The sequence below is a fragment of the Mobula hypostoma genome, chromosome 12 (genome assembly GCF_963921235.1).
Source record: "Mobula hypostoma chromosome 12, sMobHyp1.1, whole genome shotgun sequence".
NCBI classification, from domain to species: domain Eukaryota; kingdom Metazoa; phylum Chordata; class Chondrichthyes; order Myliobatiformes; family Myliobatidae; genus Mobula; species Mobula hypostoma.
The window spans coordinates 56,515,132-56,587,220 of NC_086108.1; the positions used below are offsets into that span (position 1 = coordinate 56,515,132).

The following is a 72,089-nucleotide window of genomic DNA, read 5'->3' on the forward strand; positions in this document are numbered from 1 at the left end:
GATCCCATGCCTTCTGACTTTCTGAATAAGCCTACCATGTGGAACCTTATCAAATGCCTTTGTAAAATCCATGTAGATTACATCCACTGCACTACTCTCATCTATATGCCTGATCACCTCCTCAAAGAACTCTATCAGGCTTGTTAGACACAACCTGCCCTTCACAAAGTGACTCTCCCTGATCAGACCATGATTCTCTAAATGCCCATAGATCCCATCTCTAAGAATCTTTTCCAACAGCTTTCCCACCACAGACGTAAGGTTCACTGATCTATAATTACCTGGACTATCCCTACCACCTTTTTTGAACAAGGGGACAACATTCGCCTCCCTCCAATCCTCTGGTACCATTCTCATGGACAATGAGGACATAAAAATCCTAGCCAGAGGCTCATCAATCTCTTCCCTCCCTTTGTGGAGCAGCCTGGGTAATATTCCGTCAGGCTCCTGGGACTTATCCGTCCTAATGTATTTTAACAACTCCAACACCTCCCCTCCTTTAATATCAACATGCTCCAGAACATCAACCTCACTCATATTGTCCTCACCGTCATCAAGTTCCCTTTCATTAGTGAATACTGGAGAGAAGAATTCACTGAGGACCTCGCTCACTTCCACAGCCTTCCGGCATATCTTCCCACCTTTATCTCTAATCGGTCCTACCTATACTCCTGTCATCCTTTTGTTCTTCACATAATTGAAGAATGTCTTGGAGGTTTCCTTTACCCTACTCGCCAAAGCCTTCTCATGCCCCCTTCTTGCTCTCCTCTGCCCCTTCTTAAGCTCCTGTCTTGCTGCTCTATATTCCTCAATAGACCCATCTGACCCTTGCTTCCTAAACCTCATGTATGCTGCCTTCTTCCACCTGACTAGATTTTCCACCTCACTTGTCACCCATGGTTCCTTCACCCTATCGTTCTTTATCTTCCTCACTGAGACAAATTTATTCCCAAACATCGACCACGTGTCCATAGTACATTTCCCTGCAAAAACATCATCCCAATTCACACCCGCAAGTTCTAGCCTTATAGCCTCAATTTGCCCTTCCTCAATTAAAATTTTTTCTGTCCTCTCTGATTCTATCATTTTCCATGATAATGTTAAAGGCCAGAGAGCGGAAGTCACTGTCCCCCAGATGCTCACCCACTGAGTGATCTGTGACCTGACCAGGTTTGCTACATAATACTAGATCTAGTATGGCATTCCCCCTAGTCAGCCTGTCAACATACTGTGACAGGAATCTGTCTTGAACACACTTAACAACCTTTCCAAAATTACTGAAACCTATCAATGCAAGATTTATAAAATATTGCATTTATGTTTCATATGACCTCTACCTGTAAGATGTACCTTGAAGAGAATACAGAATTATAATAGACTTACACTGAAGTTAAAACAGTCAGAGCCAGCAGTGTTTGCATTTGTTACAAAATATATTTGTAAACCAAACTTCCCTCAATGAAAATGTGTACAATGGAATAATTAAAAACAAAGTAGAACAGTTGGCGTTATACATTATTGGGAATTGCATAAGCAATACCTAGAAGCTTCATTTTCTTCAGTTTTGGTAGTATATACATTTGTAAAATCTAGATTTTAATGCATCTACATTACAATGGGTTAAATACACAAATTTTCATTTAAAAATATTCATAAATTCACCTCTAATTCAGTATCTAGGCACTTCAGTGTTTACATACATTGAACAATACTTATTTACTGACCACAAACACCAGCATACAAATTGTTTTCAGTATTAAACGCATTTTGGAAACCAGCCATTAAACACCTTGGTGGACCAAAGCAAAATTATAAGGGAACACTTCACTGAAATGTTAGCCAATTAGACTTGGTGCTGAACAAAAACAAAATGCTGCCACAATTTAATAGGAGTCACTGATTCTGAGTAGTGCAGATCTTTATGTCCATAGGACCAATTTAACCTGTAAATGTGCATGAATTTCAATTCATCTTGTTGTATTCACAAAATCAAGATCGACAAATGTCACTTGATAAACTATTTTCAGAACATGCATCTTAGAAAATAAAAATTAGGAAATTCTCATTAAATATTGCACATTAGGAATTACAGAGTTTACTGAAATCATGCTAACATTTTTCTCAAAAGCTTTATATTCCATAGGCTTTATATTCATGTTTTATGAAGTTGTCACAAATACACAGATCTTCAAGAAATTTGCCTGGAGTAGAGAATAATTAATCACTGAGGGACATCTTGATTTGGAACAAGGAATTTTAAATTTGAAACATCAATTTAATTTCCTGACAAGTTAGAATTCAATGGATCAAGAGACAGAATGAGTTTCACCAGGTCTATCAGTATTTCTCACACGAGTCAACATTTTCTAATGAGATTTAAAATTCTTTAGCAGATTCTGTTAAAAGCACTAAAATATTTAAATGGCTTCATGTTAAAGATGCTACAATTTAAAGTACACTTAGAATTAAAATTTAATGTTTTAACACAACCAAATCAAATTATATCCTTTGATTGATTTCTCCAATGTCCATCAACTACATTGCAGAAAAAAGGCAGTTCAAAAGACCATTAAGCACATTTTGAAAAGAAATACAATTCTCCACTAAACCATCCAGGTGATGGCTTTATGCTTGGTAGAACTGCATTAGTACACAGTTCTTTACAAAGATATTTCTGGGCATTTTATGAGATTTGCAAATGACGTGTTAAAATGAGAGATTTGTCTTAACATTGTTGTTTCCCCAAAGTAATTGTCTATTATTTGAAACTAGAAAACAATCGTTCCTTCTCAAAATCATAAATTTATAACTAACTCACACTTTCCTACAACAATCTTGTTTCTATCAGAATCAAAGTTTAGCTTAATTAAAAATACAGCTTCCATTTTATTCAAGCAGTCTGTTAATAGATCAAATTTGGAAGTTGCAATGCAGGAGGCAGCTGACTTGTACCAATGCTCCAAGAAGACACCCTCAGCTTCTCAATCCAGGAGTAAAAAAGTTAAACAGATGTTGAAAACAATAGGCACGCAACTTCCTTTGCTTAGAAGTACAAGTTAGGTATCCCTTCTCTGAAATGCTTGGGGCCAAAAGTGTTTCCAATTTCAGACATTTTTGGAGTTTGGAATATAATTATATATAAAACTTGCGATCACCATCATTTCTGACTGAATTTATACGCCACCGGTAAGCAGTCTTTGTCTTACACTTGCTCATTACACATCTATACTTAACAGTAAAAATTACTACAAACTACTAACATAATGAAAATATAATGTGTGCAGGGTAACAAACGCAGCACAGCAGCTTCAGGAGAATAGCTGAATCAGCTGTTGAACAACAAACAACAGGCTTTCAGTCTTCACCTATAATGTCGTGTTTAGATTAAAAGGTTACAGTACACTATTTGTGTTTTAACCTTTCTAAAGTTTTATGTAAGGTATAAAAACAATCAGCATTGGAGATTTGTTCTGGTGTTGGATTTTCATCAGTGATGATCTTCGCAACTTATCAATAAATTTCTCTGCTGCTTCATGATCAGGAGACACTATTTTAAGATTTCTTTTAAATCTTCAAAAATTTAATGTCACGCCTCTTCTTAAATTTCTGCAACTAGCCAGCTGAATATTCACAATTACCTTCAATTTTCAGTTCGTCATGATAGATCTTTGCTTGTTTCGTGATCAGCATACTGTTGAATGACATACGTTCACTGACAAATCCATTCTTTCAATACATGATTCATTTCTTCATTTTCACTTTATGCAGCATTTTTCTATTTTTCATTAATTTCTGTTCATTACATATGTGAGAATACTTCTCAGAACTGTATAATGCACAGAGATTTATGCATTGCCTGGGAACCTTCCTAGCGCCTTGTGGAATTTTCCATCTGTGATGTCATGTCAGCGCTCAAAAAAAATTCGGATTTTGGAGGCTTTTGGATTTTGGAATTTTGGATAAGGGTACTCAACCAGTGTTACTAAAATTGGTAGTTTTACAGTTTCATCATCATGTGCTGAGTTGAATAAAGTGGGCGATTATGGTCTTTGACCTTAATTGTTCTTGGCAAATTTTTCTACAGAAATAATTTGCCATTGCCTTCTTCTGGGCAGTGTCTTTACAATTTGGGTGACCCCAGCCAGTATCAATAAACTTCAGAGATTGTATGACTGGCGTCAGTGGTCATCAAACCAGAACTTGTGATATGCACATACAACCCACTCCCATGACTTCACATGACCTTGATGATGACCTGCAGGCTAGCGGAGGAAAGGAGCGCCTTACACCTCCTTTGGTAGAGACACATCTCCACCCCGCCACCAATGGTTTATAGTTTAGATTAGGGGCTCGCAACTTTTATTATGCCATGGACCAATACCATTAAACAAGGGGCTCATGGACTCCAAGTTGGGAACCCCTGGTTTAGACAGAGAATTTATTTAAAGTGATTTTAGGCATAATATTTTCCATCTCCAAGACCACTAGGCTATTGTACAGTTAGGTACAAACAATAAATACTTTAAAACAAATGAATTAAGATCCTCAAATAGAGACATCTATTTGGAGCTTTGGACTTGGGGAATTTGTAATGTCATAAGCTACCGTGGTTAAGTAGGCCATTTAATACTAGTTTTTCAATTGGTCCTTCAACATTGTAATAAAACTGAAAACACGGATAACTACAGATAAAAGTAAATCTAAAATTAAAATGAATAAAAAGTTAATCTGTTAAGATGCTCATCTCATACAGCAATTTTTTCCTTGGATTCAGTGTTGCTGCTGTTTCCTGATGTCCTGGTTACCTGCTCCTCCGTGAATGTAATATAAGAATACACCAAACTCCCCGCAATGCTGTCAAAACAAAAGGCATTTGAAAGGATGACATCTCAATGTATTAATGATGCCAAGTTTAATTAGCAAAATTACAGAACCTGGCAGGCCAAAGAGATCGCTTGAAGATGAACTGAATACTAGGACCTCAAAGGAACTCTATCCTATTAAACTGAGTGTTATACAATGCATCTGTTACATCTTTTTCTTAAAGAAAACTGTGCCATAGTAAGTCCTTCCAATAGTCTGCAAACTTCCTCCTAATGACCCAACATGAGGAGAGTCAAGAGAATATATGCACAATACTAATCTATGAAAATGATAAATCTGATAAATGCATTCTTATTTGCCCAGATTTCATTGCAACTAATGACTATTTAAACTTTGGAAACTAAAATGGTATCCAGTTACAACTGATTTGCACTTGACTAAACATCTTGTCATCTGACTCAAGCCCCAATGCAAGACACAAGCACAAGACAATCTTCAAATCAATCATGTGGAAGAGGATTTTAAATCAAGGGTTCTTGAGCATATTCCTTAATTACCACTGGTTAAAATATATTATCCAGTAATTTGTCTCATTCCCCTCATGGACACCTTGCAGGACACAAAATGGCTAGCACATTTACCCAGATAATTACTATCAGTGTATGTTAAAAATATAGCAATTTGTCATCCAGTACTTGGGAATATTCAACAAGATGAGAATGTAGCCCATTGAAGTATTAAAAAAATTTAGGTTTTCCAAACTATGACAGCAGAAATACTTTATCAAATGCTATGATTCCCAAACTTCAGAGGAAAGTGATTAAAATACCAACTCATCACTAACCTGATATTTAATCCAATGAAGTTAGTCCACGTGAATATATAATCTCCACCAAGAAACATTCCAATGTAAGTCACCAAAATATTCTGATGGAAAATATTTAAAAAAAAGCTTTTTAGAATGCTAAAACGCACGCTGTGTATAAACTTGAGGAAAGTAGATCAAGCAAGCCACTGGACATGCTTGAAACAAGATGGCAATACAAAGAATGAATGATCAAAATGCTTTTAAATTCAAACAGAGGAAGATTTCTAATACAGCTTAAGTATGCATTTTGAAAGACAATGCACTTCATGTTTGTTTATCAAAGTGGAAGCTAGGTGCTGATTCCATTTTTAGCAAGTTATTTTTGCGAACATTAAATATTGCCAAAATGAAACTCTCATCTTCAACTTTATTTCTTCTCTATTCTCTGGCTGCTTTACGGAGGCAGTGAGAAGTACAGAGTGTAGACAGTAGTCAGGAAGTTCCATTAAATATTACAAAGTTGATGCTTCAAATGGTATCATTTTTGGGCTGTTCTTCCTATGCTTGGAAATTTCCTCAAACCTATAGTGAATTCACTGTTGCATTCATCTTTCAGCTGGCTTCCAAATATCAACAAGAGAAGGACATTTGGCCCTTTAAGGCTGCTGCATCACTCAGTGCAATCATACCTGATCCCCTTCCTCCCCAGCTTATGCCTGGTTACTTTCCAAATATCCCTCAATGTCTTTGCAAAGGTTTTGATCATTTTATAGGGAAGACTTTACATAGAAAGGAGAAGACATAACTTAAATAAGACAGGAAAGCAATCATATCAGGACATTTGCTAAACACTAAAAGGTATACAGAAGGTCAATTAACAAATTAGTGCAAATTTCGGTAGCTCAATACACTGAAGAACTGTTGGTGAATCAAATGGCATCTGAGGGAAGATAGTTCTTTGACATCTTAATTCTGAACCTTTGGATCCACACACAGACAAGGCTGTACCTGATTGGTCTTTAACCAAAAACTGATATTGATTACACACACCTCAAAGTTCCCATTATTCTATGAAGATTTTTAAACAAAATATGAAGTGTTTGGGACAGGGTAAGGAACAGCAAAAAATATTTTATAGATTTTTCAAATGGGAAGAAGCTGCACATGGCAGTATACATCGTGCAAGTCTAAGGAAGATGAGGGTATGATTTTCATCCAAGTCTTTCAATATGGGAAAAAACTTGTAAGTTATGAAAGACTCTAAATTCTGACTGCAGAGTAACATTCAATATTGATCTGTTGTCAAGTTTAGGGAGAGGACAGCCAGAAGGGAAAAGGGCACAATTTGCAGTTTTGCTGGCAAAATTAAAATGTTAAGTTTGTTATACTGGATAGAACAGCTTCTAACTAGCTATATTCACACCAGAAAAACTTCCTTATCTGTCCCTGGTTGTGCATTTTTATTTAGCAAGAAACATTCAAAGTATTGAATGACTTTTGAAGCCTGCTTTTGGGCTTTAATGCAATGGTAATCAGAACAGCAGGGTTAGGCAATTTCCTATAAAAGAACACACCTTGTGCGCACAAGTAAAGCCGTTTTGTTTCGTATTTCAGCAGCTCAGGGGCAAGCTCCTAAAGCCAAAGACCCAGAAATGAGGTACCAGAAGACTGAAGAGAGGCTAATGCTTTTGCTTTATTTAAGAACGGTTGGAAGAACAAGCAAGGGAACTGAAGGCTGGTGAACCTAAAATTCAGTGGTGGGAAAGTTACTGGAGGAGATTTTAAAAGACATGATCTACCAGCATTTGTATACTAACAAGCATGGTTGTGTGCAATGGAAACCATGTCTCAAATTTGAACGGGTTTCTGTTTTGAAGAGGTGAGAAAGGGAATTCACTATGGCAAGATGGATTTTAACAAGGCCTTAATAAAGTCCCACATGGCAGGCTAGACTGGAAATTTAGATCAATTGGATACAAAGGGACTGGTGTTGGATCCACTGTTGCTTAACAATGCTGTTAACAAGGCTAGTAAGTTTGTGAGTGACACCAAATGGTGGTGTGGTGGACAGTGAAGGTCAACTAAAATTACAACAGGATCTTGATGAACTGGAGAAGTAGGCCAAGTAATGGCAGATAACATTTAACTCAGCCAAGTGCAAGGTATTTCATTTTGGCAAGATAAACCAGTGCAAGACATGCAGAGTAAATAGTGGAGCACTGGAGAGAGAGTTATAGAACAGAGATAACTATGGGACAGTATATTGTTCTCTGAAAAGGTGAAAGTCTGGCACACGGTTTCAGTCAGGATATTGGGAACAGGGATTGTGACGTCACTTACAAATTATCGCCAAGATCACATGAAATACTGTGCATTCGTGGTTGCTCAGTGGAAAGAATAATATTATTACTCTGGAAAGGATGCAGAAAACATTCACAAGAATGTTACTGGGACCAGAGGGCTTGAGCTATAAGGATAGAGTTCTTTCCCCTGGAGTGTAGGAGACTGAGAGACAACCTTATAGGATGCATATAAAATTATGAGGACATAAATAAGATGAATGGGCACAGCATTCTTATCAAGATAGGGGAGTCTAACACTAGAGGACATAGGTTTAAAGTGAGTGGAGAAAGATTTAACAAGGGACTCATGGGGTAACTTTTCCCAAACAGTGGATGGTGGGTATATGGAATGAGCTACCAGAGGAACCCATAGAGCCAGGTATAATTACAATGCTTAAAAGACATTTAGACTGTTAATATTAAGGTCTAGAGGGATACAAGGTCAAATGCTGATAGGTAGGCAACTTAGCCAACAGTGCGAAATTGAGGCCAAAGGGAAATGCTTCTGTGCTGTATAGTCAATATTAAAATACGCATCAAGTTTGTTCTGGATTAGACTGCAGCATGCAGAAGGTCCCTGGATTATGGAAGACCTGACCTACAAAAAGCTGATTTATTTTACTTTTAAAAACACACATTCTTCCAGACTCGATTTGCAGGTAAGGTACTTGAAATGTTTCACCAGGAAACAATGCAGAGATAACCCATACAGAAAAAAAGTGTTCCCTTCTAGTAAACATTGTTAACTGCAAGTCACTTCTTGTTAAAACACAAGCCCTTTTATTGAACTGCTATTAGTTCACTTGATGACTAGCAGGTCACTGTCATTCTACCTGGGCTGCATTCAGACAAACAAAAGTCATAGTTGACTTGCTGGTAAGAATTGTAACCATTCAGATCGGACATTTCCCCATCTATTCTTTGCAAATCAGTACACAGGACTATCAGGCTAAAGACTTCAGACTTCTGGGGCAGCAGGCTGAGGGGAGCAGACACCAACAGAATCAACAAACTCATCCGTAAGGCCAGTGATGTTGTGGGGATGGAACTGGACTCTCTCACGGTGGTGTCTGAAAAGAGGATGCTGTCTAAGTTGCATGCCACCTTGGTCAATGTCTCCCATCCACTACATAATGTACTGGGTGGGCACAGGAGTACATTCAGCCAGAGACTCATTCCACCGAGATGCAGCACAGAGCGTCATAGGAAGTCATTCCTGCCTGTGGCCATCAAACTTTACAACTCCTCCCTTGGAGGGTCAGACACCCTGAACCAATAGGCTGGTCCTGGACTTATTTCATAATTTACATATTACTATTTAACTATTTATGGTTCTATTACTATTATTTATGGTGCAACTGTAACAAAAACCAATTTCCCCCGGGATCAATAAAGTATGACTATGACTAAACAATTTCCCCAAAATGATAACTGCCAACCTATGGAAAATTCAAATTACTGACTACTCTTAGGAATTGGAACATCACGTAACCTGTGGATCCTGTTAGTGGTAAACAGCAATACAATTGATCTAGGTGTAGTTATGAAAGAGAATTCACCAGAACATAAATGCTGGAAGGGAATCTTCGACAATTATTCAGGGATTCTCAGCAGTATAAGGATGGGATGGGATTCATCTGTAATTAACCTAAATAAGCCCTGACTTCAAATTATAGCTGGTATTTGAGGGCAGAACTAGGGTAGACTGCTTGCCATATACTGCAGTTTTATTTCTCCCATCCTAACCAAAGGAACTGCTCAAAGAGAAGGCCTTCACCACTACAAAGCATTCAAGCACGTCGAACAGAACTAGCTGAAAATGAAGAAAAATATGCCATTAATAAGCCTCCATGTTTCAAGACTTGGATATCGCATTGGAGTATTGTGAAAGCATATACCTGGCTTTCCATTAATGAATGATCACGCATGTCAGAAAGGATTAAATATGCCTCTGCACCTTTTAACAATACTATGGCCAAGCAAAAGTAAATCAAGTATTACAGAATAACTGACAAGTTGATATCACAGAAAAACAAAACTGAAATCACACTGAATACAAAATATGACCTTTGAAAGACAAACGAAAGGGCATGCCAAATATTAAAGAAATCTTAACATATTTTGTCCCATCTTACCTTAACACAGCCAACAATTGTGGTGGTAAGAGCAGAATTATACTGTGTACACAGAACTGTAGAGTACATGAGGACAAACCTACAAAGTCAACAAAACACAATGACCCAAACTGCACACAAAATCAAAATGACAATTTAATTTTAATATTTTAAAATACTCAATACTTAAAATAAAGATTTGCTCCATACTTAAAAAGTAGATTAGAAATTCAAGGAGTCACATATCCTTGTAAGGCATTATGGAGTTTGAATGGAAATTGCACATCTTGTTCTATGCACTTGGTCAAGAATTTAATTGTAGTAATGTCACATTTGTTAAAACTGTGAGGTGCAGGTGGTCAGTTACTTTTATTTTCCAGGAAGGTTGCCAACCTCTAATATTTGTGGCCAAAATATTATTTGCCAACTTTTAGTGAGCCTGTTCACCATTAACGGCTTCCCTTTTACTAGCACAGACTACATCTGAGAAACTGCAATTGGAATTAAATTCTTTACAAGCAACAATTTTCCAAATTTATCAGCCAGCAAGGTTTTGAAGAAGATGTAGAGGAATTCTTGCAGTGATGTCCTTAACTGAAAGAATTTCCTTCGATCAACAGGTTATACAAATTATTGGCTAGGCAGAGTATTGTGTACAGTTCTGGTCACAACTTTTAGCAAGGATGCAGTAGGAATAGTGTGCAGAAGAAATTCATCAAAATGTTGTTTGGAATGGAGCACTGTGGTTACCAAGAGAATGGATAGACTGGGTTCATTCTCACTGGAATGTAGGAAGCTGAGGGGTGATCTTACAGAGGTTTATAAAAAATAAGGAGCATAGATAGGATTGATAGAATGTTTTTCCTGGGGCAGGGGTTTCAGAACTGGATGGTACTATTTTAAGTTGAGAGAAGAATAATTTAAAGAAAATCTGAGGGGCAAGCTTTTCCACATAAAAGCTGGTGGTTACCTGGAACAAGCTTTCAGAGGAGTGGTTGGAGTACATACAATCACGTTTTGGGCAGGTACTTGGATAAGAGAGAGAAGGACATGGTCCTAATGTGAGCAAATAGGAATAGTGTAGTTAGACATTTTGGTTAGCATTGGATGAAGTGGGCCAAAAGAACATTTTTCTGTGCACTACATATCTAGGACTCTAAGATTAACTATAACTACCTTTTATCACATCTGCTATGACTCCAATGGATTCTTCCCAACTCGGTCTTCTATTTCACTGCAGATTGTACTTGATAAAAATGGTACCTTGCGGTAAAGTGACTCGCTTCTGGAGGTCGGCTGTGATGAGACCTTGAACTAGTAATTCTTGCAGACCCAAACCATTATATACAATTCTCTCTCTTCATCTTATTTACAGGGTACAAGGGAACCACCAGTACAGACTTTAGAGTACACCCCTAATCATCTTGACAATTGGAGAAAAATCCCTTAGCACCCTGCTTTTAAACATGTAACCACACATTTAAGACTTTGAATGTTAGTACTTTTAAAATATTACACTTAAAAAAATGCTATTTAAAATAAAGAAAAATTAGCTCAAAGAAGCCAATTAATTTTATAGAGACAAGTGTGACATTTTAAGCATCAAGGATAGGTTCAAATAAGTTAATGCAACATTGACTTTTAACTCAAGTGATCTGGGATACAACACAGGAGGATGCATTTCAGTTGTACATGTGCTTAATCAGACTCCCCTCTGAATTAGTGTTCAGTGTTGGGCACAATGTGAGAGCGACTGTAGCACAGATTCACCAGAATGACAGAAGGACTGAAGTTTCAGTTATCACAACAGGCTGCTTCAAGGTGTAGCATTAGCCTGGAATGCAAAATGAGCCCATTTCCATTTCAGTTCACCAAATATGTCAAAAGGTGCTAAATTAAATCTACGTTTTCCAAAAGCTAGTAACATCGTGCTGATTTCCACTTTTAAACTCAACGGCTGTCCAACAAGCAACACACAAAGTTGCTGGTGAACGCAACAGGCCAGGCAGCATCTCTAGGAAGAGGTACAGTCGACGATTCAGGCCGAGACCCTTCGTTAGGACTAACTGAAGGAAGAGTTAGTAAGAGATTTGGTCTCTTACTAACTCTTCCTTCAGTTAGTCCTGACGAAGGGTCTCGGCCTGAAACGTCGACTGTACCTCCTCCTAGAGATGCTGCCTGGCCTGCTGCGCTCACCAGCAACTTTGATGTGTGTTGCTTAAATTTCCAGCATCTGCAGAATTCCTGTTGTTTGCTCACCAACAACTTGCCCAAACAGAAATATTTGACATGTTAGGTTAAACAATATGCTTTGGTATTGAATCTGATTATAAATAGCATAAAAGCTTGTTTGCCCCCTCATCCAATGCTAGCATATGTACTTTTTAAAAAAAATAATCAGGATACTGCATAATTTTCAGGAGTATTCCAATTCTTTATTTATTGGCCTCATACCTCTGATTAAATGAATGCTGTTATTGGTACCTTATCTGGAAATGTTTTGAATAGTCTTAGAACCTGCACAGCCCATAGAGTATCACATCGAATGATGAAGAGGTTCACAAGCATTTACCCCTCTAACAGAATTAACTGGAAATCACTCAGTGGGAGAAGAAATGGAGTGGAATCTACTGTTTGCTATACAATTATAAACCTGCCAATTTCTTTAGAGGAGTTTATGTACATGATTACACTTACCCCATTACACAGGACAGCAGATACTGTGACACAAACATTTCATTTGACCAGCCTTCAAAATTGACTGCCTGGGAAATAAAACAATTTCTTAAAGTGAAGTTTACAGGTGAAATATGTCTCAATTACTGCTTGATGAACCACATAATGTAATCGTACAAAATAATTTATTTAACTGACAAGACTACGAGGTGCATCAGTGTAATGGTACACAGGAAGGAGGGATGATACCAAGAGCTATTCAAGAGCAACTCCAAAGCATCAAATCAAACATGGGCAAGGAATCCTTGTACCTATCCTTTACTGATGAATCAGTGTTCCTCCATATTGGGCAACAGAGAAGCACTGAAAGCAGCAAAAACATAGTAAGTACACACAAGGGGTGGGAGACTTTAATGGCAATCACCAAGGCTGGCTTAGCAGCACTAGCTCTGAGCTAGCCCTGAAGGACCTAGCTATTATACTAGGTCAGTGGTCAGTGCACTTAGTACTCAGGATACATTCCTGGAAACAGAAATGCTAACAGAATAAGGAGTCAATTTTATATGGCATGGTTTGGTTTTACTGTCATTTTTCTATTATAAACAATTAATGCTTAGGATATTACAATATAATTCATTAAACACACAATGAAACTTAACACAACATACAATGTAAACTGACAAAACTAACTTATGAACACAGCAACGGAGGTGGCCACGGAATGAAGAGACTATGGCTGAGTGGATAAGCCAGGTGATTACTCAACCTACTGGTGATAAAGAGCCAGATGTACCACTTCATTTTTGAAGACCAAATTAACTGTCCCTTCCTCTCATGCAGCAGACTTCTGTATACGGAGATGCTTTCTAACGTTCTCTTTACATCACTTGCTAACCTTTTTCCAGATACCATTGTCTTCATATACTTGAATAGCCATCCTTTCAAAATAATACAAGCTGCAGCACATAAATCTTTGTTAAGACAATATATTACCATACTCTAATTGGCCGAGTTACAACTGCCAGATCAATGCAAGGAGATTATACCTTTGGGCATTTTGATCAACACTTTGTGGGTGAGTTAATGTAAATCTCTTAGATTCCAAATATACGTAAGGCAACAAATGTTATCTCTTAAAACCCGCTTCAAAATTTAACACAGCTTCGTTAGTCATGTTACAAATAAAAGTACACAAAATCCTGATCCCTGATCCCTAGACACAAAAACTTTGGCTTCACTCCTCTTGCTCCCCTTCTGTCCCCCAAATTCCCACCACTCTTAACTGAGAATTTGTTACAGTACCTGCTAGGAACACACTCAAATAAACCACCCCTTGAGAGTAAAACAGAAGTTCTATTCTACACTAGTCTCCCCAGTACATTTTCCCGCTAAAAAAGGTACACAGTCATACCTTTCACACTCCAACTGGGCAGACACCATGTCTATATAATACATTCAACTATTCTATCGTGCCAAAATAGCCATAAGCTGAGGCCTCATACAAATGACCTAGTGTGCATCTGCCAAACATTAACTCATTTGTATTAAGACAGTTTTTAGGCAGAAATACAATTTAAAATATTATCCAAGATAAATCATTTTATGAATCATCAACTATACTTCCTTGAAACAAAAGACAAACTTAAAGAGCAAATTCCATTCCCTCCAATTCAGAGGAGTTATTTGTGAAAGTTTCTTTACTTTTCCTTCTCCTAGAACTCTTCATGATTCACAAAAAGTAAAATAAAATTCCTAAAAAGGTCCATACTGCTTCACAATACAGCAATTTTATTCGCAATATCCCAGGATCTAAATCTGAAACATCCAATATCCTAGTTCTATATGGGGTACCACATCAAAGGATATATTTGAAAAATAAAGTTCATAATATTAGAGACAACATTGAAATAGACAAGAAAGTTGAATAGTTAATTCAACACCGAGAATGGTCAAAAATTGGTCATCATCTGATTCTAAGATGTACTGAGTGGTGTATCATATGAACTAAAGCTGCAAATTCAACAACAATTTATACAATGTGTGCTGGAATTATAACATAAATGTGTGAGGGAACGCAACTACAAATAGAAATTAGGTAGAAAGGTATATGGAGTATATGGGCCAAATGAGTGGACAATGATTCTTACTGCTGGTTGTACGTTCTCCACGGGTGTTGTGGTTTCCTTCCACATTCCCAAGATGTACGGGTTTGTAGGTTAACTGGTCACATAAGTATAACTGGGCCAGAAGGGACTGTTACTGTACTGTATCTCTAAATAAATAAAAATAAAATCTGGGAAAGAGTGAAATGCAGGAAAATATGGAAGTGTCAACTTTAGCATGAAACAAAGTGTTATTCAAATGAAAGACTACAGAGTTGCAAGATGCAGAGAAATGCAGTTGTCCTAATTTATGATTTGTAAAGTGCTAGTATCCCAGAACAATCAGTAATTTAGAGAAAAATGATATTGTTTGCTCCAAGTAGAAATGAATCCCAAAGGAGAGATTAACCTCCAGTTTTACAGGGAATTGATGAGACCTCTCTTTTACTACCCTGTCATCTGGAATGTTGTATGTAGTATCACTCTCCTCATTTAAGGATAAATCTTGGTACGTTTGTAAGCATTTCTGAGAGGATTTACTTAATATGCAAGAGTATCTATTGGAATTTAGTAAACCGAGATAATGATGAATATAAAAAGACCTCGCGGGATCTTGACAGAAAAGTTTCCTCTTGTGACAAAACCTGCAACAGCAGTCGGGTGGGTGGGGGGGGAGGGGATTGTTTAACAAAGATTCAATTTGAAGGCAGATATCAGGAAGTAGCTCCAAATATTCATGACCTTTTCAGTAAAGCACTCTTTCTCAAAGTGTGAGAAGCATTCTGAAGTAAAAGGTAGCTAGTTACCTGTTAAGTGGGGCTGGATGGCGGTGGTGTCCGAAAATTATGTGGATAGGTGGGAATATGGGAATATAGAACTGACATAATAATCAAAGCAGCTAACGGTCGTTATTACTAGGTTTGATGGCTTAATTTAGGCCCAACCATTTCTAATTAATTTTCAGTTAATATATTCTCAAAGGAAATAAAGTTAGATTCAGCTTATGTGCTCCTTCAATTGCAAAGCAACAACAATTACCAAAGTCACCTTGCTCCTTCAAATAGTAATGTTAAAAGTTTACACAGAAGTATATTAGTATAACCTTAACATCAGGCACTTACTGCCATACTTTCACAAGACTGGCACTAAATTAGTTATACCAGGAATAGCATTAACATTTTAAAACCCCAAAATACAATTTAATCATGGATAATGTACAATCCACTCTAAACTCAAAATTTATTGCAATCACTTTGTTTTTATAACAAGAACACCTCCCACAGAAAGACCAATGTCATGGCCTATCTAAATATAGCAATGCCACAGCAAGTTTACTGCACTACCTTCAAAATGTTTGCTGAGGACTTCTAGGGGGAAAAAACATCCAACAAACCCAGGGACTCCATTTTTCAAGAATACCAATTAGACAAGTAGAGATTAATTCAGAAAAAAGTGACACAAGTAACATTCAAGTTCATGCAATTATAAAACAGCTTAAAAGTAACAGAACTTCCTAAAACAATTCAGAATATCAAAATTTTGATACCATCCTACACGGTGCAGATGGTTAAAAGCTTGGTAGAGTAAAAATTTTAGGAAATGCAGTGAGGGGAGAAGAATTCTAGAAGTTTGGAGTTCAGACCTCTCTATCAATGGTGAATCAATACAATTCAGAGAAATTCGCATGCTTAAAATTGGTGCTGTGCTAAGTATTGTAGGACAGGAGACTATTAGAGGAGTTGGGATTAGGGATTGATAGCTGTGGAAGCATGGAGTAAATCTTTTTAAAAGCACGTAGTTGGAGAAACTGGGAAAATAGATGGCGTCCTTGCAGGAGGTAGGGTAGGAGGTACAGCTAAGAAAGCTACAAGATCCAGTGCACTTGTAATTGGTTGCTAATCTGTCTCCTAACAGAGGTCAAGAAAAGGAAGGAGTCAGGTATGGGCCACATGAAAACGACAGCAAATGGGCAGCAAAAGTACTTATCCAAACTTCATTAAATGTTGAAATCAAACCCACATTCACCGCTTCTAGCTCATTCCACACACCCACCATCCTGAGTGAAGTTGTTCCCCTTCACGATCCCCTTAAAAATGCCACCTTTCACCATTAACCCAGACCTCTAGTTCATGTCTCACCCAACCTCAGTGGAAAAAGCCTGCTTGCATTTACCCTATCTATACCCTTCATAATTTTGTATTTTTCTACCAAAACTCCCCTCATTCTCCTATGCTCCAGGGTTTAAAGTCTTAACCTTTCCCAGTAACTGAGATCCAAGTCCTGGCAACATCCTTGTAAATTTTCTCAGAACTCTTTCAATCATATTGGCATCTTTAATAGGGAGAAAGTAAATCTGACTTAGCAGTATTTCAGTGAAGTAAAGGAAATTACAGTGGTATGAGCAAGGAGCTGGCCAAAGTAAATTGGAAGGAGGTGTTGGCAGGGATGACAGCAGCACAGCAATGGTGTGAGTTTCTGGGAAAAATTAGGAAGGTGCTAGATAGATGTATTCCAAAAGCAAAGAAATACTCAAATGGCAAAACAGTACAACCGTGGCTGACAAGGGAAGTCAAAGCTAATGGAAAAGCAAAAAGAGAGGGCATACAAAGCAAAAATTAGTGGGACGACAGAGAATTGGGAAGCTTATAAAACCCTACAGAGAGCAAATAAAAGAATCATTAGGATGAAAAAGATGAAATATGAAAGCAAGCTAGCAAACAATATCAAAGTGGATAGTAAAAGCTTTTTCAAGTGTGTAAGAAATAAAAGAGAGGAGACTGGATATAGGACCACCAGAAAATGAGGCCAGAGAAACAATAACGGAGGACAAGGAGATGGCAGATGAACTAATTAAGTTGCATCAGTTGGTTTCACTACGAAAGACATTAGCAGTGTGCCAGTTGTTGAAGACTGAGGGAAGAAAAGTGGGTACAGTTACTATTACAAGGGAGAAGGTGCTCAAAAAACTGTAAGACCCAAGGGTACACAAGTCACCTGGACCTAATGAACTGTAGCTTAGGGTTCTGAAAAAGGTAGCAGTAGAGATTGTGAAGGCATTAGTAATGATCTTCCAAAATCACTGAACTCTGGCATGGTGTCAGAGGACCGGAAAATTGTAAATGTCACTCCACTTTAAGAAAGGAGGAAGGCAGCAGAAAGGAAATTACAGACCAGTTAGCCTGACCTCAGTGGTTGAGAAGATGTTGCAGTCAATTGTTAAGGATGAGGTTATGGAGTACTTGGTGACACAGGATAGGATAGTACAAAGTCAGCATGGTTTCCTCAAGGGAAAATTTTGACAAACCTGTTGGAATTCTTTGAGGAGATTACACATAGGATAGATAAAGGGGATGCAGTGGATTTTGTATACTTGGACTTTCAGGAGGCCTTTGACAAGGTGCCACACAAAGCTGCTTACCAAGTTAAGAGCCCATGGTATTACAGGAAAGTTACTGACATGGTTAGAGCATTGGCTGATTGTTTGGAGACAGCAAGTGGAAATAAAAGGATCCTTTTCTGGTTGGCGGCCAGTGACCAGTGGTGTTTCGCAGGGGTCGGTGTCGGGACCATTCTTTTTAATCAATGATTTAGATGACGGAATTGATGGCTTTGTTGCCAAGTTTACAGATGATACGAAGATTGGTGGAGGGGCAGATAGTGTTGAGGAAACAGGAAGGCTGCAGGAGGACTGAGATTAGGAGAATGGGCAAGAGAGTGGCAAATGAAATACAACGTTGGAAAATGCATGGTCATGCTCTTTGGTAGAAGTAATTATGCAGACTATTTCCTAAACAGGGAGAAAAGTCCAAAAATCTGAGATGCAAAGGGACTTGGGAGTCCTTATGCAGAACACTCTAAAGGTTAACTTGCAGGTAGAGTCAGTGGTAAGGAAGGCAAATATAATGTTAGCATTCATTTCAAGAGGTCCAGAATCCAAGAGTAAGGATGTGGTGCTGAGGGCTTATAAGACACTACTGAGGCTTCACCTCGACTACTGTGAACAGATTTGGGCTCCTCATCTAAGAAAAGATGCACTGGCATTGGACAGGGTCCAGAGGAGGTTCACAAGGATGATTCCGGCAATGAAAGGGTTATCATACAAGGAACCTTTGATAGCTCTGGGTCTGTACTCACTGGAATTTAGAAGGATGGGGGGTGGGGGTGGAATCTCATTGAAACCTTTCAAATGTTGAAAGGCCTAAACAGAGTAAATGTGAAAACGATGTTTCCCATGGTGGGAGAGTCTAGGACATGAGGGCACAGCCTCAAGATAGAGTGGCATCCATTTAAATCAGAGATGCAGAGAAGTTTCTTTAGCCAGAGGGTGGTGAATTTGTGAAACTTATTACCACAGGCAATTGTGGAGGCCAGGTGGTTGGATGTATTTAAGGCAGAGCTTGATAGGTTCTTGATTGGATATGGCATCAAAAGTTACAGGCAGAAAGCCAGGGAGTGGGGCTGAGGAGGGGAAAAAAGGATCAGCCATGTGAGAAGGCGGAACAAACTTGATGGGCTAATTCTGCTCCTATGTCTTATGGTGTTTCCTGTAGGTAGGTGACCGAAACTGCACACAATGCTCCAAATTAGGCTTCACCAACATGTATTTAACTTCAACACCCCAAGTTCAGCACTCAATACTTTATGAAGGCCAATGTGCCTTAAGTTCTCTACATGACGCTATCTGTAACGCCACTTTCAAGGAATTATGGATCTGTATTCCCAGATTTCTCTGTCTCAGTACCTTACCACTCACCATACAAGTCTTGCTTTGGTTTGTCCTCCCAGAATGTAACACCTCACTCTTCTCTGCATTAATTTCCATATGCCTGTTCTATTCAGTTTCCTGAATAGGACTTAAACGAGAACAGTTCCAAGTATCCCACAAAATGACAGGCATAACTCTGCAAACAAAAGGGGGTCAGAGGGGGCTATGAAGCCCTGGCACAGATGACAGAAAGGGGAAGGGGCTTGGTAGTGTCAAGAGAGAGGGGAGGGTGGGAGTGTTCAGTGAAGGTGGGGTAAGAGGAAGATGGAGTCTCTGATGACCCAAAAGCAGGCGGTGGGACTTGAGAAACACAATGGAGATGTTTGACGGAAGCACGAATTTAGCCAGGTGAAGGAGGGTGCTGGTGTAGGGGAGACTACCTGTACTTTGTAAGCACGGGGGGGTTTCAATGATTGTCAAGCTGGGTGACATTAACACACTGGAAAGGGATGACATCGACAACAGCAGCAGTAAGCAGTTAACAAATGTCAATTAACTCGAGTACTAGGAAAACAAATTTAAAAGACAGCTATTTAATGAAAACAGGGAGAACAAGAGGTGCATTTCATAAAACAAACTTGCAGAAGGGATCAGTGTGGGAATATCTGGAGATGATTCAAGTCAAGTTTGGGGTTAGGGGTTGGTGGGAGGGTGAACATCCGAGTTTGACTTTGTGCCATGGGAAAAGTAGTGAAGCAGCGAAGCAGCTGGCCATATGGTTTTAATCCTTACAATTAAGATTTTTAAGATAGCTTTGTGTCGAAATATACAGTGAAAATGTGTTCTTTGTTTCAATGACCAACAGTCTGAACGTGTGCTGGGCTTAGTCCACAAGTGTCACCATGCTTCCAGCACCAGGGTAGCATACCCACAACTTACTAACCCTAACCCATACATCTCAGGAATGTGGGAGAAAACCGGAGCACCTGGAATAAACACACGTGATCATGGGGAAAACATACAAACTCCTTGTAAACTGCAGAGTAAATGAACCTGGGCAGCTGGCACTGTAAAAGTTGCACTAACTGCAATGTTAGCATGCCATCTAATCAATCCCTTGTGACCAAAAACTTTAATTTTGTTACACTAGCTGGAGGAAAGGATTGAAAATAGTGAGAAAAATAAAACTGTTTGTAATACAGGAAAGAAGCTAAGCATTATAGACTGATCCTGTAATATTGAACAACATTTGGTAAACAATGCTAATGTTCATTAATGCTTTTCAATGTCCTACAAGATCTGCAGGAAAATCCTGTTTTGAGTTTGGTTTCTCTATAGCAGGAAGAAATCTACATCCATGTTGAGCTGCTTCAGTAGAAACATTTGAAAGCTAGACCCAACCATGTGATCATTTAAAAATATACCAACATTAGTAACATAGTATGCTAATTTAGATCCAAGCTGTTATGGCTCAGAAGCTGTACTGTCCATCTTACATTAGGATGGGGTGATGATCCAGGATTTGTATTGAGTAAGGTGATTTATGTCCAGAGATATTCTTGGTCACTTACAGCTCATTCTAATGGTTTATTTTCATCTTCCACTGCTATCAGCTAACAAGTTGTATATTTATGGACCGAGACGTCTCATTTGGTCATTGGATAATTGACTAACAGCACTTTTTCATTTTGGACAATTTATAATATTAAGCACCTTTTGCTCATTCGGACAACATTTTTTAAAATGCTAGACATCATACTTTTGGGTCACATCCCAACCTGTAAACTATAATGGCTTGCTTCCAATAATGAGTCATTGCACTCAGCACAAGCAATGTGTCTATTGAGACCTTAAATTCTACCAAATAGTACTCAGAAGCACACAATATAGCGTTTAGGTGTCCTTGATGGGTACACTATTAATAGCAGTATCAGGTATTTTTGTGCAATGATGAGTTTTACAACAAGGTGCATAATTTTAAGTATTTGCCCTCATTTATATGTATTTGCCCTGGGAACCACAACACAGCGATGTGGCTAGCTAGGGTGGAAAGTGGGTTAAAGAGGAAGAATGCACAGGAGGTGGGGACTAGACTAAAGGGAATCAATGTCTATTTTGACATGTGCAGAAGAAATATAACAAGACTTGATGAGAAATTAAACAGTAACATTCTGTAAAATGACATAAATAATGCAATAAAAGGCTTACCTTCTGCAGATCTCCCGTAACATATGCAATGACCACAGAAGGCAAAATCATAAAGAGGGCATTGTAATAAAGTAGTCCATATTTTCCCAGCTCCTACAAAGGAATGATACATCAGTAAGAATAAACAGTTCTGGTGGTCTAGAAGGAATGTGGAACGGAAATAAATCCTTCAGCCCATCATATCCACACTGACCATGATGCCAATAACTAATCACATCTGCCTACACACAATCTACCACACTATTCCCTGCTTGTTCATGTGTTTAAATGCGTCAATAATGTTGTCATCATATCTGCTTCTACCACCTTCCCTGTAAAACCATTATTTCACTGCTCCTTTATTCAAGGACAAGGACAAACCAGGAAATTAAAACTTTAATTAGTATTAAGAAAACAGAAGACTCTTAGGGCCAGGATTTACTCAGATTCGGAAAAGCACAAACACATCACAGATAGTTGGCATGGCTTTACATTGCAGACATTGTGTCTCACAAATCTGTTTTTTTTTGAGGTGATGACGAAGATGATTGATGGGGGGTAGAGCAGTGGATATTGCCTAAAGCATTTGGCAAGGTGCTCATGGTGGTCTGGTCCAGAAAATTAAGTCACATGGTATCTACAATGAAATGGTAAATAGAAAATTATCTTGGTCCTAATGTGAGGGTTGTGGTGACACAAGGGTGTTCAGGTGTGTAGTCAAATCTTGACAAGGGAGATCTTTGAATTAAGACTGCCAGTGCCACTCCCACTTACTACAGAAGAGAAAAGTGATTCAAGGCACACACACCAACTAAGGGACAATAGCTTCTCAAACTTCAAAGTATCATTGGTTATCAGCTTATAGGTTCTATTGATTTTTAACACCTCTATTGTGAATGGTGACTGTTCTTGCGAATAAGGAACTAAACATACAGTTTACCACATAGTCAATATCTGTAACTGCTTGCCAATTCTGCACAAAATAGAACAGTGCAGTGACAGGGACCACGCTGCTCTCCGTGTGCACAAGCAAAATAAAGGTTAAGTCCTAAATGCACATATTCTGATTCCAGTTACTTATTATTGGTGATGACAAATATTTTGAGGTTCCATTGAGGTGGCTAAACCTTGGTTTTGTTCTATGACAGAAAGGAATTCAGCCCTAGCAGCTGATCAGTCCCAAATCCAAGGCTGCTGATATGTGAGAAAGGGAGAGAGTCTGCTGTTGGAATGCACATTTCCCTCGGTGAGGAGTAGTTAAAGTACACTAACACCTTAGTCGCCAACACAGGAAAGCTGCAGTCTTTACAAAGAAAAAAATAATGGGGTGCCCTGGTTGGGACCTGATCAGAGTTGCCCTGGTCCAGGTCGGGTCCTGCAGGAAGCATAGGAAAACATTACCCTGGTCTAGGTCACATTCTGTGTTCTCCCCTAGCACATATTAATCCACCAAACTATCTTCTTCTGTATTTGTTCCCATTCCCTCCCGACCTTTAGTTCTATCAGACCATCATCCCTTCTCTATCTGGCTCCCCCTATCACCCACCCAACAGCTAATTATTGGCAAAATCTTTGCTCTTCCCTTCGGTCTTGATGCAGGGTTAAACCCAAAACATTCGACACCATTTGCCTCCATAGATGCTGCTAAACCCATCAAAAATCTTCCAGCAATTTTTTGTTCCAGTTTCCATCATCTGCATTCTCTTTTGCCTTTAAGCAGGATAATTTCAAACCAGAAAGCCATCTTTCAGTTTACTTGCAATTGCTAAAACAATGGAAAGTTTCACTGAGTGATGTCAAGCAGTATTTATTCCTCAAGATCCAGCTCACTGATTATTCATTTGGCATTCTGCCAGGATCACTCAATTCTATTTCTTGGACCCTGATCCAAACATACAACAAAAAGCTGAATTCCAGCTCTGGCAAGAGTGCCACCTTTCCTTGTTCTCTCTAATTTACTTATTTTAAAATTGCTGTGCGGACCAGCCATTGCACTGAGCAGTAATTTGTTACATGGCCTGAAAGCTGCAGTCCTTTAAATGTTTTTCTTTGTAATAAGCATACTATGAATATTAAGAGTGAAAATGAAAAACCACTCCTCACTTTATTTAATAATTGAACTGTATAATGAAATTCAATTTATTGTTACAATTTGTAACAGTGTTGTAACTTGAAATCAATCATCATGGCTTGGCTTCGCGAACGAAGATTTAGGAACAGGCTGCCCATGTCTGCTGCAGGCTCGCCGGTGGCTGACGAGGCCAATACGGGACAGGCAGGTCCGGCCACAGCGGCTGCAAGGGAAATTCTGTTCTGGGTTTGGTGCTGCTGTGTCACGGTTCTTCCTCCCTCTCCTTTTATCTTCAATGCCAGCCCTGCGTGCGTTCTCAAAGGAGGAGACAGACTGGTGAATGGTGTGTCGCCAGACCTCGCGATCGGAGGCTAGATTAGACCACTGGCGATGGTCAATGTGACAGGCACCAAGGGATTTCTTCAGAGAATCCTTCGGTGCCCCTCTGTCACGGTGGCCAGTGGAGAGTTCGCCACACAGCACAATATTGGGATGATCCTCCATCCTGGAGACGTGTCCTGCCCAACGCAGCTGCGTCTTCAACAGCATGGCCTCGATGCTGGTGACCTCCGCCTGTTCGAGGACTTTGATGCTAATGATGAAGTCATTCCAGTGGATGTTGAGGATAGTGCGAAGGCAGCGCTGGTGGAAACGCTCAAGGAGTCGTAGGTGGTGACGGTAGGTCGTCCAAGACTCAGAGCCGTACAGGAGGGTGGTCAGTACAACGGCTCTGTACATGCTGATCTTTGTGCCTTTCTTCAAATGTTTGTTGTTCCAGACTCTTTCGTACAGCCTGCTGAATGCGCTGTTTGCCTTTGCCAGTCTGTGTCAATCTCTTTGTTGATCTTGGCATCTGACGAAATGGTGCACCCCAGGCAGTTGAACTGGTGGACTGTCTTCAGCTCTACCTCACCGATGGTGATGTGGGGAGGGTGGTAATCTTCCTGAGGTGTGGGCTGATGGAGAACTTCTGTCTTCTTCAAGCTGACTTCCAGTCTGAAGAGCTCGGCAGCCTCTGCGAAGCAGGATGTTATACGCTGCAGGGCTGTCTCTGTGTGGGCAACAAGGGCAGCACTGTCGGCGAAGAGTAGCTCTCGGATGAGTTGCTCCACTGTCTTGGTGTGGGATTGTAGTAGCCTCAGGTTGAACAGGCTGCCATCGGTGTGGTATCAGATGTAGGCATCGTCCTCGTCATCAAGGTCTTCTGTGGCCCTTTCGAGCATCATGCTGAAGAAGATGGTGAAGACGTCCTCATGCCCACTCTCTTCACCATCTTCTAACTTGAAATACTGACAATGTTGAAGCTCAAATCTTTCCAAGATTGTATAACATTTATTATTTTAAAAGTTTATGGATTACATTCATGTAATTAATTTCAGGGTATTTCACAATTATATGAATAGATTTCAAAATTATATCCTACAGAAAATTCCAGCTGTGCAGCAACAAAGGCTATGTCCGTGGGAGCATTTCAGTTACCGCATGGGCACTCACCAGCTTAGAGGGAACAGTGGCCACCTCTGACATGAAGGAAACACTTGACCAAGTGCAGCATTAAGCTCATATAAAACCAAAATTAAATGTCAAAAGGAAAAATACACACCAAATGTTTGGAATAAATTGCACCAAAGAAGATGTACATGGTGGATGGAGGTCAATCATCCCAGCTTGAGGGCATTACTGAAGGAGTTTCTCACAGGAGTATCCTAAGCCTAACCATCTTCGGCTGCTTCAATACTCCTTCTTCTATCACAAGGTTAAAAATGGAGAGGTTACTGATGACTGCACCATCTTAGTTCCATTTGCAGCACCTCAACACATCAGCCAGTCTATACTTGCATGCAGGAAAACAACATTCCATCACAGGCAGATAAATAACAATTCAGCCACAAAACTGCCAGGCAATGTCCATGTCTAATTTAAATGGCCTGAACACCTACTCTTAACATTCAATTGTTCAGGAATCTCCAAGCCCTATTTATTAACATCGTGGGACTCCCCATTAACAAAAAAACTCCAACTGGGCCAGCCTCAAGTTCTATAGCTGCAAGAAAAGGCCAGACATTACCTTTCCTGCCACAAGTAACACATCAGCCCAAAGCCTTTTCACCATTTACAAGTCACAGATTAAGATAATAACGTTATACTTTCTAATTGGGAAACTAGTGAGCTGGATTCAAAATTAGTTTGATGATACAAAGCAGAAGATGGTTGAAGGTAGATTCTCTAACTGGAGGCCTGTCACCAGTGGGGTGCCCCAGGGATCAGTGTTGAAACCTATATTAATCATTATATGTAAATGATTTTATATGAATGTAAATAGCATGATTAACAAGTCTGATGATGACACTAAATTAGACATTCTTGATAACAGTGAATCAGGCTACAAGGAATTGCAAAGATACTTTGATCATTTAGGGAAATGAACTGATAAATGGCAAATTAATTTCAACTTGGATAAGTCTTGGGCATTTTTGACATTCTAACCAGGGTAGGACGTATACAGTGAACGATAGGGCGCTGACGTGCTGAGGAACAGAGTATATGCAGAGTTCACGGAAAGCAGTCATTCAAGTAGACAGGGTGGTGAAGGAGTTGTTTAGCATTCCAGCCTTCATCACTCAGAGCATCAAGTCTGAGTTGGGACTTTACACGGCAGCTACACAAATCTTAGATGAGGTGACACTTGGAGTACTGTGTACAGTACTGGTCACCCGTTATTGGAAAAGCATTGGCTAACTGAAGGTGATGCTGAAGAGATTTACAAGAATACTGCCTGGACTGTAGAGCCCAGTAATAGGGAGAGGGTGATCATAATGCAGCACAGGAGCAAGGGGTGATTACATGAAGTTTACAAAATCATGAGAAATATGGATAAGGAAGATGGCCATAATCTTTTCCCCAGGGTTGTGGAGGCCAAAATTAGAAGGCTCAGATACAAGATAAGTGGGGAGAGCTTTAAAAAGGGACTTGAAAGGTAACTTCTGATAGTTTACACAACTGATAGTGAGGACCTGGAAAGAGCTGCAAGAGCATGTGATCAAGGTAGGTACAAATGCAACAAAAGAGGCATTTGACTAGGTACAAGGAAGGGAAGCACCTGGAAGGTTATGGCCCCGAATCTACGCAACTGGGACTGGAAGGAAGGGTGCTGTAGTCAGCATGGGCCATTTGGCTTGAAAAGCCTGTTTCCTTGCTTTGTTCTACGATCCAGTTGAAATAAGTAAAATGCTAAGTACAAATCTCCATACAGAAAGTTACTGCAGCCTGGAAAAGTTCTGTCATAGGACTTGCTTGAAATAAATCAATATATCAGTTAAAATAATGTTAGTATATGAAGCAGAGAGATAACAAGGATACTGGGAGAGTGCAGGACAATGCTTATATGATTAATAATAGGCACAGTATATATTTACATAAAATTTAACTCCTTTAATTTTATGGATTCTTTCAAAAGATTACCTATTGCTCTACATTCTCAACACACTTGTTCTGGTGACACTGGTACAACTTTTACTGCACGCCTTGAAAGAAAATCAAAAAGCTCCAAAAAACAAACCTGTGTTAAAGCAACACTGCTTTTGTATTCATAATTACATTACCTAATCTACAATATTACAGTGGGCTATGTCTGCCTATCAAGTATCCTTCATAATAACCTAATGTTTAAAATAACTACCTTTCTTAGCAGGTTAATTATACAATGTGAATGATAAATAAGCATTTAAAATACAAGTTTGCCTTTTAAAAAATTCCCCACTTTGCTCAAGCTTTAAGTGCATTTGATCTGGACAAGCCTCTCTGAATAACCTTTATTTGGTGCTCAAATGGAAACCAAGGCATATGATTTAGTGGCCATTGCAGAAACCTGGTTGCAAGGTGGAGATGACTGGGAATTAAATATCCAAGGGTATCAGGTAATATGAAAAGATAGGCAGGAAAACAAAGGAGGTGGGGTGGCTCTCTTAATTAAGGATGAGATCAGGGTGATTGTGAGAGACGATGTAAGATCTAGAAAGCAGAATGTTGAGTCCATCTGGGTAGAGATTAAGAATAGTAAAGGAAAAAAAAAAATCACTGGTGGGAGTTGTCTATAGGCCACCTAATAAAAATATTGCAGTGGCAGAGGCGATCAACCAAGAAATAACTGAGGCTTGTAAGAATGGAACAGCAGTTGTCATAGGGGATTTTAACTTCCACATAGATTGGGTGAATCAGGTTGGTCAAGGAAGTCTTGAGGAGGACTTCATAGAATGTATCTGTGATAGCTTTCTTGAGCAGTACGTTAGTGAACCTACAAGGGAAAATGCTATCTTAGATCTAGTCCTGTGCAATGAGACAGGTAAGATTAACAATTTTGTAGTCAGGGATCCTCTTGGAAAGAGTGATCATAGTATGATTAAATTTTGCATCAAATGGAGGATGAAATAGTTAGATCTAAAGCTAGTGTATTATGCTTGAACAAGGGAGACTACAACAGGATGAGGGAGGAGTTGGCTAATGTGGATTGGGAGCACAGGCTATTTGGTAGGACAGATGACGAACAGTAGAATACTTTCAAGGAGATTTTTCACAGTGTTCAACAAAAGTATATTCCAGTCAAAAGCAAGGACATTAAGTGTGGGGAGAGCCAGCCTTGGATAACTAATGAAATAAAAGATAGTATCAAACTAAAAGCTCATGTGTACAAAGTCACAAAGAGTAGTGGGAGACTGGAGGATTGGGAAAACATTAAAAAGCAACAAAGAACAACTAAACAAGAAATAAGGAAAGGGAAGATAGAGTATGAAAGTAAATTAGCACAAAATATAAAAACAGATAGCAGAAGTTTTTATACGTTTGTAAATATATAAAGCAGAAGAGGGTGGCTAAAGTCAACGAAGGTCCCTTGGAAGACGATAAGGGGAAACTGATACTGGGTGACAAGGAAATGGCTGAGGCATCCAATGACTATTTTGTGTCGGTCTTCACACTGAAGGACACGTGTAATATGCCAAAGAATGATGTTATGGACAATATGGGAGGTGAGGACTTCGATAAAAAAATCACTGTCACTAAAGAGATAGTGATGAGCAAACTAGAGGGCCTGAAGGTAGGTAAGTCCTCTGGTCCTGATGGGATGCATCCCAGGGTGCTGAGCGAATTGGCAGAGGTTATAGTAGACGCATTGGTAATCATTTACCAAAACTCTCTAGACTCTGGGCAGGCCCCAGCGGATTGGAAGACAGCGAACGTCACGTCACTTTTTAAAAAAGGATGTAGGCAAAAGACGGGCAACGCTTAACATCTGTAGTCAGGAAAATGCTTGAAGCTGTTATTAAGGAAGAAATAGTGAAACATTTAGAAAGGAGTGGTTCCATTAGACAGATGCAGCATGGATTCAGAAAGGGCAGGTCCTATTTGGCAAACTTACTGGAGTTCATTGAAGACATAATGAGTGCAGTGGATAGAGGGGAACAGGTGGATGTCGTATACTTGGATTTCCAGAAGGCGTTCGATAAGGTGTCGCACAAGAGACTTATAAATAAGATACGGATGCATGGAGCTAGAGTAAGTGTATTGGCATGGATAGTGGATTGGTTAACCAATATAAGCCAGAGAGTTGGTATAAATGGGTGTTTCTCTGGTTGGCAGTCAGTGGTGAGTGGGGTGCCGCAGGGGTCGGTGCTGGGCCCGCAGCTGTTTACCATTTACATTGATGATTTGGAAGACGGGACTGAGTATAGCGTAGCAAAACTTGCTGATGACACTGAGTGGAAAAGCAAATTGTACAGAGGATGTGGAGAGTCTGCAAAGGGATATAGATAGGTATCTATAGGTTGTGCAGAAGGACTTGGGAGTGCTTGTGCATGAATCGCAGAAAGGTGGCTTGCAGATACAACAGGTTATTAAGGCGGCAAATGGAATGTTGGCCTTCATTGCTAGAAGGATTGAATTCAAGAGCAGGGAGGTCATGCTGCAATTATACAGGGTACTGTTGAGGCCACACTTGGAGTACTGTGTGCTGTTCTGGTCTCCATACTTGAGGAAGGATATATTGGCTTTGGAGGCAGTGCAGAGGAAGTTCACCAGGTTGATTCCAGGGATGAAGGGGTTAACCTATGAGGAGCCATTGAGTCGCCTAGGACTATACTCCCTGGAATTCAGAAGAATGAGAGGCGCTCTTATAGAAACATACAAAATTTTGAAAGAGACAGATAAGATAGAAGTAGTAAAGTTGTTTCCATTGGTGGGCGAGACTAGAACTAGGGGAAAATGCCTCAAGATTCAGGGGAGAAGATTTAGGACGGAGATGAGGAGAAACTTTTTCCCCCAGAGAGTGATGAATCTGTGGAATTCTCTGCCCAAGGAAGCAGTTGAGGCTTCTTCACTAAATATATTTAAGATACAGTTAGGTAGATTTTTACGCAGTAGGGGAATTAAGGGTTATGGGGAAAAGGCAGGTCGATGCAGCTGAGTTTACGGACGGATCAGCCATGACCTTATTGAATGGCGGGGCAGGCTCGATGGACCGGATGGTCTACTCCTGCTCCTATTTCTTTTGTTCTTATAAGGGTTAGCACCATTTTTTGTTTATTTCAAAAAGTACGCAAAACATTCATGACCAAAGAGGTTAATACTGTTCTGCGTACTTCCATCCCCCATCAGGAAGGTCTCAAAGCTCTATGCTTCTTTTTGGATTCCAGACCTAATCAGTTCCCCTCTACCACCACTCTGCTCCGTCTAGCGGAATTAGTCCTTACTCTTAATAATTTCTCCTTTGGCTCCTCCCACTTCCTCCAAACTAAAGGTGTAGCTATGGGCACCTGTATGGGTCCTAGCTATGCCTGTCTTTTTGTTGGGTTTGTGGAACAATCTATGTTCCGTGCCTATTCTGGTATCTGTCCCCCACTTTTCCTTCGCTACATCGACGACTGCATTGGCGCTGCTTCCTGCACGCATGCAGAACTCGTTGACTTTATTAACTTTGCCTCCAACTTTCACCCTGCCCTCAAGTTTACCTGGTCCATTTCCGACACCTCCCTCCCCTTTCTAGATCTTTCTGTCTCTGTCTCTGGAGACAGCTTATCCACTGATGTCTACTATAAGCCTACTGACTCTCATAGCTATCTGGACTATTCTTCTTCTCAACCTGTCTCTTGCAAAAACGCCATCCCCTTCTCGCAATTCCTCCATCTCCGCCGCATCTGCTCTCAGGATGAGGCTTTTCATTCTAGGACGAGGGAGATGTCTTCCTTTTTTTAAAGAAAGGGGCTTCCCTTCCTCCACTATCAACTCTGCTCTTAAACGCATCTCCCCCATTTCACGTACATCTGCTCTCACTCCATCCTCCCACCACCCCACTAGGAATAGGGTTCCCCTGGTCCTCACCTACCACCCCACCAGCCTCTGGGTCCAACATATTATTCTCCGTAACTTTCGCCACCTCCAACGGGATCCCACCACTAAGCACATCTTTCCCTCCCCCCCCCTCTGCATTCCACAGGGATCGCTCCCTACACAACTCCCTTGTCCATTCGTCCCCCCCATCCCTCCCCACTGATCTCCCTCCTGGCACTTATCCGTGTAAGCGGAACAAGTGCTACACATGCCCTTACACTTCCTCCCTTACCACCATTCAGGGCCCCAAACAATCCTTCCAGGTGAGGCATCACTTCACCTGAGAGTCGACTGGGGTGATATACTGCGTCCAGTGCTCCCGATGTGGCCTTTTATATATTGGCGAGACCCGACGCAGACTGGGAGAACGCTTTGCTGAACATCTACGCTCTGTCCGCCAGAGAAAGCAGGATCTCCCAGTGGCCACACATTTTAATTCCACATCCCATTCCCATTCTGACATGTCTATCCACGGCCTCCTCTACTGTAAAGATGAAGCCACACTCAGGTTGGAGGAACAACACCTTATATTCCGTCTGGGTAGCCTCCAACCTGATGGCATGAACATCGACTTCTCTAACTTACGCTAAGGCTCCACCTCCCCCTCGTACCCCATCTGTTACTCATTTTTATGCACACATTCTTTCTCTCACTCTCCTTTTTCTCCCTCTGTCCCTCTGAATATACCTCTTGCCCATCCTCTGGGTCACCCTCCCCCCTTTGTCTTTCTTCCCGGACCTCCTGTCCCATGATCCTCTCGTATCCCCTTTTGCCTATCACCTGTCCAGCTCTCGGCTCTATCCCTCCCCCTCCTGTCTTCTCCTATCATTTTGGATCTCCCCCTCCCCCTCCAACTTTCAAATCCCTTACTCACTCTTCCTTCAGTTAGTCCTGACGAAGGGTCTCGGCCTGAAACGTCGACTGCACCTCTTCCTATAGATGCTGCTTGGCCTGCTGCGTTCACCAGCAACTTTGATGTATGTTACTACAATGGGAGTTGTGTTGTCACAGCTGTTCTTCCCCTGAAAGCTGGGGCCATTACTCAAATCAGGCTAAAATTCAAAAGACAGTCAGCAAAATCATTACCAGAGGAAGAAGTCAGCTGCTATGACTGGTTATGGCCCATATTTGTGTAATCCATAACCCAAAATAAAGACAAGCACATCTCTAAACCAATGCTCAAATTTCCCATCCAATATACTCTACCATACAGGCTTCTCGATGGAACAGATGGCCAATGATAAAAGTGATAAAAGGTGAGCAATGTTTTAAAGGCAGTTGCAACATACGTAAATGTACAGCCAAGGCGTACACTAAGTTATCATTACTTCAAGGAAGGAATAATGAGAGGCAAGGAAGAGTTCCCATAGAGTGTTAGAACATCAGAAGAAAGCAAATAGGACTGTTCAGGGAGATAAAGACAAAGGAAGCAGAATAAATTGTGCAAATGAAAACACAGAGGTTGCCCACAACTGAGAACTCATCCATAGCCCAATGAAGAAACTTAGTATCAATGTCTTTGTTTTCAACAATTTACTAGGGTTTTTATCGAAGCTACATTTCATTATCTGCATGGACTTAACTGCAGCTCAGCAGATCTTTTAAAAAGTAATTTTTAACATGACTGTGAACCTCAATGAGATTATTATTTTCTATCTAGTCAAAGTAATTATGACCATAAGGCTATTTAAAATAAACTTTCTGAAACAATTTAAAATGACCAAATCCACAGTTACTTGCCAAGGTTATTGTGGGAGGGGAAACAGGCATGAGGGCAAGAGTTTTGTTTAAATTTATACTTGAAGGATGTGGCTTTTATTTATATTCAAAAGGGTGGTGGCAGGATGGTGTCTTGTTGTGGGTGGTTAAAAAACTTCCAAATATACTTTGTCTGAACTACTCTCACTGCAATCTGCAGCCTGCAATTTCGCTTTAACATATTTTTTAATTGTCTTAACGAACTAGCGATTTCATGATTTTCTGAAGGACTCAGACTTAACTCACAAGTATGCAGGCTCAGCACCTTTAAGTGAACACAGGAGAGGTAGGGAGGGCAGACTCCCAGCCAGATTAAAACTGTGAGGCATGAAACTTCCTCTACCCAGCATCTTGTTAGCAAATATACAGTTGCTGGAGAAGCTTAAAGACCCAAGGGCAAGATCGCTGTATCAACGGGAAATGAGGGATAGCTGCATTCTCTACTTCAGAGACATAGTTCACTCTGGACAAGATGGATATGGTGGTAAGATTTCAGGGCTTCTTGATACACAGGATGGACTGGACTGTTCACTCAGAGAAGGCCAAAGGTAAGGGTCTGTGCTTCATGATAAACTCTTCGTTGTGCTCTTGTTCCCCCGATCTGGAACATAACGATTAAGTCCCATCCGTTCTAGTTACCAAAAGGGGTCTCCTCCGTGATCCTGACCACAGTTTACATACCACCAAAGGCAGCTGTTGATCAGCCACTCAAAGTATTGATCAACAAACAAGAAACAGCCTACTCTGACACCTTTCAAAACACTGTGGAACTTCAATCAGGCTTTTTTGTACAAACCTCTGCCTAATACTCCAACATATTACCTGCAGCATCAGGAAGTCCCAACACGCTCAACCATTGTGATACTACAATTAGAAATGCCTACCGTTCCTTGCCCAGACCACATTTCTGGAAATCTGATCACTTGGCTCCCATCGTCCTGCCTCCATACAGGCAGAAGCTAAAAAGCAAGGCTCCAGATGCAAGGACAACAGAGGTGATCAGAGGAGGCAGAGGAGAGGCTACGGGATTGCTTCGAGTTGGTAGAGTGGGCCATGTTCAAGTACTCAGAGGATCTGAACAAATGCACCACAGTCACTGCAGACCTTACAAAAACAGTCGTAGACAGGTTTGTCCCGACAAATTCATTCAGAGTCTTCCCTAACGAGAAGCCGTGGATAAACCACATGATCTGCAACCTGCTGACAGCCAGATCAGTGGCATTCAGGACTGGCAACCATGGGGTCCAGTTACAACCTCTGGAAAGCCATCACATGTGCGAAATGGCAATTCCAGACCAAACTTGAATCATTAGTCATACTTTATTGATCCCAGGGGGAAATTGGTTTTCGTTACAGTGGCACCATAAATAATAAATAGGCACCATAAATAATATAGTAATAGAACCATAAATAGTTAATTAGTAATATGTAAATTATGCCAGTGAATTATGAAATAAATCCAGGACCAGCCTATCGGCACAGGGTGTCTGACCCTCCAAGGGAGGAGTTGTAAAGTTTGATGGCCACAGGCAGGAATGACTTCCTATGACGCTCTGTGCTGCATCTTGGAGGAATGAGTCTCTGGCTGAATGTACTCCTGTGCCCACCCAGTACATTATGTAGTGGATGAGAGACATTGACCAAGATGGCACGCAAGATGGCATTGTGGCAGAGTTAGAATGTAATCACCTCCTAAAAAGTGAAACCAAGTGACAGAGGAGATAAGAAGGCTCAACTCCCAGATGAACTCAATGCCTTTTTTGCACACCTCAACCATCAAATCACGAGACAACTTTACAAACTCCCACAGACCCTGATAACTGTGATTTCAGTCTCTGAGACCGATGTGAGAGCATCTTAAAAGGAGGGTGAATCAATGGAAAGCATCCGGCCAGACAGGGTACCTATGCTGATCAGTGGTATCCATAGCCTCTCGCTTTGCCAGTCTGAGGTACCCACCTGCTTCAAACAGGCTTCAATTATACCTGTGCCTAAGTAGTACATGATAACCTGTCTAAATGACAATCATCCAGTAGCACCTACATCTACGCTAACAAAGTGCTTTGACAGGCTAGTGATGAAACATGTTAACTTCTGCCCCAGAAGAGACTTGCTGCTGCTCCAATTTGCCTACCCTCACAACAGTTTAACAGCAGACTCCATTTCATTAGTTTTTTTACTCAACCCTGGAACATCTGGACAGCAAAGATGCATACATCAGGATGCTCTTTATTGACAATAGCTTGGCATTTAATACTATCATCCCCTCAAAACTAATCAATACACTTCAAGAACTAGGCCTCAATACATCCTTGTGCAACTGGATCCTTGATTTCTTCACTTACAGACCCTAGTAATTTCAGTTTGGTAACAACTCCACCACAATTTCCATCAGTACAGGTGCACCACAAGGCTGCATGCTTAGCCCTCTACTCTACTTGCTTTATACTTATGGCTGTAGGGCTATAGTACAGCCCCAATGCCATTCTTCAGCTTGCCGATGACATCACTATTGTTGGCCAAATCAACGGTGGTAATGAATCAGCATACAGGAGGGAGATTGAAAGTCTGACTGAGTTGTGCCACAACAACCTCACACTCAACATCAGCAACACCAAGGAGTTGATTATTGACTTCAGGAGGAGGAATCTGAATGTCCATGAGTCAGTTCTCATCAGGGGATCAGAGGTGGAAAGGAAAGAGACTTTGACTTTGCTAATCAACTACAGACACCCCATAGCTTGAACAGCCATTTCCAATTCAATTTCCAAGAATTCTCTAATGCTCTGATAAACTTATGGAAAATGCGGGACACTTGCTAACAATATTTTTAAGGCTATGTGTTGCAGTTGACACCATTGTCTCTGAACTGCGAAGAATTTCACCCTGGGAGGTACAAGGGAACAACTGCAAATAAAAAGTGCACGGTCGGATGAACGCTGACTCACTGATTAATGAGAAATTGCTAATATATCCAGCTGTGCCACTACTCCATGCAATAGTAATGCACAAGCTTATTGGAAAAGCTGTGCAGCCAGTTCACGGAGAAAACGAGCTTTACTTTAGCAAAGCCATTTAATTTACTGCAATGCCACAGCCAGATCTCAACAATGTGTATGGCTTGAACATCTGGTACCATCTGCTCAATGCTTTTCACTAATTTACTAGCTGTTGGTGACAGGAAGGGAACAGAAGCTCCATTTTCATATTCACTTTTACCTGACCTGCTGAAACTGGCATTTGTTGTACCAACTTTACTGTGTTACATTCATTCTAGGTCGAGTTACAATAGAAGCTGACTATCACAACACTCTCTCTCTCCCCCTCCCCCCCACAGTTCCCTCCTGACACAAACTTCCAGGATTTTCAGTTGATATTTTAGACCTTCAATATTCATAGCATTTTGCTTCAACTCCTGAGAAAGTGGCTTTCTTTTATGGTGCATATCCACCAAAACACATGGCCCAATGTCTCACTCCCAAAAAGGCAAGCTGTTCAGGAACATTTAAATTCGGTAGTTTATATCACATGAAATCAAAACTAACACCTATGATCCTTGCATTGAAACATTCTCCGCCCCCCCTTTACTTGACCCTAACTCTGATTTGCTTGGTCATATTATTTTGATATTGAAGAGGTGAATTAGAGGCATAGTCTTTTTACTTTCCTGCAGAGAAATATACCTGCCACAATGTTAGTGGCACCAACTCCAGAAGAAATTGAAATGTATCCACCATGCAGCAGATCGCAGCACGGCGAGGGGCATGATTTATGCAATCACTGTGTTTATACACACACACAAAATCCTGAGATGCAAACCTAAAAGACAACCTGGTGAGTGGTGAGGGGGAGAGGTAATCAAATCATCACAAGATCTTGAATGATTTTAACACTTTCCAATGTGAACAAGGGAGAACAAATCACCTGCAGCACCTCCCCACCTAATGGTCTAACTGTTTATTATCTAGGCTGACCCAAATGGAATATTAAATAGGAGCTGTAACTATACTTACTTTTGACTCCAATTTCTGCTTTACATAAGCTCCATTGGCAGCTGTTAATACATCATTTGTAAGAATGTATCCATATCCAAATGAATCAAATGCCATATCAGAACTGAAAGAAAATGCAGAACAGTGTTTCTCTTTTCATTTTGCACATTAAAACAAAGATATCTACAAACTATATTCCTAAAGTTTAATCATGTAAGTTCAAAAACATTGGCACATACTTCAGAATTCAAAGCTCACTTATTTCACACAATGAAATGCAAAGTACCACCGGCTAAACCTGTTTGCCTGTTTTCCCCCCAATATGATTTAAGTAGCTTTTTAATATTCAATTCTCTCCACCATTTGGTTGTTATCAAGTATTCACTATTTTGCTATCCATGTAGTCATGAGAAAGAGGGAAATTGGGGCTTGATTGAAAGACAGGTACACAGTCAAGTATGACTGACTTTAAATTGATGTAATAGAAATTTTGTCATCCATTTCTCCTCATTTCTTCTGTCCACACCATTTGTGCACAATTCTGCAGTGATCCAGAATTTTGTGGGTCCAGATATTTGTATGCTTTGAATGTGATCAAGACACACATCACTGGGTTAGGGTTGAAAGTTGTCAGAGTCATACCATGGTTGGGGTCTGCTGACTGTTGCTGCTTTTAGACAAGCTAAATATGATAGCCTTTGGCTAATTCCCAAAAAGGTAGTGCAAGAGATCAAGACTAGAATTATTGTCTATTCTTCTCATATCCGCTAATCATAGAACCTAATTTTCCGTGAAGTGTTGTGGAAAAACAGCAAACATTTAAGACTTAAAATTAGCAGGGAGTTTGAAAATATTGCAGAGAAGTCAAAACTCTGTGTAATGGACTGGAATAGTATAGTGGAACTGGACGTGATTTGAAGAAAAATGGAAAAACTGAAGGGCCAAATAGCCTGCTCCAATGGCATAACACATTACAATTTTATCAATTATAAATCTTACCTGGCAGCAATAAACGCACCAAGCAACATTGCAAATACAGTCATCTGAACAGAGCGGGAGAATTTCTTACTGCAAACAGATGAAAAAGGGTTAAGTTTAGTTTCGCAAAAAATAAGGTAATGTACAAATGCCAACTATTAAGATCAACTGGCACCATTCAACTGGGCACTGGAAAAACAGAACGCAACAAAATCAAAGTTAAACATTGCACAATGAAAGCTGGAACCTTGAAATAAATAAAATGCTGGAAACAGATTGGTAGCAACTGTGAAGCAATTTTAATCCACTGAACTACTCAGCAATAATAAATGATTTATGCAGCAACATTTCCACCTACCAAAAACTCTCCAATTATATAACAGAAATTAAAACAAGATTCTTTCAAATATTGTTTCATTAAACCCTAATCAAAGATACAGGATCCAAGAGCATTTTGAAAGTATCATTTCAATTAACTGGTGAAGAAATGTGGTAAGTTTTTCATGCAGTCTAAACAAGTGCTTAACGGCATTATCCAAATAAATGTATAATTTCTCATTGATTTTTCCATATTTGTAACAAGCACTTCCTCAAGCAGCCATTCCCATTCCACCTGAACTAGCCGAATCCATGTTCACTTGGCTTCATTTAATATTGCAACATTTTCTCAGAAATCAGACTGGCAAAAATATATACACTGTAACCACTGAGGACAGTTTTATTTTTTTTTAAAAGTGTCCATTCAACTTGGAAATCTCTTTAAAATGGCAAGCTGCTAAAGACTGGGTTAGGGAAGTAATTTAATCATCCTACTAAAGAAATCTTTAAAAAGCTAAAAGGTTGCGTTAACAATAACTCAGGTGGCTTGATTATTATGGATTACATTACAGCTATGCAGAGCTTTGATTATACACCATTACACATCAATTTCAGCCTTGGAGGGTGTAGCAGGTTTACCAGAATGATTCTGGGATCCCAAGTGTTAAATTACAAAGACCATATAAGAGTGGCTAGGTTATAGAAGGGGCAATCTAATGACGATGTTTATGATAGGATTTTATAGCACAGAAAGTGATAAATTATTTCCTCTGGCACCACTGATCAGAATAAGGAAGCCCTCCCTACCTTAGTAAAAGAGCTGGAGTGACAAGCCTTGATTGAAAAAGTACTATTTAATACAAATGGGGAGGAAACATTTGGAACTCATTCCTTTGAATCGCTTGGGGCTAAGTGTGCAAAAAACAACTTTACAAAAATGATTTTTCTTCCTTTGTGTAAAAACAAGGACAACCGAATAAATGCAGATGGGAAATGTTTAGGTACAAAATAGCCAGTAGTTAACTGTGTGGCAGGATCCTGACTATAGAGCTGCTGCAATCTATACCTTTCTGCTAATCCAATTTTGGAAAACAAAACACTCTGAAAGCCCTATGGTTCTAATGATGTAACATGTTTACTAATCACTATTCATTACAGCACAGAAAGTAACAGGAATTTCCACGGAAGGCAGAATTAAATGTGGCACTCAGTAAATCAGGCCAAGCTGTCAGTAATTCTCCGCCCTTCTCATGGAAAACCTTTTTCTACAGGCATGTCCACAGGAATGTTCAGAAAGCAGTGATCAATATTTATGAGCTATTTTTGCTGTAAAATCCCCACAGATCTGCTGAATAAGCCACTGGGTTTTCAACAAACATTTTAAAAACCTGTAACAGGCCCAAACATACTGCACTGTTTATAATTCCTTGAAATTTAATACCTCAAAATAAAAACATTGCCATTTCAGCATTACTATGCACTCATGTACACTCTAATCTTTCCAGTCTCTATGTCATGTTCTGTAAAACATGTTCAAAAATTGCTTTTTTTTGCTTGCAGTTTGCTCCCCAAGAAATCCTCAATTCTGTTTGAATACTCCTTGTAGTCTGTGATGTCATCTTTGTTGCTGAATGAAAAGCTCTACTAGAAACCAATACTTAACTACGGCTGTGAAAAAAAGGAAAGTCCAAAAGTTTCACGGTGGGCATCTTTTTAATTCAAGGTTCATTGTTTCACCAGTGATCTTATCAAGGCTAACAAAACAAGGTCCAATTGTTTCAGCATTAGAGTACAAGCCAAAGCAGCTATCATTTACCCACCTCCTCAAAATATTGTATTGTTTTTTTCTACAGAAGCTACATCATAGCAAGACTCAGGCATCAGGACACAGTGGCCAAAACTATCAAACCAGGACATCCAAGCCTACAGTGCATTTGCAAACTTAAGTGGAAGTGTATTAATATATTATGAAATTATATCAGCAAGAAATCCACAGCATCTGAGCAAAAAAAAGCAGCCTATATCCATCTAAAACTTCCAAAGCATCAAGTAGTCCACAGATAATGGAAAATAATACTTAAAACTAACATGACTACTTGGATCAAGCTAGTTCATCACCACAGAATTTTTTGCAGGCTGTTTCACTGCACGCAAAAGGTCCAAAAAAGTGTGGCATCACCAAATGCAGTCATGACCAGACATTTGATAACTTCACTGCAATTAAATCATCATGTGGCAGATATAACAAGACTCAATAGTTTGAAAACCAGGAAGAGAACAGCGACCCAGAAATCACCACTTAATCAGCCTGCTGAGCCATCTAAAAACCTGGAAAGTTGAAACCTACTGCCTTCAATACCACCACCTTAACACCCTGATTGTTCAGAAGAATTCTAATCACCATCAAAACATATTCTCCAAGCTTAAACGAAAAAATACTGCAAAACATCAATCTCCATGGATGCGGAAAATAATTTAGAAAGGTGATCAAAACAAGAGCAAAACAATTAGTTTTGATGGACACCAGTTTTTAGTTTTAGCTGAACATCACTTGGGATTTGGGGGGAGCCAGCAAAGGTTCAGAATTAGCTCTGATAGGAAGCAGAGGGAGACGTCTGAAGGTTAATTACCCAACTGGAGTTCAGTGATTAATAGGGTGCTCTAGGGGGTCATATTAGGACCTCATTTCTTAAGTAAATGATTTGGCTATGAATCTATATGCACAATTTGCAAGTTTGCTGATAATACTAAATTAGGGGGTATTGTTGACAATGAAGCAGGTTACAATGAATTAAAAAATCTTGGATCGGTTAGGGATAGAGGCTGAGGAACAGCAAATGGATTTTAACTTGGATAAGGGTGAGGTGATGCATTTTGGAGATTCAAACTAGAATAGGACTTGCATAGTGAATGGCAAGACAATGACAGATGCTGTGGAACGGAGGGACCTGGGAGAATAAGTGCACAGTTCACTGAAAGCAGCCATTCAAATGGCCAGGAAAACATTTATAGCACACTGGCTTTCACCAGACAGAGCATCCCATCATTTAGGAGTACGAACATTATGTTGCACTTAAATAAGTCTTTGGTGAGGTCGCACTTGGAGTACTGAGTAGACCTGTTATAAGACAGACATTGTCAAGCTGGAAAGGATGCTGAAAAGATTTATGAAGATGCTGCCTGAACTAGCAGCCTGAGTTGATAGGAAAAGGCTGTCCATGCTGGGTCTTTATTTCCTGGAGCACAGGAGAATGAGGACAGAAGTTTATAAAGTAAGGAGGGATATGAGCAAGGTGGACATTCAGTCTTTTACACAAAATTAGAGGACACAGATAAAAGATCATTCATTCGTTACGTGCTGTGATGCATGATGCAAGCCATCATGGCACTTCCACGACCATGATAATTTCTTGGTAATTTTTCAGTGGTTTGCCATTGCCTTCTTCTGGGCAGTGTCTTTACAAGACAGGTGACCCCAGCCATCCTCAATACTCATCAGTGTATTGATGCATAACCAAAGGTCGCATAAACAGGACTAGTGATACTCACCAGCTGCTCATACGACCATCCACCACCTGCTCCCATGGCTTCAGGCAACCCTGATCGGTGAGCTAAGCGGGCACTATACCTTGCCAACAGGTGACCTACAACCTAGTGGAATGAAGGAAAACCTTACACCTCCCTTGGTAGAGGTACCTCCACTCCACCACCCATAGATACAAGATAAGAAGAGATTTAAAAGAGACTTGAGCAGTATCTGAGGAAGTGAGCAAGGCAAGCACAATTACAATATAAAAGGTATTTGGATAGCTACATGGAGATGAGGGGCATGAAGGCTTATGGGCCAAACACAGGCAAATGGAACTAGGAGGGAGGACACAGGTGGTCCTGAGGGTCCTTTTCTGTGCTGGATTACTCTAGGACTTTATCCAATGGAGAGATCACAATTTTTGCCAAGTTCTTTCTCATTAATAAGCATGACTCCAGGGTTTACTGTTCAACTAATTCTGCTGTAAAACCAGGACAAAGAACAGGAACTTGGTCAGTTTTCTAGTCTTAATAGCACAAATATCCTCAAAACCTTACAACAGGCAACTCAAAATGTATAGAGGCCCCCAAATATTAAGGGAAAAATGGACATAGCAACAGCTAAACTTCAGTGTGTTGACAAAAGCAAAATTAAGATCAGCACAAATTCCAGAGCACAATTTTCCAAGCATATTAATATCACCATCAGGTCACAAGTCAGCATTAACATCAATCACCAGTTTATAAACCACAGTGGCTCAACTGCAAGGCAAATTTGGGGAGAAGTGAAACTTAAGGTTAGAGTTATGAGTTGTGAGCATGTTATGTTGGTGCTGGAAGTGTAGCAACACTTATGGAATGGCCAACATGGCCCTCACAGGTTTTCACTGTATGCTTTTATGTACATGCAACAAATAAAGCTAAACTTTCTTTTACAAAGTCTCAGTCACATTTAAAAGCCTTTATTATTCCAGCACATGACTATCTGAGCAACACACATCGAAGTTGCTGGTGAACGCAGCAGGCCAGGCAGCATCTCTAGGAAGAGGTACAGTCAACGTTTCAGGCCGAGACCCTTCGTCAGGACTAACTGAAGGAAGAGTTAGTAAAAGATTTGAAATCTCGGCCTGAAACATCGACTGTACCTCTTCCTAGAGATGCTGCCTGGCCTGCTGCGTTCACCAGCAACTTCGATGTGTGTTGCTTGAAGTTCCAGCATCTGCAGAATTCCTGTTGTTTACATGACCATCTAACCTGGTCATACAACACTAATCAAACTTTGAGCCTGCAAGACTTTGAATAGAGCTATAAAAAAAATTGCAGAATGCCTCACACTGTATAATCCACTACATACTTGTATTTATAGAAAAAGATTTCTGAACTCTGAAGATAACAAATCCGTCATTAATGTTTTCATAAAACAGCCCGCATAATCAAAGACACCCTCCACACCAGACACCCTCTCTTCCAACAAACAGCAGATACAAAAGCCTGAAAGCAGAGCACCAGGCTAAAGAACAGCTTCTATGCCATTATAAACTGATTAAATAATTCCTTTATATGATAAATTGGAGTCTCAACCTCACAATCTAACTCATTATGATCTTGCACCTAATTGTTTAGCTGCAATGCACTCTCTCTGAAGCTGCTACCCTATTCTGGATAGTTATCGTTTTACCTTGTTTTGCCTCAATACACTATGTAACGACCTGATCTGTGTCAACAATATGCAAGGCAATCTTTTCACTATCTTGGTACATGCATGTGACAATTATAAACCAATTCCAATTATTGCTGCAAGAGGAAAGGATGCAACATATTGCACGTACAATGTTTGCAGATTGACAGCAAAATGGCAATACTTAGTGATATTCAAAAAATTATCCAAGTAGTCAACAATCAATCACAAATTGCATCTATACACCAAGATGAAAACCAAGTTGTATTTTTGGTGTTACAGAAGCATCCCAAGGAGTTTCACTGGAATATTTTGAATAAAATTAATATCAGAATGTTATTTTTGAAATAAAGAGGGCATGAATAAGGACTAACAGAGACTCCTTCGCTTGCAGCTCTGGAAACAGCTCTACTTCTAACTTTAATATCTCTATTTTTCCTTTTCAGGGTTCTTTTAAAGACCCTAACCTGGAGTTATACACTGACTTTGGTTCTTTGCGGGAATGGGACTGTTCTCAGGGTCTCACGACTGGCCATTATTCGATATACCAAGGACCTGGCCTAGAAGAATACCTAGACGAGGTTGCCTTTGGAGTTTCTTGATTTTGTGGCTCTGGAGGCTGGTGGATTCAAGGTCGGTGCCTCTGCAGGAAATCGGTGTGCCATGGGAGAAGGAAGATCTTTGGCTGTGTGCTTGGAGACCCGAGTTCTTTGGGCACAGAGCTCGGAAAAAGTGATGCAACTGACTTTTAACATTGTAAATCAGTGAGTTGTTTATTATGTCTCTCCTCTCGCTGTGAAACAGAGGCACCTCTTTTTCCCTTATTAGGGAGAGAGAGAGCCTGTGGTGTGTTGAATTACCGGGTGAATGAGTAGTCTGGGATAATGCAAATCTGTGTTTTTATTGCAAGCTTGAGTGTTCGGTGGGGGGCACTGATGCTTTTTTTTTGCTGGTGGGGGAGGGGGGATCGTTGCTTTGCTGATGCCTATTGTGGGTGGAGGCTTTGGGGTTCTAACATTTAACTGTCATTCATTCTTTGGGACACTCGTCCATTTTCGTGGATGGTTGTGAAGAAAAAGAATTTCAGGCTGTATATTGTATACACTTCCCTGACATTAAATGTACCTTTGAAACCTCTGAAGTTCAGAGACAATTCTAGACCATTTAGCCCTGGTATGTGAAAACAGTTACTGATGTTCCAGCAAGTACATTTGATGTGGCCAGAACTGATGTAGTTCAATGTCAACGAGATAGGGAATGGGAAAACAAGGATTTTAAGATAAGGATCCAGCTTTTGAAAGCCAAGATATTGCTTCAACAGAAGTTGATGTACATCAGATAGAAAAGGCAAACTGATTTGGAGCAGGTTGGGACATGGGCCGGTCAAGTTTTAGTGTATAGAATGTGGGATGTGAACAAAAAGCAGTTGTAACAGTAAGATCTAAAAAGTAAAAATTTCATAGAAGGTTTTAGAAGACAAGCCAGCCCAAAGTTAGAGTCACAAAATGAAGAATTTTAAAATTGTGCTATTCAGCTATAGAGAAACCATATTTAACCTTGAACGCAATCTCATTCCTGAATATTTACTCAATATACATCAGGTAACAAGATCTATAAACAAGCAAAATTGAATATTATGCATGCATTCAATTTGAAAAGTTAGAGTACTAATACATTTAAAAAATATTAACAATATGAATAAAGTCTTAAGTTTCCAGCCAGCTACAGGTATAGACTTTAAACCAATGTTTTGATGACAAACTCTGCCATCTTCATCAGCGATGATGACTAGGTATGTCTAGTCTGGTGGTATAGTCCACCTCTCCTGTTGAATGAGGACTAACCAGACAGGTTTCCGCTGTCCCGCTTGTTTACAATCAATTCCAGTTCTTAGTGCAAGACCATTGACTTTATTAAAATTCTTTTCCTGTAGTTTTATTTCAATAGCTTCCTTCACCAAGCCGTCCCAAAAACCCATTGGCGTGGCACAGCAGTTTTGTGCCGAACTCAATCCTACAGCAATTACGAATGCAAAACTACTGTGCCACGCCAATGGGTTTTGGGACCACTCGGTGAAGGAAGCCATTGAAATTAAACTGGAGGACAAGAATTTTAACAAAGATGAAGTTCTCACGCCAAGAACCGGAATTTGATTGTAAACAAGGTGGGACAGTGGAAACCTGATAGGATGAGGACTAACCAATCAGGAGGGGAATATTATGGGGTATATATACCATCAGACTAGACATGCCCAGACATTATCCCTGATGAAGATGACAGTTTGCTATCAAAACGTCAGTTGAAATTGATACTTTTCACCAGCTTCCAGCTGGGTACGAATTTATTTGTTGTATACGGCAGGAGAGTACAAGATCCTTTTTCATATTGCCAACATTTAAGTCTCTACTCATGTTTAAAAATTAGTTCTAAGATTGACCAACAATGTTTTTGGTGAGAAACAGAATATTGCATTATTACATAAAACTTAGAACAGCACTAATGTCCTCTTCCTGTGTATCATCTATATCCCTCCATTCCATTCCCTTCAATTTCACCTGTCTATCTAAAAGTCTCACTTCAAACTGCCTGATTCCACATCTATCCCAGTAATCCATTCCAGGCAGCTACCACTCCGCACAAATATAAAACTTACCCCCTCGCATCACCTTCAAACTTCCCACCAACTAACCTTAAAATCACGTCCTCTGGAGTTTGACATCTCTACCCTGGGAAATTATCCTGGGTCTGCCAGCCCTCGTCTATGTGCAATGGTGGCTTGCTCTGGGGTTAAAGTACTATGTGCATGAGTAATAGGAAGAAGCTTGTTTTTGCTGTTGCTGTTTGTTGCTTGTTGCATTGTGTTCTGCCGATCATTGTGGGCATGCTATGTCAGGGCTGGAAGGTGTGGAGACACTTGCAGGTGGCCCCCAGCAATGAGTGGGTGTGTTAGTTTTTAAACAGAAATTCTGCATTTCACTGTATGTTGCGATGTACATATGACAAATTATCTTGAATTTGGCTGCACTACCCATGACTCAAGTTTTAAAACCTTTATCAGGCCTCCCCCTCAGCCTATAACACTATAAAGAGCAACTCAAATTTGCCCAACTTTTCCTTAAAACTCATACCCTCTAATCCAGGCAGCATTCCGGTAAACCTCTTCTGTACCCTCACCACATCCTTCCTGTAATGGGGTGACCAGAACCAAAGGCAAAACTCCAAGTGCAGTCTGAATGAAATTTTATATAGCAGCAGAACTTCCTTATTCTTATATTTAACACCCCTATAAATAAAGACAAGCCTGCCACACACCAAATTTTATCACTTAAACCACTTTCCTAGCCACTTCCAGTGAATACCTGGACCCTAAGATCCCTCTGTAGCTCAATGCTACTAAGGAAGTGTGTACTGTCTCCTTACATTTGACCTTCCAAATGAAACCACCTTACACTTGCCCAAATTAACTATCTGCCTCTTCTCTGTACACTTCTGTAGCTGAAAAATATCCCACTGTATTCATTGGTAGTAGTTTACAATACCCTCAACTCACACAGATCCAATCTCTACCCCTTGCAGAATATTTCTGGACATGGCCCTCTGGTGAGAACAGGCTTCCACCTTTCACTACCTTCCATGGGGAAACCGGTTCTGAATCTGAACTTGTAATTCACCCAAGACCCCATCCATCTTTTTTCCTACCATGAGGGTCCATGGACTTTAGTAAGGAATTTGATAAAGTCCTTTGCCTTGCCCTCGTCAAGCCCCTTTGTCACGTCATTACAAAAATATTGCAAAAACCCTAACATATATGAGCAATATGTGAAAGTTTTCTCAATACATTTATAGTAGCATGCAAAAGTTTGGGCACCCCGGTCAAAATTTCTGTTACTGTGAATAGCTGAGCAAGTAAAAGATGAACTGATTTCCAAAAGGCATAAAGTTAGAGATGACACATTTCTTTAATATTTTAAGCAAGAAAACTCTTTTTATTTCCATCTTTTACAGTTTCAAAATAACAGAAAAGGAAAAGGGCCGAAGCAAAAGTTTGGGCACCCTGCATGGCAGTACTTAGTAACACCCCCTTTGGCAAGTATCACAGCTTGTAAATGCTTTTTATAGCCAGCTAGGAGTCTTTCAATTCTTGTTTCTGGAATTTTCGCCCATTCTTCCTTGCAAAAGGCTTCTAGTTCTGTGAGATTCTTGGGCTGTCTTGCATGCACTGTTTTTTTGAGGTCTATCCACAGATTCTTGATGATGTTTAGGTCAGGGCACTGTGAGGCCCATGGCAAAACCTTCAGTTTGCGCCTCTTGAGGTAGTCCATCGTGGATTTTGAGGTGTGTTTAGGTTCATTATCCTGTTGTAGAAGGCATCCTCTTTTCATCTTCACCTGTTTTTTTTTTACAGACGGTGTGATGTTTGCTTCCAGAATTTGCTGGTATTTAATTGAATTCATTCTTCCCTCTACCAGTAAACGCTCCCCGTGCCACTGGCTGCAACACAAGCCCAAAGCATGATCGATCCACCCCCGTGCTTAACAGTTGGAGAGGGGTTCGTTTCATGAAATTCTGCACCCTTTTTTCTCCAAACATACCTTTGCTCACTGCGGCCAAAAAGTTCTATTTTAAATCCATCAGTCCACAGGACTTGTTTCCAAAATGCATCAGGCTTGTTTAGATGTTCCTTTGAACCTTTTGAATAGAACACCCAAGGAAGAATGGGTAAAAATTCCCCAAACAAGAACTGAAAGACTTAGCTGGCTATAAAAAGCGTTGACATGCTGTGATACCTGCCAAAGGGGATGTTACTAAGTACTGCCATGCAGGGTTCGGGCCCTTTTCCCTTTTTGTTATTGTGAAACTGTAAAAGATGGAAATAAAAAAGTTTTCTTGATTAAAATATTAAAGAATGGTGTCATCTTTAACTTTATGCCTTTTGGAAATCAGTTCATCTTTTACTCGCTTACCTATTCACAGTAACAGAAATTTTGACCAGGGGTGCCCAAACTTTTGCATGCTACTGTATTTTTAACTGAGAAACTAAATAAGTTAATTATCACTCAGCTCATGATATCATACACCCACCTTGCCAGCACAGTTCTTTTAATTTTTTTTTACAACAGAAAATCAGGTAGAAGATTGTGGTAGAAGGACTCTGGTTAAAACAACTGTATGCTCTCATCAATTGGCCAATCTTACCTACAAAGCAAGACTATTTTTAAACACAGAACTGAATAAACTCAAATTTTGAGAAATAAAACCTTGCAAGGATGTAATATTGCATAGCTAATTTGCTGATTATGTATTTATCTTATAGAAGTTGGAAGTATGAAACATGTGGTTTTAACATTATTAAATAAATTAAATTTTGATGTTACTTACTTGAGCAGTAAACCTTCGGCTATCATTGTAAACAGAATAGAAAACCTCCTTAGGACTGTAAACATCGGGAGACTGGGAAAATGAAATTAAATTTAGAAAAAGCTACATTTTTAAAATAAAGCAACTTTTTTTTTCAAAAGAATGGATTCAAACATACTTCAGTTTCTTAGTACCAAGAAGTCCTGTCAGTTGGTTCCCCAAATACAAGAGAGGTAGTGGAAATATCTATGAGAAAGTAGTTTTAAATTTATCATTAAATAAATGCATTGTAATAATAATTTAAAAAGATGCAAAAGAAATTACAATATAAGGTATCGTCCACTTTAACATAGGTTATGCATATAATTTTCTCACCACTTCGGAAAACTTAAGATACTGATGATTTGCCTGCTAAACTGTTACATTCCCATTCATTCACATATATGTCCCTAATAGCAACAATGTTTTTCTTCTATTCTTTTCCCCCTTTGTTAGATTTGAACATGATTTGCAAGCTTTGTACAGCAACTCAGGACACTTGACAATTGTCAAATGATAGTGGATATGTAGTTATTGTGGTCTCACTGTAATTTGCCAAGCTTCAAAAGTTTAACACTTCTGCACAAACGCAGAACTTGCTAACAAAACAACTCCATTAATTTTCTTGCTGCTCTTTGACACTGGAATCTGGGTGGAGATGAACGGCCTAGCACAAACTTGTTAAATTCCACAGTATGTCCGGCTGCAGGTTCTCTCAAGGCATTTAGAATCATCAACTCACTCAACTGAACGGAGATTGTAGCCACAAGGAAGAAAAGTGTTTACATGCTACAGTTGTTAAAGAATTTCTGGATATTGGAGTTTTAAATTATTTTATTTTGATTTATTTTTAAACAGGTAAGTATCAGACACATGGAAAAGCATTTGAAAACTTGTTATTTTTTGGCATATGGCAAATTCACAACTGTGAAATATGGTTCTGGCTCATCCAGATGACCAGACCACAAAGCACATTGCCCTGACGTCACACAGGTCACTGACAGCCTTACGCCCAGCTATCCAGCTAACCTGGCCTTTTCCATAGGAAATCAAATAGAGGGAGAGAGGTGCTTTCAGCAAGTTTCAGGAAACATTTGTCTAAACAGTAAGCCAGCAATCTAACACCAACAAGATCAAGTTCTTATTTCAGGATCTGGGAGTAACAATAATTTCAAAGTTATAAATTCCTTTTTCTTTCCAATAAAAGTTGATAAGAAATTCATGCTGTCCAGATACATGCAGGTACAGGAATGAATGCTGATTACAAGTTCTTCAAAAATACAATCCTTACTTGGCTAGGCCCACCAAAATGATTATGGAGACAATTCATTTATTTATCACATGTTCACTCACTGAAAAATAATGAAACAATCAACACAACCCAAGACGTGATGAGAACAGCCCACAAGTGTCGCCATCCATTCCAGAGCCAATAGCATGCTCACCACATTAGCAGAATGCACGAGCGACAACAGAATAATTAGGGATGGAAAACAAAGAATGGATTTGAAAGCAATCATCACACTTGGTGAATAGGTTCCAGGTGCAGAAAAATAAAGGATTATATTGATATTTGTTCTTTGCAGAGATCAGAAAGCTAAAATGATCCCTTCCACTATTTCTATCATATGGACTTCGGGTCATTTGTTACCTCACTGTTCCCATGCCCTAAGACCACAAATCTAAGATATTTTCAATTCAGTGGCTTAATAGTAAACTGGAACCTCATTTTTACTTAGAATGTGTTCATGAGAACACTAGTGTAACCAGTCCAGGCACAGTCACTATTGCAAACATTACTGACAGTACTGCCAATCTGCCCTTCCTACTGCTGTACTGGGAAACTAGGAGAGAGCTTAGCCCTCCAGTAGCATGCCTACAGCAATGAAACAGCTCAAGCAAGTACATCAATCCATGGCTCAGTGAGAAGTGAGTCACCAAGGCAATGTGCAATGACTACCCGAGAAGGGCTGGTGTTGCTGGGTTGAGTTTGTTATCACAAGTCTCCAAGTGGTGATATCATCATCCATTACTTTCAACAATAGGCAATGACAGAGCACAGCATCTAGACACTGTCAACACATAGTGCCCAAAGGCCTGAGCACACTCTCTTAATCCCAGATCTCAGTACTGCTGTGAGAGCACTGCTCAGCCCAGTCGGCCCAGCACCAGTGGTTCACTTCACACTGAGCTACGCAGTGATGCGATCTGTTTCAACTATCTAGATATCAAGCACTTAGTGCAGTAGCATGTGGCTCATGCAGTTTTTTTTAAAAAAGGAAATACCCATTATTGTTCAAACTCTAGAACTAAGAGCACAATAGCAAAACAGCAAATTACACCAAGTGAACATCGGCACATTTTGATAAACTCAGTCAGATCTATGAAGCCATTCTATTGCACATTTAAATTAAAAGGTAAGATTTCTAAAAATTGCTGATAATCACATTTTACAAAATTGTGATGAAGGTTAAATTTATCGAGTGGTATAGATACTCCGTATTTGATCCAATGATGAATGCAGTGTGGTCACAAAATCCCTTTTAACCAGCTCAACTGTACTGCATTTATTAACAAGTTGCTTAGATATACTTTTGCTAAAAATTCAACAGCAGAAGTCTTTATTCCAATTCCTAAATAAAAGCTCTGCCAAACAATTAAAATTTGTTACAAAAAATAAGGAAATTACAAAGTACTATTGATCAGCTTTGTTGCAAACTGAGTCGTTTACAAAGCTTATAATTCATATTAAAGCATCCTCTAATAATCTATATGTGGAAAACCTTCCAACTTGTCATAATGCTGAACAATGATGAGTGTAGTAATTTGTTTGATAAGCCTATTCTGCAATATTTTTCATACAAAATGTGAACTATTCAAAAGTGAAATCCAAACTATATTAATTACATTACTACATAATGGAAATCAAAAAATATTCAGACTTGCCTTTCGAGGCATACTATAATCGACGTCAGGAAACTTTACCACTTTGCATGCCTTACCCACCCACAGTAGGGTCACTGTTGCCAACATCTGCAAATGAAAGAAAGTTTTCAGAAAGTAGGCCACATGCGGCTGTTCACGCATTTATGCAAACTGAAGGCTTACAATAAAGCATTGACAAGAGAAAGTGTGAAAGCAACATACCTGACCAAGACCCACAAATATTATTGAAGGGAATCTATAGATGAAATTAAAAAGATGAGAATGGTTAAACTTCAGTCTCCGATACGTTTGCAAGGATAACAAGTCAAAAGTGGAAAGAGAGAGAGAAAAAAGTGCGTTAACTCCCTTATTTCCTCTTTCCCGAAATTAACAAAGCGACTTTGGATTGGCCTTTTACATTTTCTGCTGTCAAATTAACAAGCAGAGATGTAAAAACCAATCCAATCATTTTTAATTCAGCCCGCTAAGTTATCGTGAAAGAGAAAATAAACTTTCAATAGTGGTTAAATACAAAATTCTCAAATTGAAAAGTGAGAAACGCAAAGTAAACCTAAGTTTCTAACAGCAATTTTAAAAGTTAATGCAAAATATGAGAAATAACTTTGGCAGTGGATAGATCAGTATTTCCATATATTAAGAATCTGAAACCAAATATTGCTTCGGAAGAAATAGGAGCTGCTCGTTTCCTATGGATTTATACATTTAACACAATTAAAAGTTGTCATATGCAAAATTTCACCTTATAAATAATGCTGCAGTTTAAAAAAATCTCAAGTATTTAAAATACACACACGCAACGTATTAACATTTAAGTCATGCTGGAGTCAATAAAATATCTTTAATAGGAATTAATGCAGAGAACATAACGATTAAACCAGATGCGATTTCTGTTTCAAACACGCCCCGCTGCCAAGGCTAACGGCGCGGATCCCCGGGGTTCACGCCCTATGCAATTGATTTTTCACCTGTGGCTGGTAAGGACGCTCTTGTTTACGACGACAATAAAAAACGAGCTTATTCCGTAAAAAGCGGCTGCGCACAGCTTCAGGAAGACGGTCATCGGCTCGGCCGACATCTCGCCGACGCGAGCAGCATCTCCAGCCGCCTCGCTTCTTTCCTGGCTCGACTTAACCACAACATCATGACGTTGACGAACTTCTAACATGTCTTCAGCCCCCAGGCTCCGCGGCGACGTCCCCCTCCCCCTCCTCGGCGTGCTGATGTCATAGCCTCCCGGGCCGCACGTCGTGCGTACCGGGGGAGGGGGAGTTTGAGTGTCCGAGCTAGTGGAAGATATTACGTAAATTATCTTTTTGTTATCGATTAATCTAAGTTAAGTAGCACTGAATTTTGAACCTGGAGATGACAAAATAAGTTTTAACTATGTGAGTCCAAGCTTTACATCTGAAAGCCCGGTGATAGATAAGAAGCGTGATTTCTAGACAGTGAGGCTGGCGTTAACTACAGGGTCCCTTTGTTTCGCATTAATATTGTATCGGGGCTTCTATATGCGACCGACGTTTTCGAGCCTGGTGGCCACCATCAGTGCTGGAGAGGGAGACGCTTCTTGCTGGCGTTTGGGGCGACTGGGCTGGCGAGATAGAGAAAACAGGGGGATTAAAAAAGTAAGAAAACTAAGTATAAAGGAGCGGGGTTTGAAAGTAGGATATCGAAGCAGTACAAGAGAGTGAGGAAAAGGGGATGGACAAGATTAGGTGCCCACGTATGTGCGTATTTGTGTGTGTGCGGTTCGAAGTGCACAGGCTGGTTTCCTGTCGATTTCAACCTCTGCCATTGGACCAAGCCCTTATAGTCAAAACTGTGGTACCGAGTGTACAACCATCACTCAAGGTTCATAAAATAAAATACAGATACTTCTCAAGACTGGAAACAGAAACAAGTCATAGAGCCACATAAAACAGCGAAATAGGCCCATTGGTACACTGTACTCATGCTGACCTTCAAGCACCCTTTTACCAGCATTTGGTGTGTGGCTTTCCTTGCCTTGCTCCTGAGGGAACTACCTAATATGAATATTAGGGTCATAAGCACAAGAGATTCTGGAAATCCAACGTAATACACACAAAATGCCGGAGGAACTGAGCAGGTCAGACAGCACCTATGAAGAGGAAATAAAAAGTCCATGTATTGGGTGGAGATCCTTCACTAGGACCAGGAAGGAAGGGTGAAGAAGCCAGAATAAAAAGGTGGGGGAGAGCAAGAAGTACAAGCTAGTAGGAGATAGTTGAAGCCACGTGAGAGGGAACTTGGGTAGATGGGGGAAGGGTGGTGAAATGAGCTGGGTGGCGATAGGTGGAAAAGTTAAAGGGCTGAAGAAGAAGGAATCTTAGGAGAAACCGTTGGGCATCAGAGCAGAATTAGGCCACTCAGCAGGTCTGCTCTGCCATTCCATCATCGCTGACTTATTATCCCTCTCAACCCTGTTCTGCCTTTTCCTGTAACCTTTGATGCCGTGACTAATCAATAACGTAGCAACTCTTTAACCATACTCAATAACCTAGCCTCTAAAGCCATCTGTGGCAATGAATTCCACACAATCACCACCCTCTGGCTAAAGAAATAACTCATTATCTCTGTTCCATATGGATGTCCCTCTGTTCTAAGCCTGTGCCCACTGGTCCTAGACTCACCCATTTTAGGAAGCATCCACACTACCTAGGCCTTTCAATAAGATCTCTCCCCCTCCCACTCATTCTTCTAAGCTCCAGCGAGTACAGGCCCAGAGCCATCTAATGTTCCTTATGTGTTAACCCTTTCATTCACAAACTCATTCTTGTAAACCACCTCTGTACCCTGTCCAAGTGCAGTCTGACCAGTGCCTTATCAAGCCTCAGAATCACATCCTTGATCTTATATACTAACCCTCTTGAAATGAGAGCTAACATTGCATTTACTTTACTTACTACTGACTCAACCTGCACCCATGCCTGAGGCTGCTTAACAATATAAGAGGCCATGGTATTACAGGAAAGTTAGAAGCATGAATAGAAGATTGGCAGGAGGACAACAGTGAGAATAAAGGGGGCCTATTCTGGTTGGTTGCTGGTGACTAGTGGTTTTCTGCAAGGGTTGGTAAAGGTGTAGAAAATAGTCTACACCTTTATTCCTTCTACCAGAGTGCATGACCATACAGTTCACTACACTATATTCCACTTGTCACTTTGTCCATTCCCCTTGTCTGTCTCGGTCCTTCTACTTCCTCAACACTACCTCCAAACTTGGCCACAAAGCCATCAATTCTGTCATCCAGTTCATACATACTGTATAATGTGAAAAGAAGCTGTCCTAATACTGACCCCTCCAGAACACCACTAGTCACCAGCAGCCAGCCAGAATAGGCCCCTTTATTCCCACTGTTGGCCTTCTGCCAATCTTCTATCCATCCTTCTATATTTCCTGTAATACCATGGCCCCTTATCTTGTTCAGCAGCCTCAGGTATGCTACCTTGCCAAAGGCCTTCTGAGAATCCAAGTAAACAACACCCACTGACTCTCCTTTGTCTATCCTGCCTGTTATTCCAACAGATTTATTAGGAAAGATTTCCTCTAAAGGAAACCATGCTGACTTTGGCCTTCTTTATCACAAGTATTCAATTTATCATGCCTACAAGTATCCCAAAACATCTTTCCAACCAACCAGTGAAGTCAGGCTAACTGACCTATAATTTCCTTATAGTGATTCTTGAAAGATAATTATCAATGTCTCCACAATCCCTTCAGCTACCTCATTCTGAACCCTGGGATATACTCCATTTGGCCTTTTTCTTATTGTTAATGTCAGGAAGGAGGTACAGAAGCCTCCAGGCACACACTTAGTGATTCAGGAAAAGCTTCTTCCCTTTTGCCATCGGATTTCTAAATGGACATTGAACCCATGAACACTACTTCACTGCTTCTTTATTTCCGTTTTTTGCACTAATTTTAGCTTAACTATTTAATAGATATATATTTAGAGTAATTCAGATTTTTAAAAATATTTATCATGTATTTCATTATACCACTGTAAAGTTAACAAATTTCACAGCTTATGATGGTGATATTAAACCTGATTCTGATAAGCACTTCATCACAGTAGATATGAGTGCAACCGGGTAATAGTCATTGAGGCGTTCACCTTGCTCTTCTTGGGCATTGTTATGATTGTCACCCTGTTAAGGCAGGTGGGAACCTCTGACTCCAGCAGCGAGCGATTGAGAATGTCCTTGAACACTCCCATGAATTGGTTGGCACACCATCACATCAGCCTGACTAACGTTGGCCTGAGGTGGAAGTACATGCTACCAGGATGATGGCAGAAAACCTCCTCGGCAAATAAAATGGACAACACTTGATCGCTAGATGTTCCAGGATGGGTGAGTCAGAACTGCCAGGTCTGTATACCACAGAGCTAATCATGAAGCCCATTCCACTTCCTCTACCTTTAAAAGACTCAGTTGTCCGGTCTTTACAACAGATGGTGAAGCCCTTGGGGTGTAGTGGTGTGTCTGAAATGGCAGGGATGAGCCATGTTTCCGTGAAGTAAAGTATGCAGCAGTCCCTGATGTCACTTTGATACTGTAATCTTTCTCTGAGGTCTTCAATTTTATTTTTCAGAGGCTGTACACTCACCAGCAGGATAGTCTGGAGTGGGGTGTGAAAAACCTAAAGTCACTGTTTTTCGATCGTACCTGTAGACTAGCCTGCTTTCCTCACTTCTTATTTCTTACAGGGGAATTACATTTGTGACACGAGTCTGCCATCTGGCATCTGCCAATTTTAAGGATCAAAAGATTTCTTTAAAATATCCTAACACGCTGTTTACTGAAGTATTCATGTCTATGACTGTAGATTTCTAATGTATTAGTCCCTAAAGGCAATATTTGATTATTCCCATCAGAGCTGCATGCAAAGAATTGGCAATTATTGGTGCCAGCTGAAAATGAGCAACAGCAAACGAGTAATAAAAATACAAAATACTGGACTTACTTTGCATTCAGGTCAATGACATTTCCTTAAGGTTGGAAAAATGAAAAAAAAAACACAAGTTTTAATTTGCAGAGAAGGAGCAAGAGAAAAAGAGGATGCCTATGACTGGATTGAAACAAGTAAATGGGTGACAAATCCTGTTGGTGTAACCACATAGAGGTGTTGAAAGTTTGTTAATCTTATCTGATCTATCTCAAGGAAATGTTAATAAATGGAGATAAACGTGGGGAAAATACTGCAACACTGAGATACAGAATGCATTAATTGTTAGAAACCAGAAGAAAATTAGAATGCTGGAAGTAGTCAGGAAATCAGCTAGTATTCCTGAAGAGTGGAGAAACTAATTATCCAGTCGGATAACCTTGCATCTATACCAGGATCAGCAACCTTTTTGCCTCTGTGGGCCGGATCGCGTATGAATGAGTGGACGGTGGGCCAGGTAAATGCCATAAAAAACTTGAAGTATGGGAGTTATTTATTTAAATACATCTAGTTATGTTTGGCCTCAAACTGATGAATAACGTATGCTAGAAAATCATTTGTGCTTAAAGTTGCCTACCCCTAATCTATACCATCCAATTCTGATAAAATAGGGCAGAGTGCTTATCTAAAGAGTGACAGGTAACTAAACTCTGTCACCATTGTAGACTGAAAAGATATTCTGGAAACCAGCCACCCTAACTGCATTTTTTTATATATTGTGGAAGAAATCACGTTGTCAGCACTAAATTGAAAAACGTGTAAGTGAATTTCTACCTCACTCTGAAGGAATTATTTCAGTATCTGAATAATATGAAGGAAGCAGTGGAAAATACAAGCATTGCTTCTGCAGTTGCATGGGAAGGGAGAACCAGGAGGTTGTGGAGTGAACAGTCCATTCGGATTGCTAAATAGAAAGGAAAGGAAGTTGCATCTCATTGGAGCTGATGAAAATTACTGTGAGTGATTAGTGTGAAGGCTGGTGTGGTGGTGGTAGGTGAGGAAAAGGGGGCCCCACTCCTTACTCTGGGAGGTGAGGACAGAAGTGTAAGAAGTGGATAGTGTCTACCCAGAATAAGCATAAGTTCTTGAGGCTGCACATTTGAGCTGGAAGAAATGGTTAGAATTAAAGGAATAGTTGTTCAATGTAAATTCAGCCAGATGAAGGTGGAAGGGAACTGTTTTAGCTTCTGTTGAAGAATATAAAGGGTCCTCAGTCTACTCTAGTGTGGACAGAGGCTTATAGAAAGAGTGGCCATGCATAGTAAAACTAAGCCTGTTAGGGCTTAGAAACTAGAAACTATCAAAAATGGCAATGGAGTTGAGGGTGTTTTGGCGTAACTGGGAAAGGCTTGGACGTGAGGGAAGAAGAGTGGTGTCAGATAGAAGAAAGTAAATTCTGTCAGAAGAAGAAACAATGGGTCTCCCAGGGAAATCCTGCTTGTTGATCTTAGGGAGGAGTTTGAAATAGGCGGTGGAGATTTGGCAATAAAGATTCGGAGGGAAGGCATCTGAAAAACGTGAGGTCCATGACTTTCTGGAAGACAATTGCTTGATGCTCAAAGGCAGGTCATTGTCTAGAGGGAGGATGAGGAGGTATTCAAGAGGTGATGTTTGGCCTCTGCAAGACATAGGTCAGATTTCCAGACCTCAACAGCACCATCTTTGTTAGTAGATTTGACAGCACTGTTGAGATTGTCTGTGCATAGGTTCACCCCCCCCCCCCCATTTCACTTCCAGGAATGACCAGCTTGGAAAAAGTTGTGTTCTGATGAAAAATTATTGACCAGAAACATTAGTTTTGTTGTTCTTTTCACAGATGCAGCACGAGTTGTTGAGTATCTGTAGCATTTGCTTTTCTGTTTCAGATTTCCAACAACTGTAATTGTAGTTTTACTCTTCAATCGCAAATTATCAGCTTGTTTGATTCTAATCAAATTAAAGGCTTTTGTCCATTTTACTTTCCCATCTGAAACCACTTCTATCTCTTATCTCAGTTGTCTGATCAGGCAAGAAAAACCCAGGGAGCAGTGTCAACCGCCATGAATGGTGATATAGTATTTCTGTCAATCTTTATTGGCCCTTCATCTCCAACATGCTTCGTGCTGGGGTGATATTAATCTGCAGGATCAATGGGAAACTGTTCAACTGCTTCTGCCTCCACTCTAGAACTAAGACCATTTCAACTTCAGGCAGGCAGCTGCAGCACACAAAAACACTCCTATTCAATGTATCAGTATTTAATTACAATACTTATGGACAAATTATATATTTATCATTTCCCTTGGCCCACCTCTTTAAAATGTTCAAAACAATTTGCACTTGATTATTCAATAAAATACATGAATTAAGAGAGATTTACAAGATGTTGCCTGGATTGGAGAGTGTGCCTTACGAGAATAGGTTGAGTGAACTTGGTCTTTTTTCTTTGGAGCGACCGGAGGATGAGAGGTGACTTATAGAGGTGCATAAGGTGGTGAGAGGCATTGATCGTGTGGATAGCCAGAGGCTTTTTCCCAGGGCTGAAATGGCTAACACGAGGGGGCATAGTTTTAAGGTGCTTGGAAGTAGGTATAGAGCGGATGTCAGAGGTAGGTTTTTCACACAGAGAGTGATGGGTGTGTGGAATGCACTGCCAGCAAAGGTGGTAGAGGCAGATACAATAGGGCCTTTTAAGGGACTTTTACATAGGTACGCAGCGCTTAGAAAAATAGACGGCTATGTAGTAGAGTAATTCTAGGTACTTTCTAGATTAGGTTATGTAATCAACACGACATTCCTGGCCAAAGGGCGTGTAATAGTCATAGTCATACTTTATTAATGCCGAGGGAAATTGGTTTTTGTTACAGTTGCTCCATAAATAATAACTAGTGATGGAACCATAAATAATTAAATAGTAATATGTAAATCATGAAATAAGTCCAGGACCAGCCTATCGGCACAGGGTGTCTGACCCTCCAAGGGAGGAGTTGTAAAGTTTGATGGCCACAGGCAGGAAAGACTTCCTATGACGCTCGGTGCTGCATCTCGGTGGGATGAGTCTCTGGCTGAATATACTCCTGTGCCCACCCAGTACATTATGTAGTGGATGGGAGACATTGACCAAGATGTGCTGTAGATTTATATATTCTAAACAAATTTAACAACTACGACAGCTTAATTTGTTGCATTCTCCCACAAGCGAAATAGGGAATTTTCAATAGCAGGCCTTGACAAAACAAACATTCATACTAACTTAATATCTTGAAGGTGCTTTTTCCAGTTCTAATTAGGGATATTTTCAGTATATAATTTGAGACTAACCACAGCACTAGATTATTTTTGAAGTGTCCTTTTTGTGGTATACAATTTTCTTTGGTAACAGCATTGGAGAGTTTACTTTAGAATCATAACCAAAAATAATGACTGGGAAGGTGGTTCAATTGTTACAGTTGGGAAGGTGAAAGGTATCGAAAATTTTCAGAGACGTTGTAATGGCTTCTCTAGTTTTTATTATTGGCTTCTGAATGAATCTGCGCCAGTAACTTTTAAAGCATCTCAGTATGAGATTACTCAGGTGATTTAGAAACCTTATTTTACCCTGTATTTCAAGGCAATCAGCAACCTCATCACATTCACTTTGTGACTGCTTTCCAAAGCTTTTGTGGGATGTTGTGAAGGCAGTGATGCAGTTCAGCATTCATGAGGGATTCAAAACTTGTGTCATTATGTTTATTTGGTTAATTTTGCAAAGAACAGCATTTCTGAATGCTGCCAAACCATTTTGTTTCTGAATTCTCTGTGGCAGTTGGGAACCAAAGGGAAATTCATGGCATATTGCTCTATTTTTCTGAATATGGATCTCAGTGTTTTTAATTTCAGAAAGCTTTGAAAATTTTCTGTTAAAGGTTTCAAAAAGGTACAATTTGGCTTGCCTAGACTCCATAGATGATTTTGTTGTTATATTCTGCCACTCACTCTACATCAGATAATTTCGTCAGCATTTTCAGCATTTCTGACTTTGCACTTATCCTTTGCATTAAAGCTTACAAGAAAAGCTATTGCTTTACTAATTTTAAAATTTCCATACAATGGGTCTGTTATTTGCTGAAGCTAAGGCACCTCCTTAACTACAATTATGAATAATTGTACTTTTCAGGAATAAAAATAGAAATTGCTAGAAAATAAGTCTGAAATTCAGTCAACATCAGTGGAAATAGAAACACAAAATAATCTGCAGATGCTGGGGTCAAAGCAACACTCACAACACGCTGGAGGAACTCAGCAGGTCGGGCAGCATCCATGGAAAAGATCGGTCGACGTTTCGGGCCGGAACCTGACGAAGGGTTCCGGCCCAAAACGTCAATCGATCTTTTCCACAGATGCTGCCCAACCTACTGAGTTCCTCCAGCGTGTTGTGAGTGGAAATAGAAATTGTTCAAGTTTCAGATGTGGAATTACACCAGGCCTGTGAAAGAGAAAAATAAATCAGTGAGGATAGCAGCAAACAAGGGACTTTAGCATTAACTATTTCTCTTTGCACAAATGTTGCCAGACCTGCAGAGTTTTTCTGTCATTTTATGCTTTGTATCATATTGACTCTTTTTTAAAATCCTACTCACATAAATCTGGCCACTGGGTAGTTCCCACAACCTTACCCATTGTAAAGACCAAAAGCTTAATTTGGCAGTAGCTGCTCCCATTAAGCCAATTTGACTCACCCTATCACAACTATTTTCCTTTTTTTCTGTACATAGCTATCCTAACTTCTCTCCCTTGAAAACCTAACTCATACCTCTCTCATTCCCAGTTACAACAAAGGATTGAAGACCAGAATGTTGACTTTATCTATTTACAGACACTGCCTGGACTGCTAAGCTTTTCCAAGATATTCCATTTTTATTTCTGATCTCCAGCATCTACAGTTATTTTGATTTTCATTTTTTATGGTGGTGTATCTCATTTAGAGATTTTTCTAGAAGGATTAACAACACAGCTGAAATCACTTAACAACAAAACTTTTATTTATAGGATACTTTTTGAAGGGTTGTTTTTTATATGTTGATGAAATAACAGTTTCAGTATTCAATTTAAAATCATGTTTAATATCTAGAGTTTCATCACGTCATTTCGTTATTTTCAAATTCGTTTGTGATACTTTGTGGTTTGGTGTTATTTTTAGCACATATAATTAGAAGAAAAGCATTCTGGAGGATAGAAGAGTACTGCGAAATATCGGAGATGATGAAGAATCACATATTCAAGTACATTTTCAAATTACAAGGGAAAAGCATGAAATTTTAGGTCTTAATTTGAATAGTTAGGCAGTTAAATCATCAAGAAGCATACAAGAAAAGTTTTCAGAAACTTGATCCACAAATAACCATGGCAATATTTATTTAATGTATAAGGATTGCAATTTGTCTACCAATATGTCCTTCTGCATTTCATAATCTGGTAAACTTTCAGCATCTTTGGATATTTTGCAACGTGGACCACAAATTAACTACTTCAGTGAATTTCATAATATTTAATAGAATTTGAACTCACAATTGCTAGTTAACTGCTATCAAAACAATTACAACCACCCTTTCAATGGTTGAAACTTGTCATGTAGAAAAACCTATGGAGTGTAGTCAGGAGATATCTGGGTTAATATTGATTAGGAGGAAACTCTTAGAATATCGACCAATGGACATATTGAGATTCAGTCTTGATGCAGTCTTTTCAAGGACGTAACTGGTTCTGAGTTCAAACTGTAGAGCAGCATCGCTGAGCCTGTGAAGTGTCTCTCCCTCCAAAAGGTGCATCTTTTAAGATCCCTTCAGAGTTGACACTTAGGGAAGCCCCCAAAATGGGCTAGCAACAAAAGGTAAACATCAATGACAATTGCTTTGTGCTGATCAATCCTCCAGTTTTCTCTGTAATTTAGCCTTAATGTTCCACACACAAGGTAATATATTTAAGTTTCTTAACAATTGTTTATAATGAACACTTACATTAGCTGTTATGCCTAGATAGATTTTATAGTTAAACACATCCATTCCCACAGCCTTTTGCAGCTTAAGTTGTCCATAGCTTCTAGTCCTCAGGATCACACAATAATGAAGTAGAATCATAAAAATATTACAGCACATAAAAAGGCCATTCAATATAATTCCATTATTCAATATAATTCCATCATCCATCACTTGATCTGTAGCCATGTAGGTCACAGTTCTCCAAGAATGGGATGAGGATTTACCCTCACCTACCTTCTAATCCTCTGTACCCTCCCCAGTGCACTCACAATTTTCCTACAATTTGATTAGCAGAATTGTTAGAACAAAGTCATAGTCACCAGTTTTATTTATGTTGTACACATTACATTTTATGCCTCAGATAATTAAAAATGCACCCCATATCCCTTTTTAACCACATTTTTGATCAGTGCTGATACTTTTAGTCCCTTTCGATTTTGCATATCTTTCAATATCGTCCTACTTAATGTGTCTTCCCCTGCCATATTGAACTTCCTCAGTGTATTACCACACTACTATGTGTTAAATTCCTTTTTTAACTTCCTGCAGATCTAGTCCTTAGGTTACAGTCTGCATCCTATGTTCACCAATAGGAGAAGCACACACATAAATCCAGTCTCTTGCTAGATCAGGCTCCAGCCAATATAGCCCCATTTTCATGTATTGTTTATTTTTCCTATCTGTTTGATAGAAAAAGTGCTTCTAGACCGTGTAAAATAGTATGTTTTATATTTAGAGGGATTTTTTCTGCAAAGTTATCAGCCATTAATATTGGGATGGTATTGAGAAGCTCAAATCCAGTCATTGAGAGTGTACAGAAACGGTTGAAGGAGCAGACCCCTTCACCAACTACCTACTCACCAGCCCAAGTAGCAGAACTAACAACTATGCCATCTATTTTCCCGTGGATCTAACGATTGCCAATGGCCAATATCCTTTTATTTCAGCCAGTAGCTTGCTTTTTTTGAAATAAGGGTGCCTCTTTTCTCCTTGCTTTCTGTCTAGATTCTAGAATGCATCATAGTGCCCTCATGATTCGATATGGACAAAGTTGACCCCAAAGTTTATTATAGAACGAGAGATTCTGGAGATGCTAGAAATCCAAAGTAACATTTACAAAATGCTGGAGGAATTCAACAGATCAGGCAGCATCTATGGAAAGGAATAAAGAGTTGACGTTTTGAGCCAAGAACCTTCATCAGGACTGTGAAGGAAGGGGGAAAATCAGAATAAGAAGATGAGGAGGAGGGGACAGAGTACAAGCTGGGAGGTGATAGAGGGAAAAGGTAAAGGTTTGAATAAGAAGTAATTGGATAAGAGAGGAGAGTGTACCATGGGAGAAGGGGAAAGAGGAGGAACAACAGAGGGAACTGATAGGCAGGTGAGGAGAAGAGAAAGGGTAAGGGGGAGCCAGAATGAGAAGTGTAACAAGAAAATGAGGAAGGGGAGGAAATTACCCAATGTTCAAGAAATGAATGTACATGCCGTTAGGTTGGAGGCTACCCAGACCGAATATGAGGTGTTGCTCCTCCAATGTGAAAGTGACCTCATTGTAAATCTACAGCCTTTTTGTTTGCCTGCCAGTTTGTAAAATAGAGGGAATAAAAATGTTGATGTTCTAACCCAAATAAAGTTGAAATAGATAGATGAGTGAAAGTTGAATTGTGAATATTGATAAATGGAGAAAAGTCTTCCTCTGTAAATATGAAACTTGTATCATGGTATGTACCTGAGAATTTTGGGTTGTGCACTGTTAGACTTGCCATACCTCTGATTATTAAACACTATTATTACAGAGTTCAAGTGGCATATACTTCAGAAGTCTGAAGTACAAAAAATACTCCTGCAACAGTTATTTGATATATACTGTGTGATTTTGCTGTGGACTAGTAAAGCAGCAGATATACACAGCAAAATATCAGATCTTTTAAAAAAAATACAAGGGATATTTTTACCTCAAAATGAACAGTAATTTACTTTCAGGAAGGAAATGTATTAACAAAATGTAAGAAATAGATTAAATGTAAAATGAAACTTGGTAAATTAAATTGATTTTATTCATTGGCATGCCCTTTAGGTCAAAATAATTTATAAATCATATATCTGATAAGAATTTGTCCTTTTATTGTACACTAGACATGCATTTTGTATTAATTTTTACCAAGAAATTTAGAGAAACAGGTTACAGGAGAAAAGGCTGTTGTCAAACTAATGGAAAATATTGAGATAGGGAGGTGGGGGTAAATAGCATTCTCCATTGTGACTGGACACTCCAAACCCCACCTTGCCCCACCACCCCATGATGAACTGACTTGATTGACTCTCAAAATTAACAGCACTTTAATGTTGGAGTTCAGAGTTCAATTCTGCTGTTGTCTGTAAGGAGTTTGCAAGTTCTCCCATGACCGTGTGAGTTTCTTCTGGGTGCTCTTGATTCCTCCCACGGTCCAACGATGCACCATTAGTCGGTTAATTGGTCATTATAAATTGCCTTGTGATTAGGCTAAAGTTAAATAAGGAGGTTGCTGGGCAGTGTGGCTCTTCGGGCCAGAAGGCCCTGTTCCACACTGTATCTCTAAATGAATAATAATTAAATAAAAGCTTAAATCAGCCATCAAAATGGTAGAATGTCTCTAACACTTACAAACATTAGAATATATCAAATACTTAACATTTTTAATTATCATTGTAAATTATTGTTTTGATTTACTTTTTACTTGTTACTTATCTCCTATTTACATCTCACAGATCAGCCTCATTTACTGTAATAAGCTTTTACCACACCCTCTCAGCTGGCACCATCACTATTTACATAATTTAGTGTCTCTACTTCCGACCCCTTCCCTTTCTCTGCATGGTATAACTTCATTTTCAATTCTGAGGAACTGTTAGCTACCTGAAATGTTGACTGCTTTTCCTTCAAAACTTGCTGCAGACCTTTAGAGTATTTTCAGTATTTCTGTTTTATTTTAGTTTTTTTCCTGTAAATTCTGTGAAATTTACAACGAGTAGTGTTACTTCCTCAATAATCTAGCAGAATATTGGTGCAGGAGTGGGTGTGTGTGATATCATTAATCTTCAAAATACAGGCTTCATCAATTGGATGTTCCAGTCTATGATTTTCGTAACAAATGATGTCTTTTATTTCTAAATGATTAAAAACAGCATGATATATATTCCAGCTAAATTGTTTCATAATAGATGTTGTGCCTTCATTTCTGTAGTCTGCTGAAGGGAATCATTGTCAAGGTTCAAATGCCAATTACACCTAGTTGCTAGGGCTTTAGTATTTAAAATAAGCAATTTGGAGTGTTCTCATACACAGAAGAAGAATGTATTGACAGATATTAAGATTATTCCAAGAATTCTGTACCTGCCACCTTGAATACTGAAATCAATCTCATTTCTATTGCTATCCTTCCCTCTTTTTAATAACTGTTTCCCTTCTGCATCCCTTGGGTTTACTGGTGAGAATATATGTGTGTTTCTAATCTTCTTTTTGGTTAATGTTATCTCCATCATTACTATTTTTTAGACATACAATGAATAACTGTGAAAATCATGGAAGCTCACAAATAAAATCCCGCTCTTTGATCTAAGAAGGCTTAAATTTGGATTAGATTTTGTGCTTGCAAAATAATGAGTCATAAATTTAATCTTTCTTGGTACAGGCATTGAATAAGGATGGGCTTTTCCTTTCCTTTATTCGTTCCCTTTACACTTCCCTGTTTATTTGTCTTTGCTGTGCAGCCTGCAGTTAGGTTTCCACATTTAATTTCTCCAACTCAAGACAGAATTGCTATGCTTGGTTAATCCTAAAAGCCAAACAAACACAGCTTGACATAATGTGACACTTATTGTTTAATCACTGGAGTACATTATTACCAAGCTCATCTAAGAGCAAAACACTAGATTTTCTGTTAATATATGTTATTAGTCATAATAGCTTGATTGTCATTTTTAATGATACTAACATTCCTGGAAAACCAATCATTTCTGAAGTATTCCACTTATGCAAGTACAGTTAAAAAAACATCTTGGAGCTTGAGCACCCAGCTATTAATTTACATTAAATACAAGTCCTCTGCTTACCTATATTTTTATCTTGGAAATCTGTTTATTTCAGTGGAGAATATCCTGATCCATCCACTTTAATGTTGATGAATAATCCAAGAAAACTTCAGAGGATATGGTGAATCACACAGAAATTCAATTCTGTTAATTATTTCTCAACACAGTGGATCTGGTCTATTGGACCAAGGGTAGCCATTTATTTGGGATAATTCTTAAGGAACAAAAACGAATCGAGAAAATAGCCAGGACACTCGTAGTTTGTTTGGGACACCATGTTGCATACTGAGGCAGAAGACTTGCTGAACTGTCTGCAGTTAGCGTCAGTCATGATAACTTGTGTGGTCACTGGAGTGAAGAGTTTTTAAGTAGTGTCAGTTGTGTTGAAAAAGCAGTGATTTTTGTCCCTGATAGTTGGCAAGAAATAAGCTGAAAGGCAATTCAGTCTGTATTGCTCACTAAAATTTCAAGTACTCAGATTTGAAGATGCTAGAAATGGCCGGGAGTTTAAATATAAAACAATTTCACTCCTTCAGCAAATTAGAAACTATGAAGAATTTGCAGTCAGTGACAATCACCTTGAATGTTACAATGAAAATGAAGATTTGAAGGATGCAATTGTTGATGCATTGCATGAAGCCAGTCCATTATCTGCACTAAGTGTGCCTATGCTGATTTTCTTCATTTACAGTCAATCAAAAGAACACAGCAACATACCATCGTTAACTATTAGGAACTAATTCACAGTACTGTAGTGGTATTAGTGATGTTCTAATTTTCTCTGTATTTTATTTAAATATATAATTTGTTACTCATTTAAATGGTAGTTTGTCTTTTATTGTACTTTTTTAACCATTTCCATGAAACTTTTGGCTAATTGGGGCCAAAATGCACTGGTCCCGAAGTGTCCCAAATAATCAGAATCCACTGTAATTATTTACTTTTGCATACCTCCTACATTCAAGGTAACCAAAAAAAGCAATTTCCCTATCCCAGAAATTACAAGAGGACAGTGAGAAACTCTTTAGAATTTCAGGGCCTCCATTTTAACTGAAATTTGTTGTCAATCATTGATCAGCCTTGACCAGTAAATATGAAATAATGATTGCTATGCAATTCTTTTGTGAGAATTGTGATTGTGATTTAACACAGTGAGATTAATAGATTTACTATGGGAATAACCACTATCAAGGAATCTACACACATGCAGTAAAAGACAGGAATTAGATATTCAGCATTATCTTGCAAGCAAAAATATATCATATGGTATAGACACTCAAATATCTAATACTGAAAAATGAAAATTGTGCAGTTTTTATTGCTACATAAATGTAAATCACAATAAACATCCTGCCCATGTGAACAATGGATAATAGGCCAAGAACTGAAGTGTTTGAAGAGTATGCTGACCAGGTCATTTTCTGATGAGAAGCAAGAAGAAGTAGAGCTCTGATTCAGTTGCTTCTGTATCTGTAAGAAAGTTCAGTAGTGGCAGGTTAAACACTTTAGCAAAATCCTATTACTTATATAGGTTAAAAGGTCCTGGTGTACTCTTCTCTGGTCTATGGTCTATATCAGTATTTCCAGTTAATAGTTTACAATTTTTTTAGGATATATTTACCAAATCCTTCAAACGCATTCCGAGTTCTGATTAGACATTTAGCACTGATTGTTAGCAGGCTGTCATTATAACTCCCTGTAGCCTGCTGTTCGGAGGTACTCAGTAAGGAACAGTAATTATTAGCCTTTTCAATTTCCTCTTTGCCTCTCATACAGGATTTAAGGTTGAATGAACTTAAGAGCAGGAAATAGGCCATAAGGCCCTTCATGACTGCTCTGCCATTCAATATTGTTTCAAGCTGCTTTTCCCGTCAAAATTATTTCTTCCAATATAGACCACATATTTTCCCCAGTGCAGTTCCACTTGAATTTGTAATCACTCTGATGCTCTCTGCACTTTGACAGTTTTCACTTTCCTACTCAGCTATACCATGGATGTAGAATCCCTCTATACTTCCATTATAAAACAGGAGGATATGAAAACCCTCAGCTTCTTCCTTGAGTAAAGTCCCAACCAATTTCCTGTCCACAGACACACTAATTTTCTTAGCTGAACTCCTTTTTGCTTTGAACTGTTTGTTTATCATGACTCATGTTCTCCCAGTTAAAGTGTTTCTATGGGTACTTGCATGGCCCCAAGCTATGCCTGAATCTTTCTTGTGGGATAAGTCAAACAGTCCTTGTTTTGTACTATGCAAACCTCCTGCCTTGGTTCATCTTGGACTCCTTCCTTCCTTTTCTGGAGTTCTCTGCTTCCACCTCAGGGGATAGGTTAATGTCAAATGTTCATCACAAGCATACAGATTCTGACACTATCTCTCAGTCATAGTCATAGACTTGTACAGAATAGAAATGGGTCTTTTGTCCCACGTATCCATGCTGACCCTTCTGCACAGGTACACTAATTTCATCTGCCCATTTGCTCGGTCTCCCATGACTTCCCTGCATAACAGTATATTTTAAACGTACTAATTATATCTGATTCCACCACCTCTTCTGGAAATGTTCCAATATCAGCCACTCCCTTAAAAAAAAACTTCCCCCCATCAAACCCCTATAAAACTCCTTCTCTTCACCTTAAAACTATGCCCTCTTACTTTTTTAATCCTACTATGGGGAAAAGATTTTAACCATTGACTCTTATCTACACCTCTTATAATTTTATAAACCTCTTTAAGATCATCCTTCTCTCCCCGTAACCAAAGTCCTCCAATTCAGGCAACATCCTAGTGAATCTCTTCTGTATTATTTCCAATGCAACCACATCTTTCCTATTGTATTGTGCCCAGAGCTAACCATTTTTCCCTAAAATTACAAGGAAGTGCTCTAGTTTTTATTCTGTGCTACAACCTATGAAGGCAATCATGTCATGTTTTTTTCACCATCCTATCTACCATTGTTGCCTATTTCAGCAAACATTTAATAAGATCCTCTGTTCACCATCATAATTTACTCCATATTATCTATGGTATATATCCTTTTCGAGTTTCAAAATGCATCACCGCACACTTGTCAAGATTAAACTTATCTACCAGAACTCTACCCAACTTCCCGTCTCATTGATATCACGATGTGGTCTTGGACAACTTTCCTCATTGACTATAATACTGCCAATTGTTGTGTAATCTGTAAAATTGACAATTGTTCCTTCTGTATTTGCACGTTTCAACAATGCTTACTCTTACCCTGTCTCCTGTACAGATTCCAATCCATTGTCATTACTTTATTGCTATTGTATTTGCTCAGATGACGAGTCTTACACCACAGATGCCTCTGAATTGTCTTCCTTTCTCCTTAATAGTTGCTTTTCTCTCTACCACAGTTGTAATAACCATTGACCATGCCTCATCTATTCCCATATGTTTGCTCTCATAACTTCTTCTCCCAAATAGAGCAAGAGGCGAGTTCCCTTGGTCAATTTCTACACCATCCTCAACAGATCATCCTTCACAGTTTCAGCCACTTTCAACAAGATTCCACCAATGAACATTGTTTCCACTCCCATTTCAGTGTTCCAATGACTGTTCATTTCACTGTCATACCTACCAACTACTCCACCTCCCTTAATACTTCCTTATGCATCCTGAGGGGATACAACTCATGTTTTTTTTACCTTTTACCTTTTAACCATTCAGAGAGACAGTCTGTTCAGCAATTCATTTGTCCTTCTTCAAACCTAGTGAACAGCATTGGGTGCTCATGATGCGGTCTCCTCTGTGTGGGAGGAATATAATGCAGAATGGGTAACCGCAATGCTAGGGCAACCTTGGACTTCCCATAGCCTCTTGTTTTAATCCCACTCCCACCCTGAATTCTTGCACTGCACTAGTGGAGTTCAATGTAAACATGGAAACCGCATCTCATATTTCCTTCTGGGGTTTTTGCAGCCTTGTGGATTTAATACTTAATTTCATAGTTACAGGAAACTCACTTTCTCAATCTGTATCAAAGCCTGCCAGTTTTGCTGAAGATTATCCGCATATATAATTGTCTCTTTCCCTACCAATATTGCCTGATCTCCTCGGCATTTCCCACAGCTTTGACCTGCCTTTCTCTGTTTCTATATTTTTTTTGTTTTCTTACTGTAACTATCCTCGTTAACTTACCAATCAGGTTTTGTTGACACCTGAACACCTTGATTACCTTGGCCTTATACTGTCAGACATATTTTTTCCAATTTTCCCATTTCTAAAAACGGGTCTTTGAAACGATGGGTTAATTATATGCTGTCTTACCAGCTCAATGCCTGCTGCATTTTCTGTTTTATTTCAGATCTCCAGCATCTGCTGGTGTTTAATTTTCTTTAGTTCATCAACATGGAATGTTTATGGGGTGATTTTCTTTCAATCCATCCTCCACACTGTTTCTGCTCATTTTGATTTTCCAACCTGTATGATGATTATATTGCTTTTGTAACACTTTTCTCATTTCCTGTTTTATGCAATGCCCTATGTTACTAAGACCATTGGGAGGACCTACAGACAAATCTCAAAAATGTTTTCTGTCCTTTGCTGTTTCTTAGCTCTACCCAAATTGGCTCTTCTCATTTCAGGAACTACTGTATTGAATGTGGGGGCATACTAATAAGAAACCTTCTCCATGTTAATGCATATATTATGAACAACATTTCAAAGTCATCTCTGAAAACATTAGGAAAGAACCTAAATCTTCTGAATTACTAAAACTGATTGGGTCTCTGATGAGAACAAGGATGTAATGATTTGTGATTTTTCATGCCCATCTATCCAGTTCCCTCCAGATGGGTTGAATTTCAATAGGGGAAACACTGAAGAATAAAGATTATGTCAGTAGTTTACCAAAGCACACCAGATCTTAAAGCGTTAAAGAAAGTTGAAGATATAGGCATAATATCAGCAGGTTGTCAAAGGGAGAAGACAACTAAGCTTGATCTTAACATTATAGCATCAGCCTGCAGTGGTTTTAGGCAAGTGTCTTAGGACACTGTATTTGATTCTTATTTGTCCCACACCTCTGGAGATTTGAAGTGTTCTTCCTAACCAGAGCGACAGGGGGAGCAGCCAGTTCTGTACAGAATATGTGACCTTTCTGTATGATGCACCTTCTGTTAAAGAAAACATTTAAAATATTCAAGGTAACAGCCATAATCAGTGGTTAGCTCTTTTGCCTTGGAGTCTGAAGGTTTTTGGTTTATGTCCCGGCCTAGAGGCT

General features: G+C 39.5%; 1 protein-coding gene across 1 annotated transcript; it reads right to left on the bottom strand.

Moving 5' to 3' along the window:
• Positions 1-1,389: 1,389 nt before the first annotated feature.
• slc35d1a (solute carrier family 35 member D1a) lies at positions 1,390-53,384 on the bottom strand. The gene is made up of 12 exons (XM_063064183.1): positions 52,770-53,384; positions 52,006-52,039; positions 51,805-51,891; positions 48,998-49,065; positions 48,841-48,912; positions 37,959-38,027; positions 36,981-37,083; positions 21,780-21,872; positions 12,786-12,853; positions 10,110-10,188; positions 5,669-5,751; positions 1,390-4,854 (listed from the first exon to the last, which is right to left on the bottom strand). Exons 1-12 carry the CDS (start codon positions 52,967-52,969, stop codon positions 4,746-4,748), a joined length of 1,065 nt encoding a protein of 354 aa, XP_062920253.1. The 5' UTR covers positions 52,970-53,384; the 3' UTR covers positions 1,390-4,745.
• Between the last annotated feature and the right edge of the window lie 18,705 nt (positions 53,385-72,089).

Coding starts and splice junctions, on each gene's coding strand:
- slc35d1a (XM_063064183.1), bottom strand. CDS start 52,969: ATGTTAGAAGTTCGTCAACGTCATGATGTTGTGGTTAAGTCGAGCCAG. Junction 48,913..48,997: donor CTTGGTACTAAGAAACTGAA/GTATGTTTGAAT, acceptor TCATTTTCCCAG/TCTCCCGATGTTTACAGTCC. Junction 21,873..36,980: donor AGCAGAAATTGGAGTCAAAA/GTAAGTATAGTT, acceptor ATTCCTTTGTAG/GAGCTGGGAAAATATGGACT.